The 51,428-nt window shown below is 51.9% G+C and overlaps 5 protein-coding genes across 10 annotated transcripts; 3 read left to right on the forward strand and 2 right to left on the reverse strand.

Annotated features, from left to right (window-relative positions):
• Positions 1-518: 518 nt before the first annotated feature.
• STMN1 (stathmin 1) lies at positions 519-5,462 on the forward strand. Its single transcript, XM_074162230.1, has 5 exons — positions 519-591; positions 2,080-2,150; positions 2,909-3,081; positions 3,882-4,073; positions 4,909-5,462. The coding sequence occupies exons 2-5, from the start codon at positions 2,138-2,140 to the stop codon at positions 4,975-4,977; spliced, it is 447 nt and encodes a 148-aa protein (XP_074018331.1). The 5' UTR covers positions 519-591; positions 2,080-2,137; the 3' UTR covers positions 4,978-5,462.
• Positions 5,463-7,770: 2,308 nt separating this feature from the next.
• PAQR7 (progestin and adipoQ receptor family member 7) lies at positions 7,771-11,843 on the forward strand. 2 transcript variants are annotated; one of them, XM_074162227.1, is made up of 4 exons: positions 7,771-7,910; positions 8,722-9,009; positions 9,499-9,630; positions 10,495-11,843. In XM_074162227.1, exon 4 carries the CDS (start codon positions 10,534-10,536, stop codon positions 11,572-11,574), a length of 1,041 nt encoding a protein of 346 aa, XP_074018328.1. In that variant the 5' UTR covers positions 7,771-7,910; positions 8,722-9,009; positions 9,499-9,630; positions 10,495-10,533; the 3' UTR covers positions 11,575-11,843. The 2 variants fall into 2 exon arrangements, with proteins under 2 accessions (XP_074018328.1, XP_074018329.1); XM_074162228.1 differs by lacking the exons at positions 8,722-9,009; positions 9,499-9,630 and having other exon boundaries at positions 7,891-7,910; positions 10,512-11,574.
• Positions 11,844-12,774: 931 nt separating this feature from the next.
• On the forward strand, positions 12,775-16,296 carry AUNIP (aurora kinase A and ninein interacting protein). Its single transcript, XM_074162226.1, has 3 exons — positions 12,775-12,867; positions 13,556-13,691; positions 15,407-16,296. Exons 1-3 carry the CDS (start codon positions 12,775-12,777, stop codon positions 16,294-16,296), a joined length of 1,119 nt encoding a protein of 372 aa, XP_074018327.1.
• Positions 16,297-17,922: 1,626 nt separating this feature from the next.
• On the reverse strand, positions 17,923-30,784 carry MTFR1L (mitochondrial fission regulator 1 like). Of its 5 annotated transcripts, XR_012463619.1 has the most exons (9): positions 30,710-30,766; positions 30,411-30,528; positions 29,357-29,461; positions 28,587-28,696; positions 27,648-27,859; positions 23,893-24,205; positions 18,869-18,994; positions 18,282-18,410; positions 17,931-18,164 (listed from the first exon to the last, which is right to left on the reverse strand). XR_012463619.1 is itself a non-coding variant. In XM_074162244.1 (8 exons), the coding sequence occupies exons 2-7, from the start codon at positions 30,423-30,425 to the stop codon at positions 18,889-18,891; spliced, it is 861 nt and encodes a 286-aa protein (XP_074018345.1). In that variant the 5' UTR covers positions 30,426-30,528; positions 30,710-30,766; the 3' UTR covers positions 17,923-18,164; positions 18,869-18,888. The 5 variants fall into 5 exon arrangements, 4 of the variants coding, with proteins under 4 accessions (XP_074018345.1, XP_074018344.1, XP_074018346.1 ...); XM_074162244.1 differs by lacking the exon at positions 18,282-18,410 and having other exon boundaries at positions 17,923-18,164; XM_074162245.1 differs by lacking the exon at positions 18,282-18,410 and having other exon boundaries at positions 17,931-18,124.
• A 2,164-nt stretch (positions 30,785-32,948) lies between these two features.
• On the reverse strand, positions 32,949-49,539 carry SELENON (selenoprotein N). The gene is made up of 12 exons (XM_074162247.1): positions 49,432-49,539; positions 44,884-45,001; positions 43,942-44,072; positions 43,234-43,446; positions 41,763-41,887; positions 40,182-40,319; positions 38,460-38,541; positions 37,303-37,491; positions 36,120-36,225; positions 35,223-35,335; positions 34,451-34,552; positions 32,949-33,677 (listed from the first exon to the last, which is right to left on the reverse strand). Exons 1-12 carry the CDS (start codon positions 49,537-49,539, stop codon positions 33,507-33,509), a joined length of 1,596 nt encoding a protein of 531 aa, XP_074018348.1. The 3' UTR covers positions 32,949-33,506.
• Positions 49,540-51,428: the final 1,889 nt, after the last annotated feature.

Genomic DNA, 51,428 nt, shown 5'->3' on the forward strand with positions numbered 1-51,428 from the left:
GTGGCGCTGAGGTGACTGTGCCCCGAGGTCAGTGGCCAGCCCTGAGGAGACCACCCGAGCCACGGCTCCACTCCCACCGAATGCCCCTGAGGGGACGGGCGACTCTGCCCAAACGAGGCCGCCCGGGGGGCCCCTCTCCTCCCCCGCCACCGGGCTGGGAGACAAAGGGAGTCCCACCGCCCACCGTAGCGAGGGCGAAGGAGCGGTTGTGGGGGGTCCGGCCGACCGGGGGGCGGCCCCCGGAGACGAGGGTCGTCGCGGCGGGGTCCCGCGCCCTCCGCCCGTTCCCCGCCGGGCCGCGGGGGCCGCCGCCCCCCTCCCGCCCCCCTCCCGCCCTTGGCGGACTACGTTTCCCGGCATGCAGCGGGGGGCGGGGGTGGGGGTGGCGGGAGGGGTGGTCGCGCGCCCCTCGCCTCGCTCTCCCTCTCCCTCTCCCTCCACCCCCCCCCCCCCCCCCCGCGGCGGGCGGCACGTGCCGCCGCGCTCGGCCAATAGGGGCGGGGCGGGGCGGGTCACGTGCCATTGTTTGGCGCTTTTGTGCGCGGCGGGGCGGGCGCGAGCGGAGTGTGACCGGAGCGGCCGAGCGGGCAGGTGGGTGCGCGGCGGCGCCGGCGGGGCGACCCCCCCCCCCCACCACCACTCACCCCCCTAACCCACGCTGGCCTCCCGGGGACTGGGTCGGACCCCCGCGGGTGTGGGGAAGGCGGGGGGGGAGGAGGGAGGCGGAGGTCCGAGGATGGGTGTCAGGGATGGGGGGGGGTGTGTGGGGTGTGCGCCGCACTGGCCCCTTTTTGTCCCTTCTCCTCACGGGGGTGGTCGTCGCGTCGCCGCCCGTTTCTGGGGCGTCGCGGTGACAAAGGGAAGGGGCGGCGGGAGACAATGGGTCGGGGGGCGGGGGGTGTCTGCCGGTGGGGAAGGGGGTGTCTATTGTCCCCCCAGAGCCGCGCCGTGAGGGGCAACGCCCTTCTGGCGGCGGTGACGGCGCCCCCTCCCCTCCCTGACAGGACCCCGCCATTGTTAGTGGGGAAGGGGCGGCGCCCGCCCGGCCGCGCCCCGGCGCCATCGAGCTGGGGGACCCGCCGTTGAGCCCCCCGTTCGGCTGCGGGGCGAGGGGTCCCCTCCCGCCCCGTTCCCCCCCCGGCCTCCTCCCTCCCCTTCACCCTGGGGTGGAGGCGGGGGCCCGCACCTGCGGCGGGGGGCGGCAGGTGCCCGGATGTTACCGTTGGCCCCGCCTTCCCTCGAGCCCCCCGCGCGCGCCGCCGGCCGGGCGGGCGCGCGCGCGCTCCCGCTCGCGCTCTCCCCGGCGGTTTGAATTCGGTGCGGTTAGAAAGGGGGCGGGGCCTCCGCCTCGGCGCCTATTGGCCGGCGGCGAAAGGGGGCGGTACCGCTGGGGGCCGGGCGGGTGCGCGGTCCTAGCGCCCGCCCGGGCGGCGCGCCCACCCCAGCCCCTCTTCATCGACGGCTTAAAAGCTGGAGAAAAATCCTCCTTTGGGGGTTTTTAGAGCCTTTTATGACTTTTTTTAATACCTCCCTTTAAAGCGCGATGTTGGACAGTGTGCGTGCTCCGTGTCTGTCATGATGTGCAGCACCTGGCTTCAGCTGCAAAAATAAAATCGAATTTTAAATGAGGTCGATGCTCACATTTAAGATCCTTTTGTAGCAGCAGATGTCCTGTCTGTACTGTCCTGTTAGGTGCCGTATTTTAATTCAGAGAGCCATATCTGCTATGTGCAATGTCTGTGAAATATCCATAGCCCCGTATGCTGCTGAATTAATGGTATAACTGGACTCTTTGTTTGCATACCTTAATAATGGTGTAGTAAAACAAGGACTGAAAATGCTCAATTACACAATTGTGCATTTGGATCCTGCAGCACCAATAATTGAGAGCATCTCTGCTGTTCCTAACGATGTACATCAGCCTCAGCCCCACAGACTGACTGGAATTACTGACTGCAGTAACCTACCCGACAGTCTTTTGTTCAGCAGGTCTAATTATGTTTAGCAATTTCTATTAGGAGTTAGAAGAAATAAAATTAATGTACTTACTGTTCAAAGGCATGTCTCTTTGTTATCTAGGAATCCAACCGATTGAAATTCTCCCAGAATTGGCTTCTGGAGCCATATTTTCTTGGGCATGGCTACTTCTGGTATGTAGTAGTATGGACTAAATGCTCTTGTGTCTTTTTTTTTTTTCCTCTTAATTTCCTCAGAAATAATTTTAAAATCTAACATGGTAAAATAAACTGTCACCTCTGTGCTTTTCTCCCATCCCTAGGCTGCTTTGGAGAAGCTGTTAAAACTGGGTGCTTGTGAAAACGTAGCAAAAGCCCTCTCAGCCGAGGCTGTTAGCAGATGGGCTTGAGCTCATCTGCATGCCATCTGCTCCGTTAACAGAACTGACTATCATCTAGACGTCTTGGTGATCAAAACTGGTGTGCTGGTGCAGCTGACACCGTGCAGGGCTGACGTGCCTGTTCAGAGGTGTTTGAAGAGAGAACACTGCCTTACATATTTCTTTGAAAACTGGTTTCCATTCTTGGCTATGTCAGCTCTGAGGCGAACACCTTGAACTCTTCCTCAGACTTGTCATTGGAGAAAGGATGATTTTTATTTTTTTTTATTTGAAGTGCTGATAAATTTGTTTTCATGATGCTGGATATTAAAGTCTGAAATAAAATCTCAGGTGCTTGCGTAATGTTGTATCAAGGAAGAATTGCAAACAAAATTGCCTGCCACATGTTTGAATAACAGTGGTGCTGCTGCTTAAATCAAAACTATCAGCTCAGATGCTGTCCCTGAGTGAGCTTTGTGGCATTGAATTTTTGAATATTCAAGTTACCCAAGCCTGTTCCTGGCTTAAAATACCATTTGTGTCTTTCCCTCCCTCCCCCCCCCGTGTTCCTAGATATTCAAGTGAAGGAACTGGAAAAGCGTGCCTCTGGGCAGGCCTTTGAGCTGATACTCAGCCCTCGCTCGAAAGAAGCAGTCCCAGAATTCCCTCTTTCTCCCCCAAAGAAGAAGGATGTGTCATTGGAAGAGATTCAAAAGAAGTTGGAAGCGGCAGAAGAGAGACGCAAGGTAAATTTGGAACAGGTTAAGTGAGCTCTGCCCAACTAGTCTGTGCAAGCTGTGGTGGTTTGGGGTTTTTCTTTTTTTTTTTTTTTTTTAATTGTTGGTAGGGACAAGTGATTAGCAGTTTGTATTATGGTAAATCAAATTCTAATTGAACTTTGTTGCAATCTCTGAGGCTTTTATGAACCTTTGTTATGGTCTGCAAGGCCATAGCTTTGTTCCCAGAGTGATCCGAAATGGGAGAAAACGTTTAGTTGAGAGGGGATCTTTAATGAAGAAGCTGTTTTTTCTTGTCCTTAACATAGTAACAGATTTATTTTCTCTTAGAAAATGTAGTGGTGATTCTGTAATGAGAAGGTTTGCCAATACAGTGTCTGACTCAATGGAAGATCTTGCTGTTGAGATAAGCCTCTGCACAGTTGAGGGCTCCAAGCTATATTAACTCATTAATTAACTCCTGTGTGATGTGGATCTCGGTGATTCACCGTTACAAGAAGCAAGAATCTTCTAGGAAAGATTTATCGATGTAAACATAAAAAAAAATCCATGTTCTTTTTTCCAGAAAAACCCATTTAACAAGACTTGCAAGTGATGACCAAAACTTAACTTTCCTGGTAGCTTGTAATGGTCACATTTGGGTTATGTGAGTGGGGGGGAAGCATCAGGGAGGTCTGTCCTGCGTCGTGGAGTTACGCCATTCTCCAGTAAAATAGTGGAAAATCTTGTCTCAAGAGTCGTGAGCAACGTAGTTGTCTGTGTAGTTCATTTGGTTTATGTTCAAAGCCTGCATCCTCTCTTCTGTTAAGTCTCATGAAGCAGAAGTCTTGAAGCAGCTCGCGGAGAAGCGGGAGCATGAAAAGGAGGTGCTTCAGAAAGCAATTGAAGAAAACAACAACTTCAGCAAAATGGCAGAGGAGAAGCTGACCCACAAAATGGAAGCGAACAAAGAAAACCGTGAGGCGCAAATGGCTGCTAAACTGGAACGCTTGAGGGAGAAGGTGGGTGTAGAGTCCCAGTTCCCCTTTGGGAGAGGGATTATCCATGCTCCTTACTTTGAAAATTGGCTGAATAAAGCCGAGTAAATGGCCAAGTGTGGAGGGGGGTATGAATAGATGGATATCCTTGGGAGTTCTGTGCTGGTCTAATCTTAAATTATTAAGATTATTAAATCCGCAAAATTATTCAGAAATCCTTCTCTTGGGGGGAGAGGGGATGGATGGCGTAAGGAAGCATCTCAGTTTTTCTTGTAAAGCAGCATCCTGTAACCCACCCGCCCCCCCCCCCCCCCAGTAACCCATGCCCAGGGTTCCTGCTGTTCCGGGGATGGGAAGCAAGGGGGGGCTGGCCCTGGGGCCCACGCAGCTGATAAGCCCCCCCAGTAACCCATGCCTGGGGTTCTTGCTGGGGGGTGGGAAGCCAGGGGGGCTGGCCTGGGGGCCTGCACAGCTGATAGCCTCCCTCCCAGTAATCCATGTTTGCGGTTCCTGCTATTCTGGGGGTGGGCAGCAGGGGGGGCTGGCCCCAAGGCCTGCACAGCTGATAGCCCCCCCCCCCAGTAACCCATGTCTGGGGTTCCTGCTGTTCTGGGGGTGGGAAACAAGGAGGGGCTGGCCCTGGGGCCCACACAGCTGATAGGGCCCCCCCAGTAACCCACATCTGGGGTTCCTGCTGTTCGGGGGGTGGGAAGCAAGGAGGGGCTGGCCCCGGGGCTCGAACAGCTGATAGCCCCCCCCAGTAACCCATGCTTGGGGTTCCTGCTGGGGGGTGGGAAGCCGGGGGGGGGGCTGGCCCCGGGGCTCGCACAGCTGACTGCTCCCCGCTGCTGTCTTTCAGGACAAGCACATTGAGGAGGTTCGAAAGAACAAAGAAGGCAAAGACCCTGGTGAGGCTGAAACCGACTGATTTCATTCTGGAAACTGACTGTCTCCCCCACCTCTAAATATCCAAAGACTGTACTGGCCAGTGGTTTTATCTTTGGTTTTGTTTGTTTTGGGTTTTTTTTTTTTTTAAGTTTCTAGAAACTGATGTAGAACTGTTAAAATTAGATCCGAACTGTACACTTTTTCTTTTGGGGGCTAGAGGGGAGAACTTACATGTTTCACTTTTTTCTAAAAAAAAAAAGGAAAAAAAGTGTTGTCTTTCCAGTGTAGCTATCTTCTTGTTGCATCCTTTTCTACTCCAGTGCGCTCGCTACTGGGTTGATGGCTAGTACTGTATCAGCTCTGTAAGACGTTTGTGAAAGGAATCTGTAGTATATCCTGTTCCATGCTGAATATCTGTTACACTGCAAAAAAAAGAAAAAAAAAAAAAATCTGACTGTCCCACTCTGCTAAAATACTGCTGTAACCGAGTGACTAAATAAAGCTGCACAGTGCTGTTATCATGAGAATTCCTTCTGGAAATGGAATCGGTTGGCGGAGGGGCTGCGAGGGGCGTCCTTGCCCGGCGCTGGGTGGAAAAGGGGCTGCGGCGGAGCTTTTCCTTGCGTCCCTGGGCAGGCTGCGTGGCCGCCTTTCCCCCCAGAGCGCTCCCATTGTCTTAATTTTACAATCGGAGCTTTGTTTTGACACCTCAGCAGTTGTCAGCTGTTGTGTGTGTGTGTGTTTGTTAAAAAGAGTTGGGAGCCACCTCCCTTTGGATGCTGACACTTCAACAGACGAAGCCTTGTTACCACATGACTGATCTGAGCCCTTTCTTTTTTTTTTTTGGGGGGGGGGGGGTGTGAGGGTTTCTAGAAGATGACTTGTGCTGTTGAATGGTGGTTTGTGTACTGTTTCCTGCAGCGTCAAGAGCCTAAAAGTAAAAAAACCTGTTCCGTGCCGGGCTGGTCAGCCTGTCCCAATTGAAAATGCTGTTGGGGATAAGGATTATTTTTGTTTCGGTGTTTGCCTCGGATGTGTTGGGATGGTACACGGTGCTGCAGGGCCAGGCTGAAGGTTAACTCCTGCCCACAAGGATTTGTTTTCTCTGGGGGGTGAGAAATGGGTCCGGCTGTACCTGTGCTCTGAGGAAAGATAGTTTTTTTTTTTTAGGTGGATTTGGGTATGGAGTAGCTGTATCGTGTGGGTGCCTTAAAAAAAAAAAACCCAACCCCTTCATCTGAAGACATCCACAGCTACTCGTGCTGCTCCCTGGTGAAGACAAGGTTGCAGTTGGGGTGTGTGAACAGCCACCTAACTCTTCACTGAATTTCACTGAATTTTTAGAGTTGGAAGGGACCATAAAGATCATCTAGTCCAACTCCCCTGCCGAAGCAGGATTGCCCAGAGCATGTCAGAGCATCTTCTTCGCTCTAAACCCCATGTTCTGAAGTACTTGGCTTTTGTAAGCGCGTTCCCCTCGGAGCTGGGAAGCCAAAGGCTTGGTGACGCCGGTCTCGCTGAGGTCCTGCCTTTCCCCCAGTCGCATCCTTGATCCTGGGGCTGCCAGGCTTCTTGTCAGGTTAACTCCACACGTGGCACTGCCCAGGTGACAGACTTCTGTGTTCTGAGGATGGAAAAGCTGGTAGGGAATTACTATTTTAAGGGGTTAATTGAGCCCTGCAACCCCCTGACCTGTCCTCTGGGGCTTGCCAAAGAAGGAACCTAGGTTTAGAAAGCTTTCGTGTATCGCACTTACCACTTCTGCACCAGAGTTGTACTTGACCAAAAGCTGATAATTGCACTGAATGAATGAAAGGAGAAGAGGGAGATAAAGCCAAGCTGGAAGGCTGGGATCAGAGCTGGAATCAGACCCCTTCCCTGAAGGATTTTCCAAAGTGGTTTGATACTTCAGCATTTAAGGTAAGAGAGACCATAACTTGGACCCGTTGGGGGGCAGAAAGCAGGTTTTGGGGGGGGGATGTTTTAATGGCACGTATTGATGGGTAAACTGGGGGCACGGGGAACGCTGGGCTGAACTTGGAGACAAAGGCTGGAACCCCTACATCGTGTGCTTGCGACAGGAGCCGAACATCTAATTTGACTGCCATTAGATATTCCAATGGAATATCTAAACCTTCTGGAGGTTTTAAGCGATGACTGGCTCAGATCCCATAGACAAGATCAGGCATAATTAGCAATCTAAAAAGAAAATAATCACGCCTTCATTTTAATGTATTTCTCTACCTGCTGAGACAAGACCCGGGTGTCTCCAAATTGTGGAGGTTTTCCCTCCCCAGCTTATTAAGGGGTGGAGGAGGAGGAGGAGGATGATGGTGGCGCTGCCAAGCCCCAAATGGCGTTAAGAGCACAAAGAGATGTTGAATGTGAGTTTTTTTGGGTTTTTTTTTTGATTTGCCAGAGCTGTCAGAGCTCAGCTCGGGGCCTTCTGTTCCCTCCTCTGGGTTCTGCTTCACACTTAACTGGAGCTTAACGCCCGGGGTCTGAGCCCGGTTCCTCTGGGGGGGATCCTGGAGTTGGGGGGGGGGGGGGAATGGAAATTTTTAGGGGTGGGAATGAGATGGGGGGGGGGAGGGGGGCTGCAAATAGGGAGAGGGTGGTGGTGACCGGAGAAGGGAGTAAGAGGAGGGGGGGGGAAAACCTGGTGGGGAGGAGATGGTGGATGGTGCTGGGGTGGGAAAACAAATAATAGCTGGACTATAAAGGGTTGCTTTAAAAAAACAAAACAAACCAACCAAAAAACGCAACAAAAAAAGGCGAAATTAAGACAAAAGCTCGGCAGCTGTATTTCCTAGGGTAGAGAGCCCCCCCCCGTGCGGCGGCGAGGCACAAAAGCAGGCGGGAGCCCTGCCGTGGGTGCGGTAGGGGACATTGGAGAAGTGACAATCGATGGCGGGGGGGCTGTACCGGGGGACGGAAATCCCGCGCGTTCCTTTATCTCCCGGTCCGTGACAGGTAAATCAGTAAAGGAGAGAAGCCCGGGCCGAGCTGGTGGCCGGGAAACGGCGCAGCCCGGTCCCGGGGGTGAGCGGGCACGGGGCGGGGCGGGGGGGGGGGGAAGCCGGTACGGAGGGGGCGGCCGCTGCGGGGCTCGGCGTCCTGCGGCGGGGAGCGGAGCTGCGGGAGGTGCCTCCGGGGTGGGGGGAACGACGTGTGGGGGGGTCCCCAGGGCCGGGTTGTAGGTTCCCGAGGGGGGGGGGGGGGGGTGGTGCAGCGAGGCCCACCGGGGCTCCGGGAGGGGAGGGCAGGGTTCAGCCCCCCCCCCCCCAACCCTGACCTCCAGCTGCAGCCCTGGCCTGAAATAGCCCCTCCCGGGAAAATAATATTCCCGAAGGGGGGGGGGGGGGGAGATCGATCCCTGGCTGCCCCAGAGGGGGTTTGGCAGGAGCTGCTGTGCTGGGAGGAGGGAGAGGCTGCCCAGGGCCTGGAGCCCAAGCCACCCCAAAACATGGCTTGTGTGTACTGGGTGGGGGGGGGGGGGGCTCGGTGGGTCTGTGCTGGGAAGAAACCGAGTATAACTTTAAAAAAACCAACACCTTAAAAAAAGCCCTTTAGAAGGCTAAAGATGGATGCGGGGCGGGCGGGCACGTAAACAGCTGGGGGCTGAGTCTGTATCATTGAGAAAAAATTCAGCAGGATGGGTGGGTGCCGCTGGAGAAAGGAAATGCTCCGTAGGAAACAACAGGCGTTCGAGGCAGCCTTACTGACGTCTCGTAGGTACGTGGGGGTTATTATTCCCGGCACAAGCCAGATTAATGATTTCCAGCACGGCGCAGGATGCGCTCCCTCCGTGACCGAGCGTTGCTCAAGGCTTCGTAGCGAGGAAGAGCTTGGCAAATTTAAGTCCTGCTCCAACAAGTTTTGGAGGACCTGAAGTAAACACCGCTCCCTTTCCTGCCTCGTGCCTGGATGCGGCTTTTCCACAGCCTCTCCTCGAGCACAACCTGAGCTTTTCCCGTAGGAATTTGTCTTCTGGCAGCCGTGACGGGGTCGGACAAGGTCTGGAGCTGAGCCCCTTCCCCAAGCATCCCCGTGGGAAAGCCCTGGCACAGAGGCAAGTTCTCCGGGTGGTGGAGATGCAGCGTTTTCTTCCGAACTACCCATCGAGTTTTTGGTGAAAATAGCTTAGCCTGAGAAGTTCTGCTTTTGCCCCGCATCCCCCCCCCGGCAGGACTCGAGGCTGTTTCAGTTCAGTGCAGTAGCTGCAAGTCCGGAAGAGGTTTATGAAGTTAATTTTTCACTGGCAGCCCGTGCGTGTTGCAGTGGTACGGGGAGGGTTTAGGAGGCCACGGGAGGGTCAGGAGGGCTCTCTGCGAGGTGCTGCCCCGCGCTGGGCCGGCTGGCTTCCACCTGGGGCCTCTTTAACCAGGCGAGGTGGGAAAAGAGCATTCGAGAGGGAAGCCGAGCAGCAAACAGCCTGTTTTTATCTGCATCTGTGCTCCTTGGCTTCAGGCAGGCATGAGTTACAGACCTATCTACTCTGGTTTTATGGGGGAATTACAGAGATTTTTAAAATAAACAGTCTCATCCCCTCCTCTTTCAGTTCCCAAACTTTGAAGAGCTTTTCCTGCCTGAGCTGTCCCTGAAATGACTGCACTTGCCAGGAGTTGAGGCGTAAATCGGCACCGGAGCTGGACGGGAGTCGGGCTGTCTTCTTCGGAACTTGTCTGAGCAGGTAAAGAGGGGGGGAATCTCCTTTCGAGCACGTTCTGTTCAATGTGTTTCCCGAGGCTGCCGTGAAAAGGCAGAACAAAAAAAAAAAAAAAAAAAAAAAGAAGCAGCCAGCAGGACTGTCTTTATCTGGGTAAGGACAGCAGCCTCAAAAATGTAAATATGGAAAGGCTTGCTCGCAAAGATTGCGCTGCTGGACCTCAGTGATGCAACAGGATGAACTCACTCGAGCTGCGTTGTTTTTGTGCAAAACCGCATGGAAAATCGGGAGCTGAAAAAAAAAAAAGACGGTAAAAACCCTAAACGCAAAAGTTATATCTTCTGTTGCTGGCGTTAGTTATTTATGTTCTGGAACGCAGCCCTCGTGAGGCAGGGCAGGTCTCGCTGCTGGGGGGAACGCGGCTCGTTGTTATTTGTGAAGATGATACTGCGAGGAGTTTACAGGGGGGGAGGGAATCTGCGCTGCTCCTGGAGTTTGTTCAGGATGTTTCATTTGTTTAGCAATTCCCAAACTGCTGGGAAGGGGGGAGCTAGGAACTGATGGGTCCTGGTGTGTTAATTATTGTGTCAATTAACCCATAGTCGTGTCTTCTACCTCTGTACTGCTCCAGACAGTCTGTCGCCTGTGCAGCACGGGCCACTCCAGGGGATCTTAAATCTCCCTTCAGCCTCCTTCCTATTACTATTTTTGGTGATTCTTTTATTTCAGCTATTATGAGGCCATTCTCGAGTCACATACCCTTGGAAAAAACCCAAAGCATTCAAACAGCCCCTGCTTGTTGATGATGATGATGATGATTATTATTATTATTATTATTTTTCATATTTCACTATTAAACCCTGCAACAAAACTTTTTCCATCCCGAAGGTTGTTTCGCGTGGCAGGGACCCCGAGTTCAGCTGCATCATGGCAACGGTTGTCACCGAAAAGCTCAGCCGCCTCTTCATTAACGTGCGGCAGGTCCCCCAGCTGCTGGCCCCCCTCTCTCCCTCCACCGTCAGCAGTTCGGAGGTGCCAAAGGTCTTCTGGAAGCCCTACATCCACACCGGTTACCGGCCGGTGCAGCAGACCTGGCGTTATTACTTCTCGACGCTCTTCCAGCAGCACAACGAGGCCATCAACGTCTGGACCCATCTGGTGGCAGCGCTGATCCTGCTGCTGCGGTTCCAGCAGCTTTCGCAGCGGGTGGCTTTCGGGCAGGACCTGCACGCCCAGCCCCTCCTCATCATCATCGTGGCGTCCATCACCTACCTGACCTTCAGCACCCTCGCTCACCTTCTGCAGGCCAAATCCGAGTTCTGGCACTACAGCTTCTTCTTCATGGACTACGTGGGGGTGGCCATTTACCAGTATGGCAGCGCTTTGGGGCACTACTACTATGCCATCGAGCCCAGCTGGCATGAGAAGATCAAGGGGTTTTACATGCCGGCGGCCGTCCTGTTAGCGTGGCTGTCCTGCGCCGGTTCCTGCTACGCCAAGTACCGGTACCACCAGTCGGCTCTCCTTCTGAGCCGGCTCTGCCAGGAGCTGCCCTCTGCCCTGGCCTACATGCTGGACATCAGCCCTGTGCTCCACCGCATCTTCACCGCGCCGCCCTCTGAGCAGGAGGACCCGGCCCTTCTGTATCACAAATGCCAGGTGCTGTTTTTCCTCATCGGCGCCTTTTTTTTCTCGCACCCTTACCCCGAGAAGTGGTTCCCGGGGAAATGTCACTTCTTCGGGCAGAGCCATCAGATTTTTCACGTGTGCCTGGTGCTCTGCACGCTGGCGCAGATCGAGGGGGTGGTGTTGGACTACGAGTCCAGGAGACACATCTATTCTACTCTTCAGGGTGATTTGGCGCACAATTTCTCTGCCCTGTGCCTCTTCACTGTCACCTGCTCCGTCCTCACAGCCGCTTACATGGCCCAGAAGGTGAAGAACAAGCTGAGCTTCAAAGAAGAGTAAGAGCCCTCGAGGAGAAGCAGGTGAGCTCACCCCAATGGTTGATCTGCTGCTGCCTGTGGTGATGCTGGCCTGAATCCGGCTTCAAACTTTGAGAAGAAGAGAAATTAAATACTTGGCGAACTGTTCCTCGGCGGTGCGCTCTGTAGGAAAGGGAAAGTAGGAGCTGCTTTTTATGCTGGTTTTTTTTTTTTTTTTTAACTCGGAATTAGTCCCAGCTCGCTCTTAAAATGGTACGCTGGTTTAACTCACCTGTCTGAATAAACAGTTGGAACAAAACATTGTTAGCGCTGCAGCCCTGGGCTGGGAAAGGGTCTTGGAAGCTGCCAGGTCTCCCAGCAGAAGGTAAGGAGATGCCCCCCAGCCCCGTTAGCGGGGGCAGAACCCAACCCGTGGAAACAGACCACGGTGAGCTTGTATAAACCACAAACAAGGGTAGGAAATGTATTTAATATCATTTCAGGCCCCCTTTTACGTGGCTAAGGGAGTAACCAGGGCTACCCCGGCAGTGGCAGGGTCCTGTCCCTTACATGGGTCACCAGGCAGGGACCCTGTCCTTGGAAGTGCAGAGAGGGCATGGAAGGGGGGGTGTTGATTTGATGGAGGCTGAGCCCTGGGTGGATGACCCTGCACACAGGCAGGGCTGTGCTGGTTTGAAATAAACAACCCTGACCTGAAGAGATGGGGCAAACGCAGGGCAGGGGAGCGCTGGGCCTGCAGCCGTGGCTTGTAAGGACAAGATGAAGTGAAATCCCCGTTTCACGCTGCCCGTTGGTATCTCTGCCAGCGCTCAGTCCCCTCCTGCCGAGAAGCCTCCGGTACCGGCCGCCCCCGGTCTCCTCAAGGCAGCCGGTCCCAACCCCAGAACGCGCAAGACACCGCCCGCCGCCATGCTGTCCCCTCAGCGGGCCGCCGCCTTATATAGGGCACGGCCTGGGGTGGGCGGGGCTCCTCCTGCCGCTCGTCCCGCCCCGCCCCTCGGATTGGTTCCCCCTCCACCGCGAGCGCGCGCGGCGGCCGTTGGCGGTTGGTGGGGCAGGGGGCGGCGCGAGCGAGAGGCGGGAAGGGGGAGCGGCGCGTGCCCCGGCGGCTGAGGGAGCGCGCGGCCCGGCCCGGCTCCCCCCGGCTCCGGGCAACGCTCCGCCGGCGGCCCCGGCCCCGGCCCCGGCCCCGCTCAGCCCCGGGGGCCTCCCGGTGCCGGGGATGAAGCGCAAACGAGGAGACAGCGCGGCCCGGCCGGCCGGAGCCTGCGATGTGTGGCTGGACACCGCCGAGCTGAAGCAGAGCGCGGCGCAGGTAGGGCCCGGCCCGTCGCGGGGCTGCAGCCGGCCGGGGTGTGCCCAGGCCCCTGTCCCGAGGGAGCGTGTGGCTCCCCGGGGTGCGAAATAGCGCGGTGGTGTGGGCCAGGAGGGGCTGGCAGGGCAAGGCGGTGGGTCGGGACGTTTAGGTTGCATATTAGGAAAAATTTCTTACCCAAAAGGGTTGTCGAGGATTGGAACAGGCTGCCTGGGGAAGGGGTGGGATCACCATCCCTGGAGGTGTTTGAAAGCCGGGCAGACGCGGTGCTGAGGGACGTGGGTTAGCCGTGGGTTTGTCATTGTTAGGTTGATGGTTGGGCTCAATGATCTGAAAGGTCCCTTCCAACCTCGACCGTTCTCTGATTCCGTGGCTGGGTGCGATGTGGGAGCGTTTCAAGGGGCGGCAGAGGGGTGGGATGGGATTAGCAAAGCTCGGAGACAGCAGCACGGCAGGGACAATCTGCGGCCTTGGTCCTGAGCGTCCTGCTCAGCGTCACCCTGCTTGAGCAGGGGGTGGCCAAAGTGACCTCCATGGGCCCCTTCCCTCCTCAACTATTCTGCGATGGTGTCACGGGGAGAGCTGAAGCATTTAACAAAGGCGGGAACTGCGCCATGACACTGGAAGAAAGGTAGAATTGTTTTTAATGATGTATGTTCATTTTCCACTTGTTTTTTTCCCTACCCAGGCTCTCATAGCCAAGTCAAAAGCATCTCGTCGAGTTCTGGAAAGGAAACACGCCTCAGTCGCTTTCACACAGACAAGATCCTCTCAGCCACGCACCAAGCAAACCACCATCTCCGCCTTCTTCAGCACCCAGACAGGTACTGCGCACCAGCCTGCACCCCTGCAGGAAGGTAATTTCAGGCTGTAATAGGAAATCACCTCGCTTTAGTCCTTGTCAGCTTTACTAGGCAGAAAAATACCTTTTCTAGTGATGAGGGTGAAGGTTAAAGGCTTGAATTCTCAGAAGTAACTTTATTGTGATGGTTAATCTAAATGTAGGCGCCTTTTAGCGTTAGACTAAAGCGTGAGTGACAGCGGTCACAGCCAGCCTTCACTGGAGAGCAGTCTGAGCTCTGAATAACGCACCGGGCTTTACTCCCTGCAGAACTGGAGTTTTCAGAGGGAGGTTGGGAAGCCTGACCCAGCCCAAGCGCTGATAGAAAGCGTCCAGGTGGCAAAACACTCAGTTCTGGGTCATCTGATGGCATCCCATAAAGGACAATCCGGTTAGGAATGCCGCTTGGGCCAGGGCAGGGTGGATCTGGGCAGGAGCAGGGTGTTACCTGCCAAACGATAACAGCCCTACATTGTTGGTTAAATGCCCTTTGGAATTATTATTGGAAGTGAAAATTAATGTTACTTGATTCAAACAACCTCCCCATAAGGGAAGTCAGCGGGAGCCGTGGGGGGAAAGCTTTTTATGACGGGGTGGACAAAGCCTTTTCTGAAGAATGCAGTGTTTAATCCAAACTGAACCGATGCAGGAATCACAAGGGAACTGGAATATTTGAGCTAATTAAGCCAGCTCACCACCTCTGTGCTTGTGAGGCTGCTTTTGTGCTCTGGAATACAAGAAACAGGAATTTGTCTGTGGGTCTCGGCGAATATGAAGAGAAATTAAATGAATGTGGGAACCAGGAGTGTGGGATTGTGTAGCTGTTTGTATATTGTGAGTTGTGTAACGGCTAATTCATCAACATCAACCCAGTTCAGCAACCAGCAGATGAGAGGAAACATGGCATAAATTGTACAATTTAATTATTTGACAATTTTTGTGTTGTGACAGGGCCATTGACGGTTTTTTTCTTTGGATTTGTTATTGCTACTCCTTTTGAATGTGTTGTGTGCTTTCTCCTTTTTCATTTGACGCCCTGGATTGATTGCATTCACTTGGTCGCTGGGTGTGTTTGGGTTCACTGAGTGCTGCTGTTTCTCACAGGTCTGTGGGATTTAAGATGCTGGAGTATTTCTTATTTGTATTTTTGTTCTTTTAGCATATCCTGAATTGAGGATGAGCTCTCTTTTATTGAGAAGTTATATTAGGTTTTTATAATAAATGGTTTCAGAAGCAAATGCGGGATGTGATGCCTTCATCAGGCGATGAAGGCGAGATGTAGAAGTTTCACTGTAGGATTTTGTTGTTTGGTTTTTTTTTTTGGTAACTCTTGAGCTGCTGCTTTTAAAGGGAATGTCTCAGGTGAAGTGCCTGGAGAGCTGAGAGGAGGAAGGTAGAGAAGCCAAGACTGGTGCAGCTGGTGACGCAGCTCTTGCATCTCACGTGAGGGAACTGTACTTCTTTGAACGGCTCCAGGGTTTTAGGCTGCCGTTCTGTCGCGGCCCCAGCAGCACAAATACAGATTTTCGAGGCGGCGGCAGCGCAGTCTGGTGCGGAACAGGCTCCCGGTCACTCCTCCAAGGAGCGGTGAAGGGGCAGCTCCGAGTCAAGCCCCACGGAATGGTGCTGTGGGGAGTGACTAACCCTGAGAAACGTGTGTGCCAGCTCTGGCTTTAACCAATTCCGTGTTGTTTTCAGATGAAAAAGACAAAGAAAACTCCAGGCCATCTCCTTTCATCCCAAAATGTAAAGAAAAAGGTATTTCTTTGGCTGCTTCTCCTGTGAAGATCTTGGCTTTGCCGCGGATGGATGAAGCCCGTAAGGAATCCTTCAGCGCCGAGGTGGGGACGGTGCAGGCTGCGCCTTGGTGTCCTGCTCAGTCCCCTTTGCCGGACTCTTCGGTGTTAGAAGGGGAGTCCCACGGCACGAGCGAAGCCTCCTGCGGGGTGGGAGAGGATTCCTACTTCTTCAGCTTCACCCAGGACTCGGAGGGCAACCGCATCATCGCTCACAGAACCGCGTCCGATTTATTTGCTGGAGAAACGGTTTCAGGGAGCGGCAGCGTAACTTCACCCTGCGGGGGACACAAACGAGGGGGGCGGCTGCTCCCAGAGGCGAAGATCGGACTTGATTTCCAACCCAGACTTGGTACAAACGAGAAGAAACCACACCCATCGAGTAATGTTAATTCTTTAATTGATTTCACTGAGACTGAGAATATAAATCCTAGTTTAAGGAGAGACACTACCTGGGCTGCTGGCTTTTATCCCTCTCCCCAGAGACCAGCTGGGACGCGGCCCCTGAGAGAGCGCAGCCGCAACGCGGGGGCTGGTTCAGCCGGGGAGGGACGGGGCAGTCCCTGCAGGCAGCTCTTCACCCAGGACTCCCAGGGGAACAGGGTGATCGCTCACCACGGCCAGACCCTCCCGTCCCCTCACAAGGAGAGCGGCAGCTCCCCCTCCAAGGGCTGCTCCGGGGACGCTGCCGATGGGAGCTTGAGCAAAGCCGGGGAGCGGAAGTTGGACGCGTGCTACGATTTACTGTTCACGCAGGATTCGGAAGGGAACAGAGTGATTAAACACTGGTAAGTGACCTTTCCTGAGGCTTCACAAGAGGTCGTTACGTGACCAATTGGTCACGTAACGACCTCTTGTGAAGCCTCAGGAAAGCATATTTTTTTTTTAGTATTAGGTAAGCGTACTCATTATTTATGTCTGTATGGGCAACAAGCAGGACCTCTTTGTTCTCTGAAATGTTGATTTGAATAAAAATTAAATGTTGAAGGAGTCAGTTTATAATGGTTTGACTGGTTCGGTCGTGATTACAGCCCGCGTGGCCAAGCTCTGGTGTTAGCACTGCCTGGTGTTTATGGGCATCACGGTTCTGTTCAGCCTGAAAGCCCGCTATTAATGCGTCTTAGGGTCCTGGACGTCCAAATTTAAAGGTGTTTTTTTTTCTAGGCTCAGTTCAGGACTGCGGTTGTACCAGCCCCCTGTAGGTGACAGCTGGGGAGGGGGGTGTGTGTGTGACAGTAAGAGGTGGGTCACATCTTTCAGCCTGTGTGGTTGTAGCTGTGAAAGCTGCAGGGGTGGAGGGGATCACAGCACTTAACGGCTGTTGCCAGACCTACCGGAGGTTTCAGGCGAGGAAGACTGTGACGAAGAGGAGGAATTGTCACAGTGCGTCTGTTGTGGGTAAGTCTAAAGCTGGACAGGCGGGGAGGGCCCTGGCTGGAGCGGGGTGTGCCCGGGGCCGGGGTCACAGCCACAGGGTGGGTCTGTCAGTCTGGCCCCAGTGAGGTGAAGAGTGGAGCAGTGGGTGCTGCAGGCCCCAGTAAGGACTGGTCAGTACTGGTTTATCACACTAACAGCAGTGGAGCTCCCCGTTCGCTGCTGGTACGGCTCATTCAACGTAATCCCCTGCTTTGGGACAGGCAGCATTTCGGATGGGGCTTTAGATTGTGTCTGTCCCTGAAGCGGGGGACCAGCTGCTCAAAAACCCCAGGGGTCCACACAGTCCATCCGTGACCGTCACCACGCTCCAGAACAACAGCTGCCTTGTCAGCAGAAATGGTCTGGGTTTTTACTGTTTCGGGGTTTGTTTTTTGTTTTTTTTTTTTTTTTTTTCCTTAAACATGTCTTCAACACTGCAGGTGTTGCCATTGAAGCTGTCTTTACTCTTCCCTGGGGCCAGAATTTACCGTGAACCAAACTGGAGCTGTGTCATAGGCCAGAATTGAACTGCTGCTCCACCCTTACACCCAGCCAGCACATGGAGCGCCTTCCCAGGCCCAGGGACTCCTGGTTACAGCTCCACCTTCTCCGCAGGCAGGTGTGTTCCCACCGCGGCGTTATGCAGAGCAGCCTTTCTGGGACAGAGAGAGAATGATGGTACCATCCAGAGGCTCTCGGTGTGCATCCGAGGGGGGGGAAGAGCTGCAGCAACTCCCTGTAAAGCTGATTAAGTTGTAAATGCTATTTCTGATGGGTGGCCAGAGGCAACACAAGCCTCTGCTTTAAGGTGGGGGGGGTGACAGTTTAATTTTTTTTCAAGGGCTGAGGGCCTGGAGGATTAAGAAAATCCTTGGCATCCGAGTGCATTCGTCTGCAGCACCAGCTGAAATGCCCCCAGGCACCCCCCACCCTCCCCAGGACACCGGCCCCGCTGCTGACAGGCTTGGCCGCTGCACGTGAATAATCTCAAGGACAACCGCTGTCTTATTAAGGCTCCATTTTATATAAAGGAAAAAAAAAAAAATAATAATCATACTTTAAATACAGCCATGAGGAACATCATTGCAGAGAACGTGTAGCTGAAGGAAACCTCTTCAGTCAGTGAGAACTGCGGCCGCAGCCAATGCCAAGGTCCTTCTTCCCTTGTCTCAGGCGACAGCTCCTGCGGTGGGTGCTCGGGTTCCTAGCATTGGTGGTGGTTCAATAAATAGACCTTTTGAACGCTAAATAAAATACATTATCTGAATACGAGGACTATTAACGAAACATTAAATTACTGGCAAGAAATCAGGGCCGTTGTGTCATGCAACCGTGGGGATAATTTGTGAGTGAAGAAGTACCCGGGAGACGCTAAAAGCAGCCAGAATCCCCCAAACGTGACCGAGGGCTTTGATCATCGATTGCATCGGGTCCAACGGAGTCACGGGGAAGACGCCTTTTACCACCGTGATTCAACAACCTCCCAAACACTGAAGATGAGGAAGCATTAATTAATTAGCTTATTCTCAGTAGCTCTGTACCGTACTCAGAACAGAGAAACGGATGTTGGACATCCCTTGATACTGGAAATGGTAACTGGTTATATCGTAACAGGGCGGTTAGAAGTTAATGCTTAATTTGAACTTAAGGAAAATTGCAGGTAGAAAGAACGTCATCCAGCAACACTCATTGCACTCGTCAGAAGATCCTTATCAATAATCAACATCAAAATACAGGTGGAAAACAATTTCCATCTTCTTAAAAAGTTTGTTTGTTTTTTTTTTTTCTTAAATATAACAATACATGGAAAACACATCAAATCCGTAGGGTCTTTGCTAAGGAAGTGTCCAGTGCAGAAACCATTTCTAATTAGAAGAGGCAAAAGGCTCAATCCTTAGGAAGGCAGCTACTGTGGAGGAAATTTTGGGAGCGTAACACTTTTGCTTACAGAGTTTAATGACAGTAACATCATTTCTCCTTCATGGCCAGATCTTCGTCCTTCAGGGCAAATTTTCTTCTCAGAACTTCTGCTATAAGAACGGCCGGGTCTTCCTCCTTCATTGAAGTTCGGTTTCTAAGAGGAAAACAGAAGCGCAGTGAATTAGCGAAGTGTTTTTATCAGCTGCTGGCTCACAGCCTGGTTACAGCCTTCCAAGGGTTTTCCTGCAGCCTTTTCAATCGGCTTTTGTCGCAAGTGGAGGAGGTGCGAGAACAACACAAAGCAACAAAAAGTAGCTAAAAATTCAGCCCTTTCCTCTTGGCTTAGAAAACCTGGAGCTCGTTTTGCCCATCAAGGGGCATCCTGAACATCTCAGCATCACAGCTCTTTGTAATTTTCATTCAACTGTGTTAATAACAGGTGAGTAAAATAAAATTCACAAGTTATTTACAGCCTACGTCCCCTCAGTGTAACTCTCCAAGTGTTTGAGTCGATGTCCTAGAACTAATTTTTCATGAATTTTTGCCACACGATGGGTAAATGCTTTCAGAGATATATATTCATATTTAAATACAGGGAATTACGGGTGTTTTAAAGGGGGGGGGGGGCTGGTACGGATTTCCCTCCGCTTCGCTACTGCTCTGGAGTTTTTCTGTAGCTTGCAGTTATCAAAGCCCCTGCCTCTCAACAGGTTCACACAAGCAGCTCGCTTCAGACGTGTAAATGAGCTTATTTTACAAGAAGCCAAAATCCAGTTCTTTTTCTTCACGTCTCATGAATTGCTCACTAAGGTTTTGTTTAGAACCTGCAATAATAATTTCAGAGCTTAACCTTTTTTTTTTTTTTTTTAATAGCTGAAATCCTCCCTTGGTCAGAAAATATATCCCCCCCCGAAGTATTTCCATACGTGTTCAGCAGGAGCTTGTTCTCAAATGAACAGCGAAGGCTTTTAGTGGAACCTGTGGAAGCTGCTCCCAGTTTCCCCTTAGCGCTGTCTCAGGTTTGTCTGATCCAAGTTCTTAATTTCCAGTTGCATAAAACCATCACTAAAAGCCGATTTTGTGGCCAGAATCAAACCTTTGATTTCAGACAGAACTGTTCCTTCAGAAAAGGGTGCAGAGAGAGCACAGAGCACGAGGTCTAGAGCCCTCTCCAGACCCTTCCTTCCACCTGGGCAAACCCCAGAATTCAGCATTACCCCCGTGTCCTCACCTGCCTCCGGAGAGGGACGGGGGGAACCGAGGCAGCCAGAGGAGGAGGTGACAGACAGCGCCGACACAGCCTCGAGCCGTGCCTGTCACCGGGAAAAGCTCTCCCGGGATGAGTGAAGAGACAGAGAACCCACACCGGGGTGAGAAAAGCGACCTCTTCTACCAAAGGGTACAATGTCTTACAACCGAGCACGACCACCAGCACCATGGGAGCCCCAGCACCACGGGAGCCCCAGCACTCAACTTGTGTCTTTACAGCCGCTCCAAGGAAATAATCATGGAAAAATCAAGCTGTTCCATCCCACACCGACAATACTTACAAATAAAGGAGTACTCACAGTCCAAGCAGCTCCTCACGCTCCCTGTCCCCCCCCCCCCCCCGCCCCACGGGCACAGCCCTCGGTCACTCCCCCCGCAGAGGCCACCACAGACACTAGTTGACAATCATGGACACACACGCATTCCTGCAAGCGCTTCCACCAATGTAGGTTAGGGGTGGATCTTCTGGAAAGCACTACTGAGAAGGATCTGGGAGTCCTGGTGGATAGCAAACTATCCATGAGCCAGCAATGTGCCCTTGTTGCCAAGAGGCCAATGGGATCCTGGGCTGCGTAGGGAAGAGTGTGGCCAGTAGGTGGAGGGAGGTCATTCTCCCCCTCTGCTCTGCACTGGTGAGGCCACAACTGGAATATTGTGTCCAGTTCTGGGCTCCCCAGCTCAAGAGAGACAGGGACCTACTGGAGAGAGTCCAGCGTAGGGCAACTAAGATGATTAAGGGATTGGAGCATCTCCCTGATGGGGAAAGGCTCAAAGAGCTGGGGCTCTTCAGCCTGGAGAAGAGAAGGCTGAGGGGAGACCTTATCTATGTTTACAAGTACCTAAAGGGTGGGTTGAAGGAGGATGGAACCGGACTCTTTTCAGTGGTTCCCAGTGACAGGACGAGGGGCAACGGGCACAAGCTGGAACATGGGAAGTTCCATTTAAATATGAGGAGAAACTTCTTTAAGGTGAGGGTGATGGAGCCCTGGAACAGGCTGCCCAGGGAGGGTGTGGAGTCCCCTTCTCTGGAGATCTTCAAGCCCCGCCTGGATGCAGCCCTGAGTGATGTGCTCTGGGCAACCCTGCTTTGGCAGGGGAGTTGGACTGGATGATCTCTAGAGGTCCCTTCCAACTCTGACAATTCCGTGATTCCAAGATTCCCACTCATCCCTGAAGCTTCCAAGGTTGTGTTTAAGCACCAAGTCCTAATCAGGCACATCAGAGAAAGTATCTATGTAATTATCTCCTTAAGCATCGTTTGGTACCTTCATCCACTTAAAGAGGACGTGATCCTTTTAAGCGGCACAAGCGCCGCACACCGACACCACCAGATCCGCTCCACACAACCCAACGCCCGCAGCTTCTAGCACGGGCTGCTCGTAACCCTGCAGGGACACTGCAGGATGGTGTCTAGAATTAAAGCTCATCAAGTAATAATAAAAAAAAAAAAAATCACATTAAATACATCGCGGGTGTTCAACTACCTGCGATTCTTCAAACAGCTTTAATTAAGCTGTAATAACAGTATCCTAAACCATCGCTGTTGCCTGTAGGAGGCAAGAGAGGCTGAGATAGAGGAAGAGATGAGAGGAAAATGGTTCAGCTGCAGAAAGAAAGAGTCTCCAGCTGTTCTGTCCAAGTGTTCCTGGCCCTGATGGAAGCAGCAGCAGCAGCGTCACCCAGCTCCCGGATAATCAGTCGAGCCGTTGCAAGGGGAGAAAGGGGTCTCGGCGATTCAGTTCCTTTGCCTGCTGTGCCCCAGCGAGAGGGATTTGGCAGCTCTCCCCTCCCCCAGGTACTCCCCAGTACAAAACCCTTGCTCTCCTCCATCTCCTAAGATGTTCCAAATCAGCGCTGTTGGTAAATCCCGCCTTTGTGCACAAGCCCTCCCTCCCTCCCACTCAGCTCACCAGGATAACAGAGATCAGACACCGTCATCCACCGTCAGCTCTTCTCAGACATCCCCTCAAGGAAACTGCAGTCAGATTGTGACCTGTTATACCCCAACGGTCCCTGTCACCTACAGGCTGAGCTACGCGGCTGCTGGGGACACGCTTGTGCGCCCCACAACTACCACACGCAGCGGGGGGTAACACCGCTGATTATCCCAGCGTCAGTCTAATAACCACCCAAGCCCCTGGACCGGGCTGTGGCTAACCAACACGCACACACAAGTCACGTTTTCACTTCTCCCTGGTGGATCTGCTCCAGGTCTCCTCAAAGACTTTGCAAACAACCTCCCCCTGTCAGCACCCGGCTCCTCGTGATTCTGCCCGGGCTGCCAGGAGCCTTGCCGGCAAATCCAGGCACGGATAAGAAATGCCTCAGCTCTCCCTACCAGGATCTGTATTTGTATAAATTCCCCCCCCCGAATAACACACATTTCCCTGTCTTCATCTGGCAGAGACCGTGGCAGTTTTCTTACCCTGAAAAGTCTGCTTCCACAGAAGGCTGACATACCCGTCTGCACTAATTAAAAGATTGATAATTACATTGTAACATGCGAATGCTTAGTCCCAGAGGTACACACCTTTCTGGTAAGATTAAAACATCGCATGTCACAACATGAAGCATCTGCAAACTCTTCTGGATTTAAAAGAGCCACCAAATGACCATTGGAGCGGCACAGATAAGTTACCTACAGCCAAACCCAAACCTCTGCTGGGCCAGCGTGGCCGAGTCACACGCAGCAGCAGAGAATCCTCCCTCCCACTGACTAATAATTCAGAATTTCAGAATTGACTAATAATTCAGAATTCAGAATCAGACAGGAAGAAAGAGGAGGAGCAATTCATCCGTGGTGTATGAATTCTACTCACCATCAGGGATTTACATAAAACAAGTGAGCTTTTAAGCTTTGAGTAATATTTAACGCTTAGGAAAACAGGAGCACGAGGGTACGCTGTGTGAACTCCGTGACACCACGCCGACAGTCTGGATACAAAACCTGAACATATTTCTCTCGTTTGACTATATAATTTTTTCAGTGCTGAGAATTTGATTTCTTTTAAACTGAATTTGGCATAGAACTCGTGAACAGCCATCACACAACATGCTATTTTTGGCCAGGAATCTTAACTCACACAACATAATGGCTGGGTAGATCTTCGGGCTGAAAAAATGTGGAAACTGAAGTGTATCGCTGTGATTTCACATGTAAAAATGAAGGCAGCGCAGCTAAGGTTAAAGAAAGTACTTTATCAGCTGGGCAGAATCCTGGCAGCAGCTGGAGTGTCAGCAACTTGAGGTCCTTCTTGTGATCAATGTGTAAACTCATCATGAGACAAGTGAAAACTCACTCTGCCCACGCTCGGATGCAAAAGCTGAGAAGCTGAAAAGCTCTGCCTGTTAATTCCTGCATGTGCCGCGCGGAAAAAGCCTCTGAGCTTCCCGACCCCTTGGCTCTGCAGAACCGTCCAAGCACCAGCACCTGGAACCAATGCAAGCAGAGGGAGCAGCCTGGCCCTCTGACGGTCACCAATACACACACGGTTCTGGTTTTCATCTGGGCACAAGGTTTTTTTGGTTTGGGTTTTTAGTTAGCCAAACGTGGTGCTAACTGGATTAAGTGCCCCTCCATTGCTTTCTATCCAGGCCAGATAAGCCAGCATTAAAAACAAAGAAAAACAACCCAAAATGCAAGTTCTGCTATAAACAGGTATTTCCCTGCTGTGAATCATGAAAATAGAGCAGCATCAACAAGCAGTGAATGCGATCTCCAGCCTCTACAATGATTTGACCAACAAAAATAACCAGATAAAATAAAATTCAGGAAGCACTTACAAGTCTTTGCTCTGCTTCATCCTATGAATGTCTTTGAGAATGCCCATCATGTCCGCAAAACTGCTGGCCTTCGAAAGAGACACGGAATCTTCCTCGTCGGGATCCTTCGGTTCCGGTTTACAGCACTCGGAGGCCGCAGAACAAAGCATGGAGACTGAGGGCAGGTCGGGGCTTTCCAGTTCTGCCTCCTCCTCTGTGATATCGCTAATGACAAAGGAAGTTGTAGATTGGAAAGAGGGTCCGAAACAAGGTAAAGGAGAAGATGCATTTGAACTTCCTGGAGATAACAAATCTGGTGTTAACGAAGCAGAAGCTGGAAAAGAAAACAATACAGGTGGATAGATGAGCTAATACCAAACCAGGTAGGTATTTTTTTCCCCAAAAAACAACAGAATAGAACTGAAGAGGCATCATCAGCCAGCCTCCCCCTCGCTCTAAGAAAACAAATTCATCACATTCTGTGTTACCCTCCACATCCACTCTGCTTCCTGTGGCACCAGGCTGCAACACAGGACCTTCTCCAGTACCTTTTATCCCACCAACCCCTAACGTATCCCTATTCCCGTCGCGCCCATCACCGTATCATGCCTCCAGCTCAAACACCTGCAGAAGACAGGCAATGTTTACTTTTTCCACTTTTACAGATAAGAACTTCTGGAGGAAGAGAGATTTAGCTGCTGCTCAGGGTGACAGAGGGAGCCTGTGTCAGAATGTCAGTCTTAATTGTCTTTTCTCCTCTTTCTCTTCACCCTGAGAACTCTTTCCCTTTCTTTTCCTTTCGGGCTCCTTCCCCCATACCCACTACTCCCAGTGAGAATGCAGAGCGGGTTTGGGAGCGCCAGCATTTTACACCAGGTGACAGCAATTTCCCGTGTGACTGCAGCATCCTGACCTGTTTTGCTTCCCATCACCGTCTGTAAATGACAACAGCATCCACCTATTCCACAGGGAATATGGGATTTATTTGTTTGTGCTTTAAAATGCAGCGAGGGTAAGAACAGCTACATAAATTCCGAGTGCTATTAAGTGAAAATGAGTTAGGTATTTCCAGGGTACAACAACCAAAAAGCCAAGGAGAGGTGCACATCTCCTTGAAAGAACCTTCCTGTATTGAAAACAAACTCTACCTTAAAGCACTAATGTCCTTGGCCTCATGAGTAAACTTGTAGATAGTTATCAATTTCCAATTAAGGGATTTCTCTAACGGTATATAATACAGCAGATTGCACAATGCTTCTTTTTTTGACATCAGTCTTTCCAAAATAAGCCTGCTAAATGGTTATCTCCTCCATCAGACTACCGAGGTCCAGCCAGGCCCTAAATCACAGCTCCCCGGTATTGACTTAGAGGCCGGGAAGTCAATGGGAACTGTTCCCAAATGCCAGCTGATAACAACCAGGCACCCTGCTGAGCGGAGAGGGAGAGAAAGAGGTATTAAATGATTAAATCATTTTTCTCCCATCTGGATCTCTAATTTTCTTCATTATTACTCTCCTTGAATTAAAGCAGACTTTTCCAGCACGCAGCCTGAGCAGCTCTAGAGCCAAGACAACACTTAGAAGGGAAAAAAAAAAAAAAAAATAAAATCACAGAAATTCCCCTGTTCTTTATTGCAATTTGGTTGTTCCTCTCATTTTGGATGAAGAAGAAAGAGGACACACGCAGCCTCTCTGAAGGGGACATCTGTGATGTCTTGTTTTACGCTTTTTCCCTGCAGAGTTGAGGGTAACGTGGCTCCCTCGTACCCCGAGAGGCTTCATTTCCAGCAGCACACGGGGTCCTGCGCTCTGTGACAGGACCGAAGGTGACAAGAAACACCACCACGTGCATTATCTCACAACAGCCCTTTACCATGGAAGTGAAGAAATCTCTCGTCTAAATACAGCTTCACACACTAAAACCATCACATATATTCTCACGTGGTGGCATTTACGCTATCGATATCAAATAGATTCTTATGAGTCCATGGACCATTGCACAGAAGTGAAGAAGAACCCAAGTCTCCCCTGTAGAAACCAGAATTTCAACTAAACCAAACACCTCAACTCTGTTTCACAGAATCAGAATCTTCTTGGTTGGAAGGGACCTTTGAGATCATCGAGTCCAACCAACAAAAAAAAAAAACCAAAACAAAAAAACCCAAACAAAAAAACCGAAACACCAACACCAAACACCAAACCAAAACCAAACCAAACACCCACAACCACACCCCACACCCACCCACAAACAGACACAAACCAACAATCTCGGGCACTAGAGCATGCCCTGAAGGGCCATGTCTACACGTTCCTTAAATACCTCCAGGGATGGCGACTCCACCACCTCCCTGGGCAGGCTGTGCCAGTGCCTGACCACTCTCTCAGGAAAGTAATTCTTCCTAATATCTGATCTAAACCTCCCCTGCCCCAACTTCAGACCATTCCCTCTGGTCCTGCCATTATTCCCTTGGGAGAAGAGGCCAACACCCACCTCTCTACACCCTCCTTTCAGGGAGTTGTAGAGGGCAATGAGGTCCCCCCTCAGCCTCCTCTTCTCCAAACTAAACTTCATGTTGAAGCGCGTTTACGGCTCGTGGAAAGCTGGACTAAATATAAGCAGTCATTAAAGCCGCAGGTCCCTTGGGGCTACAACAATCAGACGATCACGTCATCTTCCACAGATCACGAGAGATCTGGTCTCGTGCACGCACTAGGCAGTGCAGCGCAGAGCGACAATTCGGGAATTAAAAAGAGATTTGCAAGATGTAAGATAAGGAAGGTTTCATCAGCCACTATTACCCATCACAAACAGGAATTAACCCGCCTGATATCATCTCGAGTGTGGCACAATCCTGGCTTTTTGTTTGGGTTGTTTTTTTTTAAAGTGATGGGAAGAACGATAGGTCCTTCTTTTCCTCTGGGAAGCAGGCACCACACAGCTGCCGCCTTGGTTACTGGCAAAAGTATTCTGCATAAAAGAAATACGGCTTTTAAGAAAAACTGTCTTCAAGAAGGACTAAATTCCTTTAGTTTGCAAAACTGTTCAATGTTTTTGGGTTGGGAGATCAGCTGCTCTGCCTTCTGAGAACTCCATAAATAGACAAGGCATTTCTGTCTTACCAGATTCCACACTCTAAACCAGCCACTGTTTTAGCAAGACTCGTGGAACCACTGGGATTTGGATCCTACCAAATATCATCACATTTTCAGAGCTAAGAAAACAGGAAAAGCCATGAAAGAAGGAGAAAAAGTCTTTCCCCACAGTTCAGTTTTGTGGCTAAAACATGGCTTTTAGTCACACTCAAGTTTACTAAAGGAAATAAATTAATTGGTTCAGGCTTTTCCCCAAATACCTCATTTGCTACAGAAACAGCACTGGCATTTTCACACCAGAAACAAACACTAATTCTCACTTCTCCCCAAACCAGACACAACCCTCGCGCTCACGGCCGACGTGGGGCAGGAATGGCAAGAATACACCAATGTTTTAATGAGACAAGGTGCTTGAGACGAGTCGGCCTCCAGATCAAACGGGGTCACAAGCAGCACTTGGTATTTCTTTAAAACAAGCTGGAATCCTCCAATGACACAGATGCAAACATCTAACCACAGAACCTGCACTGAGCCGATACCAGAGATGGCATCCCAGCAACGGGAGCCACAGCTCCACCGGAAAAACAACCGGAGTCTGGTTTGTACGGAGGAAACAACAGGGTTCGCTAACTCAGCCCTTCTCCTGAAACAAACCGAAGCTGGAATATATGAATATATTCCTACCTGACTCTGCAGCGACTATTTTAGCTATCTGACTCCGAAGGTGACTCAGCTCGTCCTGCAGCTCCGTTGTTCGGCTCAGTGCTGGTAAACCAGGTTTCTTCAAGGCGAGCAGCTTCTCCTCCTGCTTCCTCAGGTTGGGGACCGAAGCGTTTCGCTGTATAACAGTGAAGGGACTCGGCTTCCACTTGTGCTTCAGCGGGCGAGTGTCACTTCTACAGGAAAAAAACCTGTTGGTCATTTACAAGGCCCAGACCCCTCTGTGACAAAAACACTTGGTTAACGCTCTGCCTCCACCTCGGGACAGCAGAAGACTTCAACACCATGAGTTAAGCCACTGTACGTACCACCGTATAGATGTGCTGTGCTGCTGTATGTGCTCTCTCTGCGTGACAAGGAACAGAAAACCTGACACAGAAATCACGACCCAGCGGCATAAGATGTGGCGAGAGGACACAAGGACAAAAGCCTGGGGGTGCTCACGTGGTTCCAAGTCATTTCTCTCCTGGTGGCTGTGCCTCCGTGCCGGGCTGGGCACACCTGGGAAATGTCACTTACCCATTAACTTTTGCCTCTATTTCAAAGTCTGATTTATCTTTTACGAGGCACCTATTATTATTGCCCGGCTTTAAGGACAAAAGTTCACCTGCCCAGAGCCAAACTCATGGGGACACAGCACTTCAACCCCAGGAGAACTCAACTCTTCAACTTTCGAACCAAAAAACACCATGGATCACAGGATTACTCTGCACAGATCCTTCACTGAGGAAAACATGGCACATGGCATAGGCTCTTAGCACTTCCTACAGGAATTATTCCCAGGGTCCTTCGCCCAATTTTCTTTTTCCTTTCTCTTGGGAAAAGTGTCTTTCAACTGGCACTGGATCAGATATATAAACCAGTGGATAAAAAAAAGGAGCAGCAGAGACAGAGGAAACCAACCTGACTCTGGCGTATGTTTCTTCATCATCTGCTGCTATCCACACGATGTCTGCCAGGGTGGGCACTGGAGGGACATCATTTAAATACAGCTCCGAAACATTTGGTAGGACCTAAGAAGAAGAGAGTTCCATTAAGGAGACGCTGGTCCTGTCTCCTGAAGACGTCTCCCTGATAGGCTGTGACAGCCCCTGCAGCCTTTCTCCTCCGCATGGCTCGGCGGCTGCATCTGTCACACGTGTGACACCGTTTGGCTCATGGAAACGTAGCCAAACGTGTCGGCTTCTGCACGTGTTGCCGTGCTCCGTGACACCGAGCAGCACGGCAGCGGAGGGACACCTGATACAGCTTCGTGCGCTGCCAAGGCCACGTGCCACGCTCTGCCGCTGCACGTCCCAGCGCTGCCCTTGAGCTTAAACAGTAACGAAAGCGTTTCCATAAACCCTGGTATGGGTACTGTTTAGGAAACACGGGCCCGGAGGGCTGGAGGTCACGCAACGAAGGGTTGGTTCCACAACTCCACGTTTCTGTCCCCTCCAGCTTCCTGACCCAGCCCACGGACACTGCTCGAGGAAGGATTTCCCTCAAGTTGTCAATAATCACTTTACAAGAACGTAATTAAAAAAAAAAAAAAAAGAAGAAAGAATTAAAACCATCTTAAAATTAACTGTACTGCTACATGAGTTTTGTGAATACAGCTCTGCAGACACACGCGGCTGACAGAACAGCAGGTTCCTACGCGCCACCACCAAAGCCCTTCCGAGTCCACTCACCTCAAAGGTTGCTCTGGGACAGGGTTTTAAGGGGAGGTTTGAGCCGATCCTCCTGACAACGCTGCGTGCTGAGCCATGGGGTTTGTTCTGCCAGATGGGGATCGTCTACAAGAAGTCATATGATATAATTAATATTTCAAGTTAGTTGCCCTCGGAAATCGTCCCATACAATCTACTCAAGAGCTCTGCTCTCTGCCTTTTTATTTACTGAGTGATACTTTTAATTGGGAACCTGTTAAGAACTAAGGTCCTCATTCCATACCACCGCGTTTCAGCTGAACACACATAAAGTCAGGCAGTTACTAAGGGGCATTTTAAACACAGCTGTAGGATTTTCAAGACTGAAAACTAAAAGCACTTGGTAACAGACACTGAGATCCAAACGAAAACACACCAAAAGGAGGAAAACAGCGTAACACGAGGGACCCAGAAGAAAAATTAAATCAGAAGAAAGTCTCACTTAAAGGAACACTCTCACTTCCCCATGATCTTTAATACAAGCAGCACCGACAAGACCGTGAACGTCTCTTGGACGACAGCAAAAGGACAAGCGGATGAAACGCCTGTCCCGACCGAGGGCCGACCAGATCAGCCCTGGAGGGTTTTCAGAAACAGCAAATGTTTTAGTGATCTCTGGGTACTTCTGAAACGGATTCAAAAGGTGAAGTTCTGTCCTTTGACCGCGTTCCCCTCTGACAGTTTTATGGCCGTCACGGGCTCTCGTGACAGGAGGCAGCAGGAGACTCCGGACAGCGAATACCACGACGACAAACTGGATTCCAACCAGGTTATTTTGCTCAGTCCGCAACAAATCCATTAATGGATTTATCACCAGAGCCTGTTACGCACACATCGCCTGGACGCTGGGTTTAAAAGCCCTGACGAGTGTTTAAAAATGAATCTCCGCGTTGGGACGGCGCTCTGGCTACCGGCCACGGGGAGGGAAGGGCCCCCGGGTGGGGGGGGGGGAGGGAAGGGCCCCCGGGTGGGGGGGGGAGGGAAGGGGCCTGGTTCCTGCCGGCGGGGGCGGCGTTCCGCCCGCCGTTCCACTTACCGACTCCGCTGCCATCTCCGGCTCTGGCGGCGGCCGCCGGGGCGGGCTCAGGGCTGGGTGCTGCGGCTCCCGCGGCCGCGGGCCGGGCTCATCTTCCCCCGCTCCCCGCCGCTTCTCACTGCGGGACAGAACCGACTCGCTGCAGGCGCTGCCCGGGGCCGCCCGTCGCGCCGGCCCGCACGGAACCCCCCCCGGGGACGGGTCGAACCCAGCCCACACCCCCCCACCACCCGCGGGCAGCAGTGACCCTTCGGCCGGTGCTCACCCCGCTCCCCCCGCCCCGGGGGCCCCGCCGGTACCTGAGGGGCGGCGGCGCAGCTCGGCCCCGCTGCCGACCCCTCCGCCGCCATCACCCGGAAGCAGAACCCGCCCCCCGCACTTCCGGCGCTGCCCGCGCATGCGCCCTGACCCCGGAAGTGGAGCCGTAACGGCGCCCCGGGGGAAGGGACGGGTCCTCCCCGCTCACACCGGGCCGGTCCCACCGCCCCCCTCCCGCTACAGCCACCCCTCCCACCTCCCCCCCCGCCCGACCCGGAGGAGGCAAGGACTGCAGGAGGCTGAGGGTGGTGGGATGGGTTTAACAAGCGCCGCTACAGCCGGGGCCCGGCGGCCCGTCCCGCCGAGGGGCACCGAACCGCACCGGGCCGCTCCCCCCCCCCCGGGGCCTCGCTGGCAGACATCGGCTCTGACCCGCCGCGGGTTTCAGGCCAGAGCGTCACCAAGCACAGGAGGCGGGGGAAAGCAGCTCCTCCCCCCACACGAGGTACCACAAACCTATGGGAAATAAACAGGGTGGGTTTACAAACGGGAGACAAGGGGAAAAATCCAAACGAAAGCCTGGCGGGGATTAATAAAAGCCTCAGGAAAGAGCTGCCGGGGGTGGGCTCCGCACGGAAACCAGAGATCCATTAGGCAGGGTGGCAGTTAATGGGTTAACGGGAGGGGGACACAGCCCTGCCTGTGTCCCCCCGCAGGTCCCCCAGAGGTGGCTCCAGGAAAACCGAGGTTCTTCCAGGGCTCCCCGAGGCTTCCTGCGCCCCCCGGGCTCCCCCTGGGACTGTCACAGGCTCCACCTGAGCTCCGGGGCTGCAGGATCAAAGGTGGGATCTCCTGCCCCCGGCAGCTCCCGGACCTTGGCGGAGTTCCTGCCTGGTTTTCCAAGGCTGGAAAGACAAAAATCAATCCCTCGGCAGCCCCTTCCACTGCAACAGAAATACCTCAGGGTGAAGGTCTGGAAGAGCCAGAAGGGCTGACCTACGCTGCAGCGCTGCCTCCCGAAGGGACGAGGCCAAAGTTCCCCCCGAAAAGGGACAAGACCAAAAGTCCCCTGAGAGGATGAGACCCCCGCTGGGACAGGAGCGGGGTCTCCCAACGCTGCCCCGGAGGCTTTGGCACTTCACGCAGCTGAAAAGCGCTGCCGGATCCAAGGCTGTCACCGCAAGCCCCATGGAGCGCTAGAAAGGTGCAGAGCTAATGCATAGTTATAAAGCCGACGCTGAGAAACATCCCAGGGGTAATTAATCTCCCTAAGAGCAATTAGTGAAGTTATGCTGGTTCAGCCCAGAGGTCCATCTAAGCTCCGTGTCCAGCCAGGGACGCAGACAGGAGGGCTCGGGCAGGGTGGGGACAGGGTAATTGCCACCCCTCGGGTTCCTCCCAGGTCCTGGAGCCCAGGAATGAAAACAGCCCTTCCAGAAAAAAAAAAAAATCAGCTTCCCCCCCGCCCCGATTTGATTTGGTCCAACAAAATTGTGCTTCAGAGAGCAGAAAAAGCATCAACAGCCGTGGCTGTCTGCAGCCATCGATGGAAGATGCTTTGTCTCCTCACCTCCCTACAGGAATATGCTTAAAACCCCGTTTCATTTAACCTGTCCTGCTCCAAATTGCGCTCGCTCTGTAGCCAGGCCTGGTACAGAGCAGGAGCGACTGCTCAGGGCAGTTACAGGTAAGACAATGGCGTTCTGTCCGAACAATTTCTTTGGAAAAAATCTCCTGAAAATTTCTTTTAGTACTGCTGGCTTCAGAAACTGCTCCCTTCTCAGCCAGATCCTGCTCTCAGGGCGACGCTGAACTTCCCGTTCCCAAAGGGAACCTCGTCACGGCTCGTCATTCAGCGTGACTTGGAAGCTCAAAGCAAACAAGGATGGAGGGTTCCACCAGCTCTGAGGAGACACTGGGAGAACAAAGCTCTGGGAGCTGGTGGGATGGGAGAAGCCCTGGGCTGAACAGGGTGGGGACACTGCTCACTGCCATGTCCCATGGCCTGGGGTGCACATTCTGCACTGCTGGAGCTAACAGGGGCTCTGGCCGCTAATCCCCCCTAATTAATCCACGCCTGACGACTCTTGAGCTGCACCACACCTCTCCTGCCCTCCTCTCCGTTCCCGATTCACTCTGGCAACCTCAGCATCCCCCTTGGATGCACAGAACCTGACTCGGTGAGAGCTCTGTCCCACCGTGTCACACAGGGTGCTGGGGGGGCTACGCCAGAGGTCAATTCTCCAGTTCCGACCTCCTGCTTTCCTGTCTACACATTACCAGCTCCAGTCCCATCACGCCATTGCTGTCCCTAAACGCCACGGTGGAGAGCTGGCATCCCAGCCACCGGGTGCCAGGAGGGAGCTTCCCAGCTGCGCTGGATTCCGTGCCTTCGCCCGCAGGGCACAGGCGCTCACCACGAGTGTTCGGTCGCAACGGCAATGCTGTTCTCCACGGTTCAGCACAGTCCAATCCTGGAGATCTGGAGTTTCTGGGTGACACTTGGTACAGCTGTTCCACAGGTTTCACCGCAGAGTCTGAGCAGGAGCTGGGAAAACATGGGGGCGGGCGGCAAACCAAGGCGTATGCACTGAGAACGTTTATAGGTTCAAGTATTTTCACTCCTGTAAAAACGTGCCTGACCTCGAAAGGGCAACTGGTAATCTGTAAACTGGTCTCACTTGAAACTTAGCCTCAAACCAGCATCCAGAGCAAAGCCTGGGAGTGTCTACATCTCAACGTCAACGTCTGGCATGAAGATGAGGAAAAATTTCTGTAATCAAAATAGAGCTCTGAAGTCTTTGGCCATCTCTGTGGGGCATTCAGGTGCCTCTGGTTTTAGGTCTGCAGGTAGGGTTTTGCTCTTTGCAGTCCTTCCTTCAGGAACTGGAGGTAAGTTGCAGTCGAAGGGTCTTCAAAATTGGTTGAGAAACTAAAGATGCTGCTTTCAACATCTTCAGGCTTCATAGAAGTAATATCCAGGAAGTAGTTGGCATTGATGTGGTGAATCTGGGAAAGAGAAGAGATGGGGACAGGAGACTTTAAAGGCCAGAACACGTGGCCACTGACCACAGCAACCTCGACAGGCTTAGGAGAAGCCACCCACCAGCCCCCAGCCTCATCTGGAGGGCAGGCAGCATGGAGTCCCTGCACGTGTTACTGGCTAATATCTGCGAGCGCAGGGCAGGATGAGATTAGCCCCATCAGGATCCTCTGCCGCAGACGCGCAGCAAAGTGCCACACTGTCAGGAACTGTCATCGTTCTTCAAATCCAAGGTGGGGGGTTGTCGGGGGGAACAGCAGAGCTGAAGCGTGTGGACTTGCTAATGGCTGATCTGCTGTGATGAACTTGGGGAATCGAGAGAAAGATAAACGTGCCAGAATGTGCTGATAAGGAGAGATTTTCTCCAAAGCGTGAGCACAAGGGACAGTGAGTGCAGGAAACAAGTGACAGTAGCTTCCCAAAGGTCCCTGACTCCCACCAGGGACAATGAGGGAACACGGGAAGGCACTTGGTTCAAGTCTGATTGTTCCTCCCCGCCTCCGCCCAGAGCGGCTGTTGTTCTGTCTCTGAATAAAAAGACACTTGTTTCAGATTTCTTGGTGGAGCTGCTCTGTCTCTGCCCCAGCACCCCTGAGAGCACAGCACCCTGAGCACCCTGTGCTCGAGGAGCCAGGGGATGGCCGGGGGAGCAGCCACCCACTTCAGGCTCTGCAGATGACCCTGAAAAGAGCCCATTCTGATACAGGGCTAAGCCCAGCTAAAGGGGTAACAAACGTACCACCGTGCCGTTGGGGAGGCAGATGATCATCTCCACGGGGAAGTTGTATTTCTCCAGGTGCAGGTCAGCCAGCTTGCTGTAGAACTCATTCTCTCTGTTGCTCTGTAAGGAGACCCCAAAGAAACATGTTTGCACACACTCAAAGTGGCAGAACAGCGCGGGAAGAGTTACAGCGAGCACAGGAGGAGGAGACAGACCGAAAAGCTACTCTGCAGCACGGTAGTAACCGGTTCCATTCTCGCCATCTGCTTTACTATTCCCCTTCAGTCAGTCTCCCCCTCACTTTTCAGCTGTAGTTTTTCTCCCCGAACGATAAAATCACCCCATCACTGGCAGTTCCCAGGCACACCAACTTTTCCCAGCTTTTCCCAGAGTCTCCAGCTCCGTGACTGACCCCAGCTGACGGCACAGGCCCAGGGATGGGTTGATAAGTGGGGAAAGGTGCAACCAGGAGACTCTGGGTTCAGACAGTATTTGATTGCTCCCTGGGTTAGTTTGTTGATGGCACAAATGGCCTTGGGCAGGGCTATCTCACAGTGAAGCATCTGGTTTAGCATTTAATATTGGCACCACGACAGAGTGAAGGGGGTCATTGTGCCATTTTCTCAGCCTGCCTCCATCTGGTGTTTGCTTGGCCCCTGCAATCGCTAGGACACGGAGGGTTTGGAACCGAAATCCCCTCCTGGCACAGGGGTGGCCTCCCCCTTGCCAAGCACCGTCTGCTTTCACCAGCCCCGAAAGGCAAGGCGGCAGATGTGGCTGCGACACTCACCTGCAGCTCTTCCAGCTCCTTCACCAGCGACCAGCTGCTAATGAAGCTCTCGTTCAGCAAGGCGAGGATGGGCGAACTTTCCAGGACGGTCTCCCGGAGAGTTCGCCCTGAACCTGGCACAGGAAGAGAGGCAGAGAGTGGTTTGCTGGGTTTCCAGAGCTGACTCTTGCCATGTTTGATGCCACCACGATTCCACCGCTCTGGCAGCTGCAGCAGCTGGCTCAGGCTCCCCCCAGCTTAGCCCATTTGTTTTTTTCTCCTTTTGTGGCAATTTTCCCCAGCTTACTGTTTCCTGTATGTGCTGCTGGCAGAGAAGACTCGCCAGAGCAGACCTCAGCCACTTGCAAGGTTTGGTGCATTTAGGAAAGGATCAGGCCCTGCAGATCCACCCTGAGTGGGAACAGCCTTTGCTGTTTGTGCCGAGCTGAGCCCATACACGCCGGAGAGTTTTTAAGGGCAGACAGGACTAAAGATGCCTGCCCCTCTCCCACCCCTCACTCCTGCTCAATGTGGCAACTTCTCAGGTGGTGGTGGGATGGTAATAGCTACATATCAGGACAACCCCAAGCCCACATCTGGCTCTGGCTTCTTCTGCGCAGGTGTCAAGGAGAAAGCAGAGAGAGGGGAAGAGAAAGGAGAAAAACCAAACCCATGCCTTCCCCTCGACAAAGGCACTGGAATTAGCGAGCTGGTCTAGGGCTTGTCCCAGATCTGATCCCGCCCCTTAACTCTCATCAGTAATTCCCCACTTCCAGCCCCTTTCTATCAGCATCTTCAGTGGCAAAACAAGTAACACTACATTTACCGCTGCCTCCTGACCAGCTCCCTAACCCCCAGCTCTTCTCAGAGCCCGAATGAGGCACATCGTTCCTCCAGCCACGCCAAGAATGTCCTCACCTCAGCAGGACTGGTCATCCAGGGCACCCCACAGCAGGATCGAGTGCACGAGCTTCTTTTCTGCTTTTGCTCTCTCGAAAGCTTGTGTGAAGGGAAGGTAGGAGACCTGGAGGCAGAGAGACAGCTTGAGAAATAGACACAGAACATCCCAAATATGAGCAGGGTCTGAAGGAACCAGACCTGCTGCATCCCACAGGTGACACACACAGAGTTTAATCTGCAGTAGATCCTGTAGATTAAAGCAAATGACAACTGTGGCGCTCTCCCCAGGGACAACTTAATCTCCGGTGAGATTGTAGTGATGCCCTCATGGCACTGTGGCCTGTTACCAGTCCCTACAGATCCCCATCTTTACACACCGCAGAGAGCATCTGCATGACTGCGGGCAGGCTGTCTGCAAAGGCACCTCTGCAGCCTGGGAAATCTGGTCTTGAGGTATTTATTACAAAACCTCACTGAAAGGGCCTAAAAACTCGCTGTGAGGAACCCTGCACAGAGATTGTTCCAATCGCTCAAATGAAGAGAACTTTATTAACATCTTGGCAGCTCAAAGGGACATTTGTAAGCTCAGGCACAAGGAGGCAGCCATCAAAATGTGTCCCTTCAGCCAAGGAAGCAGTGACAGGCAGTAGCCATCTGCTCCACAGGCTACTGGCATGTTAAATAGTTTGGGTCACCCAACGCTATAAATTCGTGTCTCGCTGCAGCACACAGAGGCACAGGCGGATCGTGTGTTTTCTGCTGATAAGGGAAGCTTGGACCAAAGGTAGCTGAACATTGCAAAAGTAACGCCAGAGGAAAACCATTTGTAAGCAGCGCGATTACCTGCCTCGCTCAGAAATCGCCTCGGCAGCTACTGATAAGAGGAAGGAAGGATGAGCCTACATTTACAATACGAGCCTGGGACACATGACATCTAGGCTTCGCTCCCGCCTGCGCTGCTGCGCAACCCCAAACAGCCTTTCAGGGATGCTGTCCTCCCTCATCTGGGAAATGGAAGTCCATCGAGCCACACACGCAGCTCCTGGGAGGCACACGCTGAGCTGGGAGACCCTCACACTACTCTGAATGCTGATCAGGCTGTGGCCTCTGGTTTTTCCAGTCCTCCAGGCGACTGGACATCTCAGTGAAGATGATCTGCCCCAAATAAACGTGCCAAGGAAGAGCCTGGCCCCTTCCTCACCTTCTTGAATGGATACATGGCCACTTCCAGCTTCCGGGCTGCCTCTTCCCAGGGGATTTCCTGCTGCCAGGTTATCTCTTCAAACACAAACTGAATGGGCTCCCCCGAGGGATCCCTGCTGTCAATCACGTTTCCATTCTCGTCATGGATCACAGAGGGGATTGAAGGCCCCGTCGATTCCAGCTCCATCTGCAGGAGAACAGGCCAAGAGCTGAGCACTGCAGATACACCACTCCTGGGTTTTCTGTACTCCAGGACAGGATAAAGATGCAAAATAAGACTGTGCAGCTTCTAATTAAGATACAGCTTGATCTACTGTCTCCTGGAGCTGTACTTTATCAATTGCAAATGTGTTTTACTGGGCAACAGCAGGAAAGCAACTTTATTGCCTGTGCTCACTAGATTGGGAATGCATGAGGCCTGTTCACCCCGTGTTCCCACCATCCCAGTGGAGATTTTCGACTGTGGGACACCAGATCCTTAAAATCACTGGGATCTGCAGGGCTATTATGGAGCTCTTGTTCCTACCAGCAGCACAGCCCTCACGCAGCCCCTGGCTGGCCACGAGAGGGTGCAACAGGGAAAGCTGTTCAGGAGCCTCCCTGCAGCTCAGGGTTGTGGTACATCTGAAATTATTTTCTAAGTCTATTTTCCTGACTTCTGGCAATTAAAAAGAAACATGGATCTAGTTTAGGAGAAAATGGGACTGTTAAATTCAGGCATTCAAAATCCTGACTTATGTTTCCTGTCTCAAGAACTGGGATTATCATAGAATAGAGGAATAACCTCATGCAGTTTCTAAATTCAGACACGCTGCTGTCCATACACCCCTCTGGGCTCAGAGCCTGGGTTTGGCTCCTAATCTTCCCCCCTCAGCCTGTCAGACAACTTTTTACAAATGGAAAAAGCAACATGACTCCAGGAGCTTTGGATGCAATCCACACAGAGGGGAAAAAAAATATATATATCACAAGAACTGGCAACAGGGAGCCATACTGCTGTAGAGGACACAGACAGATTGTTGGAGATTGTATTGTTATATTGAAATGTTCAAGAGAAGAACAGGGATAACTGAGGTTCTACAGCTTTGGAGCACGGGAGCATAAATCCCTGCTGGGATGCTGCAGGCACAGGGAGGACTGAGAGGGAGTACAGACCTGAGGCAGGTAACCGATGTCCACTTCCATGTTGCTGCTTTCGCTGGCCCCATACAGCCACTCCATATCAACGTTCAGAGACCTGCAAGGTGAATCCGGTGTGTTCAGAGTCATCCAAGGCTAAAGCTCTGTATGGGAAACCCCAAACAAATGAGAACATCCAATGCTCCTTTTGCAGGGTCAGCATTGAAGCGCAGAGCCTCTGGCTCCTTGGAGATCACCGTGCTCCCTGCACAAGACCATCAACACCAGATCCCTGATGGATCAGGGCCTGGGCACCCACCCACCACTCTGGGCAAACGCACTCACACCTTTGAGTACTGTCAAAGTACTCAAGAGAGAGGTATCTTTGCTCTCTCCCTTCCTTCCCAGCACTTTACTTGCACATTCTGATCCTGCTGAACTTTTAAAAGTGTTTTTTTGGAAGCGAAAGGCTTTTGTAAGGGGTTGCTGGCAGAGCCCTAAGTGTCTGCTGGCTTTAACAAATGTGCTGACAGAGCCATAGGGATCGAGTCGCCGGGGTAATGTTATAATAGAATTTTCACTCCAGCCGTCATGGGCAAAGAGATTTGAAGCTTCTTTCCCCTGAAACGCTTCCAGCTGCTTGCCAGAGAGCGGGAATGAGCTAGTGCAAAGCTATGCACACAAAGCCTTAACCTGTAAAACACCAAGCAAAAAGTATGTCAAAGCAAGAGCATCAGGCTTTGCTGAACTTTGGTGCTTTAAGCCAGGCACTGGGATTGCCAGGGGCTGCTCTCCACGCCCTTCCCATCTCTCCCCATCCTCCAAGTACCAAGGGACAGCTACTGGTGAGTGAATCAAGCCCTGAAACAGGTCAGGGATCCTCAGTGACTTGTAGAGATGCATTTGCAAGTTTTAAATACAAACACAGAGCTCTGTTCACTAAGATTTTCCAGGGACTTGGCTGAAGAGTGTGACCTCATCCACCACAGACAGTCAAGGAGCTTTCTGCAGCTTGCAACAGGTACCTGACATCTGCAAGAGTCCCTGCCACAGCCAGGACTCAGGGGACAGGTCAAGGGGAGCAGTGCTGGCAGAAGAGGCTGCTGCCCACCTCTAGGGCAATATCAGGATTCCCATTCCCTGTGTGTCTTCCCACATGCCTGCAGATACCTCCCTCTACAGTGGTTTGGCACAGGACAGCTCAGGCTTGGACACTGTTGAAGCACGTGCCACTTTCAGCCCGTTTGCGCAAGGACATCCATCCCCAACCCCATGCTCCATGTCCCAGCAACCCCTGTCCTGCTTCTCTCCTGTCCTTCCTCTGTCCTTGTCCTTCCCTGCCTCTTCCAAGCCAGATGTCCCCCAGACCTGTTGATAAACAGAGCTATTCCTGAAAAATTGCATCAGAACCAGTTTAGGGAGCAACTGTATCTAGAGAACCGAGGACAGGATGACCGTGATGACCGCTGGCAGAGAAGGATATGTGGGGAAAACAGATAAGCAAACAGCAGAACTTGCCTGCCCAAAGCTCAGTCTGCAGATCTGCCTTCCCCGCACGGGCCAGGATGTCACATACCGCAGGGGACAGAGCTGTCACTGCACTCATATCTTCATATAAAAGGAGCCCACTAGCCTTTCCCCAATGCACGGCCCCCAGTACTGCTCAGGAGAGGATCCCAGAGCCCCTGGGTTCCACCGGACCTCATTTAATAACAATCCTGGAGTCTCTTTAGCACCCAAAAAGAGAAAGAGCTCTACCTGTTGTTAGGGACAAAGAGCTTAAACTCTCGGACGTGGGAAGAATCCTTGGAGAGGATGATGTGACCTGTGAACTGGCCTGGGGAAAACCAGAAGGGGAAGTCTGGTGGCTCGTTCAGCTGGAACTCAGCGTGGATCCTGAAATGAGAAATGAGCCGTCAGCTGCAGTGCCGGGAGGAGAGAAAGGATCAGGCGCTGCAGATGACAGCATGGAAAAGTTATCTCCAGGCACCAGAAATTATGAAGCTAAATTGGGGCAGAGAGGTTCAGTTCAAAAAGCTTTTCATGTCACACAACGAAGAGAGTAAAAGACTGGAGCAGATCCCCTGTGGTCAGGATCATCTCTAGGATCAATGCCTTTTGGAACTGGGCAACAAGTTTCCACCCAGAAAGGATGAATTAAATTATCATTCCTTGAAATGCAGGAACAGACTAAGACCCTTTCAGCTTGATCAGGCAAATAAAAGCTGTGTTTAACAATCCCAGTAAAAAAAAGAGAATTCCCCAGACTCTCACCCTTGGAAAGGCACTCCACTCCCCAACTAACCAAAATCTAACAAATTTCTTGCTAATTAGACTCTCCCCTTTCAGCCAGATATAGCTCCAAACCAAGAGCGATAGAGAACGGCTGCTGTCCTGCATCTGGGTAACAGTCCCGTCCTCACCCAGCGACACTGGGAACACGGGTGCCCTCTTTGGGTGTCAGCAAAGCATCACACATGGGCAAGAGCTGGTTGTGAACCACCCTCTTCCTCCAACTGCTTCTCCTCCCTCCCAGCCAGGGCACATCTGTTCTTGCTTGGGAACACGACTGCACACGCAATGACACGCGTGCTCTCTGCCATGGTGTCCTGGGTTCAGAGACACAGGACTAACTTTTCTTCTAATGCTGGGGAAAACTGCACTTTTAGAAGACTCTAGTGTCTGAATTTGTGAAAATATTTACTTTATAGCCAGCCAGGCTCTGTGGGATTCAAGGTTAGTGTTTTCAAGCCTTGCCAGGTGCAGGGACAAGGAGGAGCGAGGCCTGGGCATTTGACCCAGGCTGGCCAACAGGATTATTTCATACCATGAACATCACATTCAATATAAATTAGAAAAGTTTGCTGCGTAGCTCTCTCCCTGGTGGTGACAGTCCAGACAACTCCTTGCCCTGGTGCCGGAACCCCGAGGCATTCCCTTCCTCCTGAAGCCATTGCGCTCCCAGTGTCCGATACTTGCTATCCACTGCTGGGAGTGCACAGCTTCCTCCTGATATAGTTGGCTGAGTATAATTCCTGTATACCCTATATCAGTATCAGGATTAATACTGGTTCTTTAGTATTATTGTTAATTATTTAGTCTTAGTCTATTAAATCTATTTATATTTCAACCCTTGTGTTTGTGTTCCCCGATTGCCCTTTCCGGGTGGGGAGGGGTCATCGGGTGATAGAATAATTGTCTAACGACAATAGATTGTTATGGGTTCTCTCAAACCATAACACATGGGCTCACAGCAGCCTCCTCCACTCCCCTGAGATACGGAACAAACTCAGAAGTACCCCCAGGCCCTCCTCTAACACCCCAGACCCGTGGCCTTACCTGAACGCTATGGTGTAGTAGAAGGCGCTGACGGCTTGGATGCAGGCCACAGCTCCTTGGGGTGCAAAGCGGGTTTTCACGAAGGGGCGCGGGTGGAACATGCTCAAAAGCTTGTGGATTATGATCTAGAGAAAGAATTGTAAGAGAGCAAAAATGAGAACAGCTCCTCCACTGCAGGTCAGCTGCAGCTCCAAAGTAACTCTCTCCACTAGCTCAGGAAAGCAAGTGAATTGCTATGACTTAAAAATTAGCTCAGAGACCTACCTAATCACAAAACAAGGAGATAAAGCAAGAGACTGCTTTTAAAAATAAATCCATCTTCCACGTTTTTTATGCTATTCCCATTGTTTGCAAGTTTCCATCACCCCAGTTGGTTGAATGTCTAAGTTCGGTAAACTGATCTGCGAGGCTGCCTCCATCAATACTACTTAAGACTTTGAAGGAGTGGGTACGCAATCAATAAACACACCAGGCTGGGAAGGTCTATCAACTTATTTGATCACTAACACCTACCCGGCACCCCGGGGGAGAGCGATATAGAGGCCTGGCTTTACAAACCATGTATCCACATTGTTTCACTTGTGAATGAAATGCTCACCTCTGGGGTGGCACTTGGCAACTGCTCCACGGGGCACGATCACTTCATACAAGCGCTTTCTGAATAACCCTCTCTCCCCCCTGTCTGAGAAAGACTAGCCCAAAAACCCAAACATTTAAACAAAGCAAGATGAAGATACTCTAATCGGCTCAGCTGGCCACGATAGACACAAAATCACAGAATCACACAGAATCTTCTCGGTTGGAAGGGACCTTTGAGATCATCGAGTCCAACCAACCAGTCCAACCAAGAAAAAAAAACAACCAAAAAAACCAAAACCAAAACCACATAAAACAAACACCCACAACCACACCCCACACCCACCCACAAACAGACACAACCCAACAATCTCGGGCACTAGAGCACGCCCTGCAGTGCCATGTCTACACGTTTCTTAAATCCCTCCAGGGATGGCGACTCCACCACCTCCCTGGGCAGGCTGTGCCAGTGCCTGACCACTCTCTCAGGAAAGTAATTCTTCCTAATATCTAATCTAAACCTCCCCTGCCCCAACTTTAGATCATTTCCTCTGGTCCTGCCATTATTCCCTTGGGAGAAGAGGCCAACACCCACCTCCCTACACCCTCCTTTCAGGTAGTTGTAGAGGGCAATGAGGTCCCCCCTTGGCCTCCTCTTCTCCAAAATAAACATGCCCAACATGCCCACCCGCAGCTTCTGCCTGCTCTCAGTTTTACCTCAAATTTAGGAGATGGTGCTGTGTGCTGCAGCTTTTTTGCTCCCTTAGTAAGTCCAGGGAGACACAAAGCAATAGCCTTATCGCTCTAGGGACTCCTGCGATTCATCTGGGCTATACAGCAGAACATTTATACAAACTACCTCTCAGGTATACAGAAATTGAGTTTCATATCTCACCTCTTTGCCCTTGGGAGGCGGAGGGTAAAATCTGTTGTTGGAAAGATACCCAGTGAAGATGTTCAATTCACTAGGAATTATCCACCACGGATCCCCAAGATCCAGTTTATTCTTTGGAGGAAGAAAGGCTTTGAACTGCCTGGCAAGCATCACGCTCATGGGGGCTGCTGGGGCAGTCCAATTCCTCAGCCCAGACAGAGCGACGTGAGAAATCTGTGAACAAAAGACACTATCAGAGCCTAGACCGGACTCTTCAAACGTGCAGTAATGCTGATGGATGTAACTAGGCTTTGGAGAAGGGTGTAAAAAAAACCCAAAAAAACAAACCACGTTTTAAATTCTTCCTACTACCCCAAACATCACCAAATAGTTCTGTCAGCTTTCAATGACAGGAGTAATAGGAACTGGGAGGGGAACATGCCACGTTACACCACTGCTTTTGGACTCAGCTCCAGGAGAGCCATCCCTAATGTCTGCTTCAAGCTTCCCAGGAAGGGTGAATTAATTAGGGCACAGCGCTGCTGAGCGCACTGAAAACAATGAAACGCTGCAGAAAGCCATGAGCTTGATCATCAAAAGCAAATCCCACAGACAGCAAGACCACCTCCCCCTCCAAACGCACTAGTGCTTATCCCTGGTGATGTTACCAGCCCGTTGGACGTGTTTATACCAGAACTTCTGGCCGTAAGCATCCTGCATGATACCTACTCCCAAGAAACCGTCTTTGCTCTTCGTCATCGTTTCCATGACCAACGGCTGGAATTTAGCCACAACGGACAACGTCTCCCCGCTTGGGTCAGGCGTCTCCTCCTCTTCGAATTCTGATATTGGAGCAACCCCTAGACAAAGGGACAGGAATTTAAGCAGCTGTTTCCCCTCCCTCGCCTTTTAAGCAATTGTGAAGTGATTACACATTTATCCTGGCAAATCCAGGAGCACTGGGAGTTCCCAGCTGTCCCTACGAAGTGGCAGAACTCAGACCCACCCTAGGGACCCGCTTTGGCTGCATGAATTAAAGGGGAGCCCTCCTTTTAGCGGACGTCTCTCTAAACCCCATGGCTCAGTGAAGCAGTCTCATTTCACCCAGGAGGGATGAGAACACACGCTTTAGCCAGTTCATCACAGCACAAGCAAACAACTGCCTGTATTTTGACTGCACCGTAAGCTCTCCTGTACATTGTCACCACGCTTCTTCCTGCTTGGCACCACCAGGAGACGTTTCCCACACGCTGATGGTCTCCAAACCTGGTCTCTCAGGTCTGCTCTCTGAGAGAGGCCGCCGCAGCCGGAGCAGTGTATCAATGAAGCGCTGCGACTCTCTAATAGATTTGGCCCAGCCTGGGCTGAGCCGTATTTGTTGCATTCACGCATCCCAAATCCCCTTTAAGCTCTAGACAAAGTGACTTCTGTACTTTGCTACTCCAGCAATGGGATGTTCCCTCTTGCAAAAACTCTACTTTGTGAAAGTGACGTCTAGTGCTTAAGCCCCTTTTCAGAAACATGTAAAGCTTAGCAGCCTCTCTTCATGTAAATAAGACCCAAAACAGCACCCAGAAAAGAATAAAGACATGAACAAAACCTGTTGAGTGCATTATCTGTGGCTTTTGCTCGGTCTGTGTGGAGCGTTCTGCAAGGTTGACAGATACCCACCCGTCAGCTTCTCAGCTATCGGCTTGAACTCTTCTGGACTGAGGTACAGATCGTTGTTTGTGTCCAGAGAAGAGAAGAGAAACAGCCCCTCACTTCCCAAAGACTTCAGTGCCAGCTCCTAGTTCGGGAAGAAACACAAGTGAGATTTCATTCCAACCTCTTACAGAAATTCACTCCAGCCCCTCTCGGCTTCAGAGTTTATTTGCATTCTTTCCAGCACACAAACACAACCATCAAATCGAAAGATTAACGCCCCTTGGCAGGATTTTGTGCTATTTACAATAGGGATCGGTGTCCAGGAACTGTTGGCATGAGCATATTAAAACTACATCTGGCTGAGTAATTCAAACTGAATCATTTGCTCAGTCGGCCTCAAAGTCCTTTGCTAGAAAAATTTCCAACTTTTTCCAGATAGTTAGTCCTAAACCTGCAGATATTCAGAGCACCTGGAGATCGTGATTTCTGTAATTAACTGATGCGCAGCGAAACAAAGGCAGTCAAATACACAACCATCCACATGAGAAAAACACAAAGGAAATGAACCGAGCCCTTGTAACTCTGCACAAAGTGCCTTCACTGACACGGGTGCTGAGATCCACACCAGCATCACCGCACACAACCGCCCTGCTCTGGTCAGGTTCCCCTCCAAGTCTCCAGCCTCCGGGATGGAAGGAGCAACTCGGCCCCGTGCTCCGCAGGGAGCGCTGCTGCCTGCTCATTCGGCCACACATCGGGGAGCCACAAACCCCACGGTCTTCTCCAGAAACTTCTGCAAGATCCCAGCCACCCCGAGCCTCAGTTTCTCCCTCTGCAAGGCCCACAGGGAGAACGCCCAGTGGAAAACCCCACTGAAACGCAGTGTCTCCCTTGGAGCAGCCCCACAAAGGCTCTGGATGCTTTTGGTCATTTCCACTCCACAGCACTGAAGGGAAGGGGAGAACTTTCAGGCAGAAGAAGAGAGCTCCACGTTGGTGTGAGAGGAAGAGAGAGATACGGAGCAAGTCAGACCAGGAACATCCCTGCCAGCCAGCCTGCAGCACATCCCCTGCCACCCATCATTTGGGGCAGCTTTCCCTGCCACCCCCGTAAAAGCCTGAAGCTGCAAGGATAAATACTCTGTATTCTGCTGTTTAACCGTGTTTATTCTCTACTGCCTGCAGCACCATTACCATCCCCAGAGCTCCTGAACTAGTTTATTTTCCATCTGTTGCCTGCCAGCCTGAAGCAGCACTAATGCAGCCTGGAAGGCTTTGCTCCCGTCAACTGCAGCAACAAAAGCACTTAAGAGCTTTCCAGGGCAGTTTCAGGACCGAGACAGACAGAAATAAAGACCCTTGGAATACAAACCAGAGACCTGGATGTGGACACCTGAGGAAAGACAAGGAGGGGAGGGCGCAGGAACTACACAGCTGAAAAAAGGAGTGAAAGGACAAGATGGTTATTTATCTACGCGCGGGAACAATCTGCTCTGGACCGTCAATGTTCCTGGGGCCAAAACTGTGCCCTCATTCCCCAAATGAATGGGGATGCACATCCTTGGCCCTGCAAATAGGTAACAACATTTTCCTGAGCAACTGCCCTGTCCCCTGACAGCCAGGGTCACGTCACGAAGCCTTGGGCCAAGCTTCAGTGCCCGTCTCAGCTCCAGACCCTGCTTGTGCTCGGCACGTAACGCATTAACCTCGTAAGGGCCCGGGCGATCGCTCACTGTCTGGGAGCTGGCTCACGGTGCAGGGAAGCGTGCGGGGAGAGCAGGGAAGGGAGCAGGGAGCGAGCGATGGCTTCCTCTTCTGCAGAGGGGGCTGTCCTGGATGCGTACTGAGCTCTGAAGAGACGGTCCATTTCCTCGTCCCCTCCACAGCGCATCAGCGATTCCCTGCTGATGAATCTTTTAGAGTCTTTCTTCCTTTTGCACTTCACAGACACGGACCTCAAGGGACGGGAAGGCAAATGAGCAACAAAGTTTTTAGTTGGTTAGACCGCCTGCTGCTGTACTATTAGGAAAAACTCATGATCGTTTACTTAACAGGGCTGAAGGCAGAAAGAGAACCAGTTATACCCTACGGATACAGAAGAACTTCTCTGGTTGTGTCTTTAATAAGACAGAAGAAGGTGAAGGGGGGAATATGGGTGCCTGGTGTTAGATGTTGGCCTCCAAAAATCAATCTGACTTGAGAGCACGCTCCCATCCCCTCAGCCTGCACTTAACATCGGTTAAGCAATGAAAAACCATCAGATAATTATTCCTACAACCACAGCTGGCTAGAGATGTGGTAGCTCTGTGGTCAGGCGACTCTTGTGTGCGTACCCATCTCACACGTGTGTGCCAGCAGCTGGCTGAACGCAGCCTCCCGGCTAAAGGGACTGGAACCGGGCTCCTGCGGGCTCCAGGCAACACTGCCCTCTCCAGAGCTGGCTACAACACCCGCTGCTCCGGCAACGGCGCACTCCGGGCAGCACTGGCACCGGGACACATGGCTCCCTCCGGAAACATTCATTTCCACACCCACAAAGCACGGCAGCATCGCACAAGCCCCTGACACCGACACCACAGGGACTCACCCGGCCAGAGATAAGACCCCAACCGTGGAGGAACAAAGATTTCCACCGGTCCTGCAGCACTCGGTCAAAAGGGATGATAAAAATTATGTTTAAAAGGCAAGAGAGATGTCAGGGCTTGGCCTTTTGCTTTCTGATAACATTCACATTAAAGAAAGCTCTCCAGAGCTTGTGGGCTTTTTCCCTTTTTTTTTTTCCTTCTTTCTAATCTGCGATTATAAGAAATAAAAAGTTTCCCTGTTTGTGCCAGAGGAATAAGACTGAGCTTTTTCAGTCTCTTTGTAGAGGAGGAGAGTTGTGGTTTTCACAAAGAGCTTTCTTCTCCCACCTGCTTGTGGGTTGTTTAGCTAAATAAACATTTCTGTAGAAAAAGACAAGACATATGCTTTAAGCGAGACGAAGGAAAAATAAAAACCTTGGGCTGTTCACATGGTGTTCTCCTCTCCAGCAGTGCCCAGGCACAGCCCCCTGCCCATCCCCTCGGAAAAAAACAAACCTCCAGGAGACCTGGCTTTTTATCAGGTCCCCTCAATCACTCTGTGAAGGACCGTCCTCACTCTTCTGTCTCCATCAGAAGAAATCTTCTAATTAACTGGTTTGAGCCATTTCCCCTGTTTGGTTTTTTTTTTTTTTTTTTTGCAATGCAAGAGACAAAGAAAGGAGGCATCCTTTAAAAACACTTGTCCTTTTACTATAGAAATTTCAAGAACAAGAATTCTGCTCTTTTCCGCAAACCTTTTTAGATGCTGAAGGATGCAGGCTGAAGCGAAGAGCCAGGGGAGCAGGAGCTTTCACAAAGGTACGCTTTATACAGATTACAATCAAAACCAATGTCAATTAGCCCAATTAAAAAAAAAACAAAACCAAAACAAAACCAGAAAACAAACCACAAGACAATAAAACTCCTAAAAAACCTTCCCATTTTTCAGCTCATTCTTTTGCTGCTTCTACAGCCAGAGTTGCTCAGGGCACACAACACCTGCGTTTCTGGGATGAAAAAAATCCACAAATATCTGAGAGTTTTGGGCCTTTTTTTCCAGGGAAGGAGACACCTCCTGAGGCCATCTTGAGAGGAGGTGACGCTGCTGATGCCTGGTGGCCCCTACAGCTTGGCTGGTGGCTGCCAAAGCTTTGTGGTCCCCACAGCGTGGTGGTGGCCACCTCAAGCTCCACAGCTGCTGGTACATGGTTTTCCCCACAGCCTGGCAGTGGCTGCCACGGCTTCATGGTCACCACAGCCCAGTGGTGGCCACCTCAACCCTGGTAGCCACCAATGCCCTGTGGCCCACCAGAACCCAGTGGCAGCCACCACAGCTCTGTGGTCCCCTCAGTCTGGTGACCTCGACCCTGGTGGGCACCTCAACCCAGTAGCCACTGATGTGTGGCAGTCACCTCAGCCTGGTGGCAGCTACCTCAGCCCCTGTGACCACCTCAGTCCCACTGGCCCGGTGGTCACCTCAACCCCAGTGGCCACCTCAATCCCAGCGGCCACCAATGTGTGACGGTCCCCTCAGTCCAGCAGTGGCCACCTCAACCCCTGGTGGCCACCTAAACCCCTGTAGCTACCACCGCCTGATGGTCACCTCAGCCCAACAGCGGCCACCTCACCCCTGGTGTCCACCGATGCCTGGCAGTCACCTCAACCCCCAGTAGCCATCTCAACTCCTGTGGCTACCGATGCCTGCTGGTCGCCCCAACCCCAGTAGCCACCTCAACCCCGGTGGCCACTGACGCCTGGTGGTAGCCACCTCAACCCCAGTGCCCACCGATGTATGGCGGTCCCCTCAGCCCAGCAGCGGCCACCTCATCCCCAGGGGTCACCTCAACGCCCGTCTCCCCCCTCAGCCCGGCGGCCGCCATCACCCCGACCCCCTGGGGTCCAGCCCGCCATTTCCTTCCTCCCTCCCTCCCTCCCCTCCATGAGGGGCAGCGCGGCCTCAAGGACCGCCTTTCCTCCCCCCCCCCCCCCCCCCACTTTTTCCCCGTTACCTGCTGCCGGGCTACTTCACCGTCCCGGTAATACTTAACGGCCACCAAGGCTACTAAAGCGGCCAGGGCCAGTGCCAGGCGCGGAGGGGCCGCGCCGGGACCCGCCATACTCGCGTCGTTCAGCGCCGCTACCGCCGCCACCGCCCCGCCGCCATGGCCGCGCCGGCCGGGGGAGGAGGCGTCAGGCGGGCAGGGCCCGGCGAGGAGGGGCCGGGGCCGGGGCCGGGGCCGGTGTCCTCCCCGGAGGGACCGGAGAGGGGGGAGAGGGGCCGGACGGGGCCTCAGGCCCCGTCCGGCCCCTCTCCCCCCTCTCCGGTCCCCGCAGAGACCTTCACAAAATCCTGAGGAAAAAACACTTTTAAACCTTAAAATTATCCGCTGAGGGGGACTCTTGGAGGATATTCATCACCTTCCTCAGCAGCTTTCCGTCGTTTTTGCTTTTAATTATCGACGGGAGAGCGGCCTGTCCTTACCCCCCCCCCCCCCCGCCCCCGGCCCTACATTTCCAAAGTGGTCGCTGGTCCTTAATTCAGTGTTTTTCTCCCCCAAAAAAGGAGCCGTATCCAGCTTTTCTGCTTGGTTTCAGCTCACCAAAATGGTTTTTTTATTTTTTTTATTTTTTTTTTAAACCCACATTAATTAACAGTTTTACTTGCAGTGATTTCACTGGGGTTTGTTTTTTTTTTTCTTTGCTTTTAATTATCGAAATTATCGATGGGAGAGTGGCATGTCCAAAGTGGTCCTTGGGCCTTAATTCAGCGTTTACCCTTCCCACCCCCCCAAAAAAAAGAGCTGTATCCAGCTTTTCTACTAGGTTTCAGCTCACCAAAATGGAGATAGATATATATATATATTGAAATGGTAATTTTATTTGCAGTGATCTCACCGGAGTTTAAACCCTGAGATTGCAGGGATGAGAATGACTTCGCAGCTATCACCAAGCCTCGCCCACCATGATCCCCAAATTTTGAGCCATTGCTACCATCACCCCACATTTTTGAGTCATTTCTACCACCCTTTACGACAGCCCCCCCAAACTTTTCCACTCTCCCCCTGTTCTTCATGCCCTTCAGGTTCTTCTGCAGGGTTGTCACATCCCTCCTTAGCGGTGGCTTGGCCAAAGAGATATATATATTTAGTCATTTTAATCTTTCCTCATAAATCAGTCTCCTGCTCCTCCTCACATGCAACCCTGCACCACCACTGAAATCCCCTGATTGCTGGGGAAGATTTAGTACCATTTTCTGCTGCTGCAGGGCTAACAGTGCAGAATGTTTGATCTCTCTAAGGGAAGCGTTAGCGTTTAATCCTTTGAAGCTGGTGCTGTTTCCTAAGCCTGCCTAATAATTTTTTTTTTTTTTTTGTTTCAGGTTTAAAGAGCGTTTTGGTTAGAGATGAAGAGAGCATGACCAAGCCGTTAAGAGAGCAGTGGCTGCACCAAGGCAGGAGGAAGAGGAGGGTAATCCTGGGCAGAGCAGGCCGGGATTGCGTGGAGTTTTGAGTAATTCCTGGGACAAGTCATAAAAATCCCACTGTGCATTTTCTTGCAGACCACAGCAAGTGAGACTGGAGGGAGGAAGACTTGGTTGGTGAAGAGGAACTTTCTCCCTGGGAGCTGGGCACTGTTCTCTCTGCCACAGATCCCACATAGCCCTTGATGTTCCTCTTGCAGCGACGGCACAAGCTTGGGCAACAGAGTGGACCAGGCTGAGGAACCCAGGAACAGAGTAAACACTGGGTTATTTGTAACCCAGATCATCTGCATGGCCAAGGGAGGAAGGAGAAGGTTCCTTCTGCCAGCCCCACCACAGAAGAAATGAAGTGAAGCTCCCCATTCGTGAAGCTCTGCCACCACTCTTTGCTTTCCACCTCCTCATCCGTCATAGAACTTGGGACACGGGGAGGAGATGGGAGGAAATGAATTCTCAGAGCACTGAAATAATGTCTGGGAGCAGAATGAGTTAAGCACTCAAGCACTTTAAGCAGATGTGCTTTAA

This window comes from Numenius arquata, chromosome 21 (genome assembly GCF_964106895.1).
Source record: "Numenius arquata chromosome 21, bNumArq3.hap1.1, whole genome shotgun sequence".
Classification (NCBI taxonomy): Eukaryota; Metazoa; Chordata; class Aves; order Charadriiformes; family Scolopacidae; genus Numenius; species Numenius arquata.

What these genes read in the sequence shown, in the direction of transcription:
- STMN1 (XM_074162230.1), top strand. An exon ending in CGGCAGAAGAGAGACGCAAG is followed by an intron (nt 3,082 to 3,881) that starts GTAAATTTGGAA and finishes TCTTCTGTTAAG; the next exon opens with TCTCATGAAGCAGAAGTCTT. An exon ending in TGGAACGCTTGAGGGAGAAG is followed by an intron (nt 4,074 to 4,908) that starts GTGGGTGTAGAG and finishes GCTGTCTTTCAG; the next exon opens with GACAAGCACATTGAGGAGGT.
- PAQR7 (XM_074162227.1), top strand. Translation starts at nt 10,534, where the DNA reads ATGGCAACGGTTGTCACCGAAAAGCTCAGCCGCCTCTTCATTAACGTG.
- AUNIP (XM_074162226.1), top strand. Translation starts at nt 12,775, where the DNA reads ATGAAGCGCAAACGAGGAGACAGCGCGGCCCGGCCGGCCGGAGCCTGC. An exon ending in TGAAGCAGAGCGCGGCGCAG is followed by an intron (nt 12,868 to 13,555) that starts GTAGGGCCCGGC and finishes TTCCCTACCCAG; the next exon opens with GCTCTCATAGCCAAGTCAAA. An exon ending in CTTCTTCAGCACCCAGACAG is followed by an intron (nt 13,692 to 15,406) that starts GTACTGCGCACC and finishes TGTTGTTTTCAG; the next exon opens with ATGAAAAAGACAAAGAAAAC.
- MTFR1L (XM_074162243.1), bottom strand. An exon ending in GTCCCAGAGCAACCTTTGAG is followed by an intron (nt 28,697 to 29,356) that starts GTGAGTGGACTC and finishes TCTTCTTCTTAG; the next exon opens with GTCCTACCAAATGTTTCGGA. An exon ending in AATAGTCGCTGCAGAGTCAG is followed by an intron (nt 24,206 to 27,647) that starts GTAGGAATATAT and finishes TTTCTTTTCCAG; the next exon opens with CTTCTGCTTCGTTAACACCA.